The following is a 72,089-nucleotide window of genomic DNA, read 5'->3' as shown; positions in this document are numbered from 1 at the left end:
TCGGCAGCGCACAGGCTACATAGAAGAACGAGTGAGGATTATCCCAGCCCGGAGACAGTCAAACAGTTTCATGAGGTGACCCGGACAAAGAGCAGAGAAAATTGCCCTTTACTTTTCTTTGTTTTAACTAAACATTCGTGTTATTTAGAGTTTCCCTCCCCAGAGGAGAGTCAGCTACTTGCCTCTGGCCTGGCGTGGGGGAAATACCTCACTTTGGTGTGCACAGTATTTATATTTCAAACCATTAGGGAGACAGGTTGTCCACTAAGCTGAGCAGAAATAAAAAAGAGTTCTGCCTGGATGCGGGTTAAATAAAGACCACGCGTTCCAGCAGTCAGGGGTAAAGGAGTTAAGGGGCCTCTCCCCAGATACTGGCTTTACTTATCTGGAATCTTAATCCCAGTCTGCACCTTTTGATCAGGCCAAGCCTCAGACCCAGGATGACTTATCGAAAGGGCTGGAATTTGTGCTGTGCTCCGGGCACCCATATAACTAACCACTTGGAGGCTGGATTATGGGACTAACACTTCAACACTCAACAAGTGGAGGCCTGCGAGTAGCTCATGGTCTCCATCACAAAGGAGGTGCCACGGGTCAAGAGGGGGAGACAAGACGGACACACCAGGCCTCCAGCCGCTACGAGTCTTCCCAGCTCTGTTAACAGGAATGTCCTTCCTCCTGACACAGCAGAGGGGATAACTTCTCTTCGGGATGTGCCTCTATCTTTTCAGGGTGGTCTTGTCCCGCTGTCTCTGACTTTCCATTTCACTACAGGGGAAGGCTTCCTCCTGTGTGACGAGTCCCTAGACCGTTCTAATCTTCTAGTCAGCTTGGAGAGTCTATTATCAACCTCCAGGCTTATTGTCTCCCCAGGCCTGCCTGTATTTTGGTAAGGCAATAGCTCCTGGCTTTCCCATCCCCTTTTCCAAGTTAAGCCAGACATTACAGGATTAGTTACTATTCTCTGCTCCGAATCTGATTTCCCACTGCATCTCTCTTAATCCCCAATTCATTGTAAGTATTAAACTAAAAATGACAGTGAGAGTGTAAACTCTTGACAGTCTCTCTCCCCGATTCAAACATCTATCCCTCCTCCCTTCTGCGAATTCCCTCAGCGGCACACTTACTGCCGCCCCCATCCTGCCAACCTAGGATGGTTTCTATCCCCAAACTTTCCTTTTACCTGCCAGAACGTGATATAGAATTTTATTCTTTTACCTGACACTTCTTCCTGCTCCACTTAACAATTCACTAGCCATCCTGGACAAAAACAACTGCCAAATACCAATTGACAGAACTTTGCCAATGGATGGGTAGGGCGAAATGTGTGATGTCTCTTAAAGGCATATTAAGAATGATACCACTTTTTTGAATTAGGGTCTCATTTAGCCCATGCTGGCCTTGGACTCACTATTTAGCCAAGACTAGCTTTGAACTCTTGATCCTCTTGCCTCTACCCACTGCATCTCTCTTAATCCCCAATTCATTGTAAGTATTAAACTAAAAATGACAGTGAGAGTGTAAACTCTTGACAGTCTCTCTCCCCGATTCAAACATCTATCCCTCCTCCCTTCTGCGAATTCCCTCAGCGGCACACTTACTGCCGCCCCCATCCTGCCAACCTAGGATGGTTTCTATCCCCAAACTTTCCTTTTACCTGCCAGAACGTGATATAGAATTTTATTCTTTTACCTGACACTTCTTCCTGCTCCACTTAACAATTCACTAGCCATCCTGGACAAAAACAACTGCCAAATACCAATTGACAGAACTTTGCCAATGGATGGGTAGGGCGAAATGTGTGATGTCTCTTAAAGGCATATTAAGAATGATACCACTTTTTTGAATTAGGGTCTCATTTAGCCCATGCTGGCCTTGGACTCACTATTTAGCCAAGACTAGCTTTGAACTCTTGATCCTCTTGCCTCTACCTCTCAAGTCCTGAGGTCACAAGCATGAACCATCATATCCAGCTACTAGCAGTGATTTGAAAAACTTAAAAACATGGCTTTTAAATCATTTGTAGGTGTGGATATGTGCACATGAATGCAGGTGCCCACAGAAGCTAGAAAAAAGTCATCTGATTCCTAGTCCCCTGGAGCTGGAGTTGCAGGCAGCTGTTAGCTGCCCACTGTGGATTCTGGGATTCAAACATGGGTCCTCAGCAGGAGCAATACACATTCTTTACTGTCTGTCATTATCTCTAGCTCCAAGAACAAATGTTTTCAATAAAAGAATTTAGGAAAATTTTGTTTAGGGACAGAGTCCCCTTCTGTCACTGTGGTCTTGGAGAACACAGTCAGTTGCCAGTGTATGAGACTAACCTGGACTGATGGTGTATCTGCTGTTCTCAGGGCCATTCACGCTTGTCTTCGTCTCATATGGAACCCACTTTTCCTGATGGAGGCGGCTATCATTCCTGATGACTGCTCACCAAAGTATACACCTTTAACCCTAGCAGATGTGAGGCAGAGGCAGTTGGATCTCTGAATTCAAGGCCAGCCTGGTCTATAGAGTGAATTCTAGTACATTCAGAGCTCCCTGAATTGAAAATAAGTAAATATAGACAACTCGGGTTTTTGAACCAGACATAGTTGTGTTCTAGGTCCAAGTCCACCTCTTACTGTGCTGGTGACTTTGGCAGCTTGAGCCCTCTACTTCCTAGTCTGTAAAATGGGCATTTACAGCCTTCAAGCCTGAATTCAACAGATTGAATAATACATGCAGTTGCTTTAGGAAGCCACTGACTGTAAAGCTAACAATCCTCTGAATCTTAGGGTTTTTATTTTTAAAGCATAATCCTAGTATGACAACTGCAGTAAACGTGATTAACACGCTTGTCACACGGCTTCTCAGTTTTCATCTATGGTTGCTTCATCAGCATCACAGAACAGCAAGCCATAGCAGCCTCGTAACTTTATTCTCTAGGATTCTTGGGCAGCCTTAGGAGCCCTTGAAACCCATCATTTTTTTTTTCTGAATTTACCTAGTACCCTGCACATGAAAAGCTTGAAAACAAATAGGAAATGGCAAGGAAAGAGAATGTCTTAATATTTTTATGAATTATTTTTCTCATTGCTATAACTAACTTCTCAGGCATTTAATTCTGAGTTCTAAATTCTAATTCTTCAGCCTCTCAAGGAGCAACTTAATGAAGGCAAGAAGTGTTTATTCTGGCTCACAGTTTGAAGGTGCACATCTTCATGGCAGAGAAGGCATGGCAGCAGGAGGTTGGCTCACAGCTATGGTGGCAGTAGTTACCTCACATCACAGTCGGTCAGGGACCATGTGAGTGTTGGTGCCCATCTGACTTTTTCCTTCTCCATCTTTTATTCAGGCTGGTCTCCCAACACATAGGAGGGTGGCACTCATCATAGGGTAGGTCTTCCCTCTTCCATTGGTCCTTTCTGTAAACATCCTTACAGTCATACTCAGAAGTGCCTTTCCTAGGACTCTAAATCTGGTCAAGCTGACAGTGAAGATTAAGCACCAGGGCATTGCTCTTTCCACTAAGAACAAGAACTGATTCTGAATCCACATATTTGGTAAGAGGCTAGCTTCATTTTAAATAGTACAAGTGTTATATTCCCTACTTATCCTTGAAGAAGAGTACAGTAACATTAGGCTCACCATAAAGAAGTCTTCTGAAATAACAAATTTAAGATTTTTCCCTCCCCTTTGATAATTCCAAAGGACACTAAAAATGTGCATGACAATTTAACCTAACAAAGCACCGCATATTTCTATATAAATTCCCCGTGCACAACTTAGAAAAAGAGTTCATTGATGCTTTAAACAAACAGGAAGGGAAAATATACTTGATTAAATCTACAACCCACTCTCACCCCAGAGACTATACTCCCCTCACCAGTCTCCTCTCCCTCTTCTCTTCCCTCCCCCCGCCTCTCTCTTTGTGTGTTTAAGAAAGGATTTCTCTGTATAACAATTCCAACTGTGCTGAAACTTGCCTTGTAGACCAGGCTGGCCTTGAACTCCTAAAGATCTGCTTGCCTCTGCCTCGTGAGTGCAGGGATTAAAGATGTGCAACACCACTGGCACCAGTCTCCTAATACTTGACTTTACACTCGTCTTCACTCTCTTTGTACTTTTTATATAAAAACTGAGAGTCTTTCTAGGTTGGGAAAAGAGATGCCAGCATTGTCTTTCTCAGTCTTGCTTCAGATGTAAATCTGTGGCAATTGAGATCAGTTGGTTGGGGTTCTAAAAATATTAAAGAGTGGGCTGGGCAGATCATTCAGGGAATAAAGTGTCCATTCTGCAAGCAGGGGATCTGAGTCCATATCCAAGCACCCACATAAAGCTGGGCATGGTGGTGCATGCCTGTAACTCTAGCTTTGAGGCATGAACACAAGTAGATACAGAGGGCTTGCTGGCTAATCAGTGTAGCTGACACCACAAGCTCCAGGGTCAGTGAGGCATAGAGGAAGGGTTCCCAACAACTACTAGCTTCCACACATGCACATACATACATAAAACACACACACACACACACACACCACCACCACCACCACCACCACCACCACAACCAATGATAATAAATAATAGCAGCAAAGATTTGGGTATTATGTACCTTATTACAAATCAGGGTTCATAAGCTCTGAGAGATTCTAAATGTGTTCAGGGTTGCCCAGATCTAATGGTAGAATTGAGTGTCAGTCCCAGGAGCGCCGGATACCACTCTGGTACATTCAGACTGGCATCACAAGCTGACATCACAGGCTGGCCTTTATATTGTTCTCACTGGATAAACCTTTGCCAGGTGCTCTTCAGAGTGTTTTGCTGCCTTAAGGTGGCCACGCGAGGTACAGAGAGAAGGATGGCACACACCTGCACACATGCAGCAGCAGGGGCACATGTCAGAATGACTTACCTTGCCTTTGTTTCTCTGTCATTTTAGACCTGGTCCTCCCTTTCATGCTTCATTTAGAAAAACTCCCATTTCTGCCCCTGCACTCATATACTGCTTATTGTAAGCAGGCTCCCTGTGCAGGCTCCATCTGCCTTTGATGGGCCTCATCCCACTATGCCTTCATTCAGGAGAGCACAGCAATTCTTTCACACCTACCACCCCATCCATTCTTTCATTTCCACTCCTGGTTCTCTTCCTTGGTCCCGTGTTTTATAATTTCATATGTGAATCCTTTCCAATAACCTCTAAATTACTATCCTATTGTTTGAGGTTTTCTGTCCTGCCCAGTTGCCACAGTCATTAAGTCCCAAAGAAATCACATGGAGGTATACATTAGTTATAAACTGATTGGCCCATTAGCTCAGGCTTCTTATTAACTCTTACAACTTATATTAGCCCATTATTCTTGTCTATGTTAGCCACGTGGCTTGGTACCTGATTCAGTGAGGCAGTCACATCTTGCTTTTTCTGTGTCCAGGTCAGGACTGCAGACTAGGACTTTCTTCTTTCCAGAATTCTCCTGTTCTCATTCACCCTGCCTCTACTTCCTGCCTGGTTGCCCCGCCTATACTTCCTGGCTACTGACTGATCAGCATTTATTTAAAATATAATTGACAGGATACAGACCATTTTCCCACAGCACACTTTCCAGGACCTTCCTGCTAACACTCTCAATGTATGAAGATAAATTTAGTCGTATTTTCCAGTGTGTGGTACTTCCAGATTAGCCAGTCTGGAATCCTGTTGACACTGTAGGAAGTGCAAGCATGTGGCACTGAAAACATGGGCTCTTATACTGGCTCCTTCACTGGCAAGTCCTTTGACAGCAGCTGTGTTGTAGAAAAGGTTGAACTGCAGGGTTGAACTGTATTGTGACTAATTGAGGTTTCCTTTGTTCTGTTAGTTAGATGCTGCTGTTGCTGCTATTGTTGCAGATGCATTAGAATAGTATGTTCTGCTACTTATTTTCTCTTGGCGCCATTACCTCAATATCTTCTTTGCCTTTTCTCCTTGCAGGCTGACCTCTATGAACTGTACCATTGGACGTCTTTGCTAGTTGGCTTCCTCTTAGTCAGTTAGAGGCATAGACTGACAAAGGAGCAAGGATAGAGAGAGAAACTGGCTGTTTCTTCCCTGTGGTCTCCTTGCTGTTAGGCATGTTCTCCCACAGAATTCCTCCTCTCCATAGACTAAAAACACATCGCTTTCCCTCAGAGATCAGACTGCTATCGCTCAGAGATGTGATGCTCCCAGCAACACCCGGAACTCAAGAGATTCCACTACAGCTTTGCTGGGTAAGAAAGAGAAGTACTGGGACCTCATAACCTTTGTGAGGATTTGTTTTATACTCAGAAGGAATGTAAACATATTAAGGAAAAGTGAGAAAGAACTCTGGAGAGAGGAAAAAGCTCCCTTTCAGGTGATGTTTGAGAATCACTGCCTTGGATGACATTGTTGGCCAGATCATCAGAGTCTCTGATTCAGTAGGTCGTGGGGAGGGCTAAACATAAACATGGGGAGGTAGTTTGTAATCTACCCTTTCCTAATTTAAGCCACTGCTGTTTGTCCACACTTCCAGCACATGTGTTTCAGGAACAACAGTGGGTTGTTATGATTTGAATATGAAATGCTGTATTCCCGATGATGGTGCTCTTGGAAGGTGATCAAAGAACGAAGGCTTTAACACAATCAATGGGCCAACATGCTGGCAAGTTAATAGCTGAATTAGCTATTAAAAGACAAACCTAGTTAGAGGAACTGAGTCACTTGGGGCATACTTTTTGGAGGATATATCTTCTCTCTGGACCCTTCTACTGCCGTGTCTTTTCACTCCAGCTTCCATGAGATGGGTAACTTTCCACTGACACAGCCTTCCATTATGATGCTCAAACTCATCACAGGCCCAGAAACACAAAATCAAGTAGCTGTGGAATCAGACATCTAAAACTATGAAACAAAATGAATCTTCTCTCAAAAATAAATAGCCAAACAAAGGTAGCAATAGATAACATGCCAAGCAGCTCTTCCTCCCCACTGGGAACGTAGTAAGCCGTTCCTACTGAGTTCCAGTGAGTTCAAAAGTGGATGTTCCTTGAGATGATGCTGCCAATTCTTCTCCAGGTTTCTCCTCACTCCCAAACACACAAGATGAATCTCAACGTGCTTTAGAAAAATTGTAGGCTAGCTTCTGAAGTATATTCTGCCCATTCACCAAATGAGTTGCAAGGTCTTGCAGATATTTATGAATGATGCATTAGATTGTCAGGGCTAGCACAGCAAATACCATGGAGTAGAGGACATAAACAGTAGATTTTAATTTTCTCAGTGTTCTATAGTTCAGTATCAAGATGTGGACAAGGTGGGTTCCATTCTGAGTTTTCTTTCCTTGGCCCATGAATGGCCATTTTCTCTGTTTCCTCACAAGGTCTTTTTTCTATTTCTTCAGTCATATTAGATTAAGACCTATCTTTATGACTTTTCCCCTTAGTTGCTTCTATAAGACCTTATTCACAAATACAATCACATTGTGAGCTATTTGGATAGGACTTCAATATATAAATCTGGATGTAGGTTGTAGAAGAATAAAATTTAGTTCATTATAAATAGGATGCTGGAAAAGATGGCAGTAGAGTTTGGACGTTTTGTCCCTTTCCAAAGGCGATGAAGTTGAGAGTCAGGGCCTCAGTGGCATTATGAAAAAGCGTTGCAGAAGTGAACTCTCGGTTTTCCACCCTTCTGCTGTGCCGAGTTCTTCTCTTTGCCCATCATTATTTGTCAACACTGGTGTCTTGATCTTAAACTCCCTGGTCCCAAGAACTGTAAGCCATCTAAACTTTTTAGATAAACATTTGTTCATTACAAATTTCTAGACATTATTTCATATGTCTAATGTCATAAAGCAAAAAAGTGGGCTGAGACCCATGGGTAGAAACAGTTTGGTTCAATAAACCCTAACTGTGTAGACGAACACTGCACGCTATGGAGACAGCACATTAGTTTTCCGGCCGCCCAGACCCGAATAATCACACAGAAGCTATATTAATCACAACACTATTTGGCCAACAGCTCAGACATCTTTCTAGTTAGCACTTATATCTTAAATTAATGCATTTCTATTATTTTTATTTTACCACGTGGCTCATGTTTTGTTACCTCTTGTTTCTTGGGCAACTATGTGGCATCTCTTCAACTTTCTCTAATCTAATTTTGCCTAATCTCTCCACAGTTCTTCCAGCCTGGCTCTATTCTGCCTTGCCATAGGCCAAAGAAGCTTTATTCATTAACCAATAAGAGCAACCCATATACAGAAGGACCTCCTACATCATAAATGCAGTACTGAATGTGGCTGTGCTTGTTGCTGTGACTGTGAGTACTCACTCGAAATTTAACACAGTGATTCTCACTTTTGGTAATATGTTGAAATGACCTCTTAAGAATACCAACTTTTTAAAAAAAATCTAACCCTGCAGATCCTGATGTAATTTTTTTAGTGTATTGATCTATGCACCATTTTAAATTGCTCCAGATGTTTTTAATAGTCCACAGTCTGAAAATCACTGCAAAATTGACTCTTTTGCTGATTAATGGAACCAGTGAACGAGGTTAAAACAACACAACAGATTCCGAAAGAACAAGGAGTGAGTGTATGTTTTTGTGTGTGTGCATGCATCCTCGTGTGCATCCGTGTGTGAGCACAAGTGCAGGTATGTGCAATGTACCTGGTTAGCAGAGAACAACTCCAGATGTCATGCTCCAGATATTTTTACCGTCTTTTCTTGAGATAATGTCTCTTATGGCCTGAAACTTGCCAAGTAGCCTAAGCTACACCGCTTTTTCAAAAAGAGTCTTATAATAAAATGAGCAAAATATAAATAAGGACACTACAGCTACAATACTTACTTGATTTATTTAATAAGAGTAATTTCAATGTGCTTAAGTGCAAAGAATGTGTCCCAGCTGCTAGGGAATCAACTACATCTCTGAGACACAGACACTGTGCTCAAATAGTTCAAATTAAGTCATCTAAATAAATAGAAGCAGACATCTAAATAAATAAATGCAACAGTGATGCTTTGGGGACATTGTGTTTTAATTGCCTGTTTATTTATACTTCTTAGCCTCGAAGCCTTTTTGGGTCAGAGATCCAATTCTTTTTGTATTCCCAGCACTAATCAGAATGTCTAGGACAGAACAGATTCTTGATAAATGTTTATAGAATAAACAAAGAGGGGAAAAACATAAAACCGTAGAGTCTCGGTTGAAGGAAGGATTATTTGTGTGTGTGTGTGTGTGTGTGTGTGTGTGTGTGTGTGTGTGTGTAAGACAAGCTACAGTTAGGAAAAAAGGGAAGTGAGATTACAAGCATCCATTTAAGAGGTAGGTGCATCCTTATTGCACATACAAAACTGTGTTCCTTATCCTGTTTCTGCTCAGAAGAGCTCACATTTTCCTTACTAATTCGCTCTTTGACAGTTCCATACATGTGTGTGATACCTACTGGCCCGACTCATCCTCTAGTCTCTCTCTCCCGCTCCTTCTCCACCCCCCCCCCCCCCCCCCGCACCATGCCCCCCACCCACTTTCTAATCTTTACTTGTTTGTTTGTTTGTTTATTGTGACACACTTGGTTTATTCAGGATCGCCTTCTTGGGCCTGGGAGTGAGACTATCCACCAGAGCAGGATTAATTCACCAGCAGCTGTACCAGTAAAGACAATGACTCCCTCTCTCCCAGCAGTCCTTGACTTCCTTTAACTTCCATAGGCTCAGGTAGACTTTGTCATCCCCTCTACCACTCATGACTGAGTATTTGGAGGCTCAGTCTTAAGAATCCCTTGCAAGAGGCAATTGCAGATGCTGTGAGTTTATGAATGCATCTTCATAAGGATGACATAGCCTTGTCATCCCTGTGAGATATCACCTCTCAGACCATCCTCTGGAACCTTCCTCTAGAATGTTCCTTGGGCTGTGGAGAAAGGGTGATGCTATGAGGCTGAACACTCAATGGTTACATGTTGTAAGGACCTTGACCTGCCATGACTCTGAAATGACCATTGTTAACTGCAGAGAAGTTTCTTTGACCAAGAATGAGGGAGTTCTTTGGGGCTGTAAGTCTACACATTGCCCAGTGCTGCACCTGGGGAGCCATAAGTTTATGCACGTTCAAACCTTGTATTGCTCCTTGGGCACAACACTTTTTTTTTGTTATATCAAACAGTGTCATTACAACTAGTGAAAATACAAGTAATTTATCTCCAAATAAAACCTGCGTCAAGTCTCCTACAACTGTTTTAGTTTAATCTAGCTGTACTTTGAAATGATTTTACCTGCTCAAGCCACGTACATTCCCATCTAGGCACTCTTATGCAGTGTTTAATCAAGTGATGTATGCTCATTCATTTATCCCTGTATCTCTGGGAACTCACACATAAAGGGGCCTCCATCACAGCAACTTGTTCCTTCCTCACTAGACTAACACACTCAATGTCAGCTCTTCGGTAAAATGTTTGCTACCTTACACACTAACCTAGGGATAATTTCTTTTCCAGAGAAATTGAGTTGTAAAGACAGGAGTTTTATTGCTTGGAGTCTATCGGGGATCCAAGTGATTTAGCCACTAGGATGCCGCTATGCAGGGGACTAATAAAAAAATAGAAAAGGTTTTAAGAGTGAGTAAAAACGTAGAGATGCTCAGTCCTCAGATGTTGGGTCACTAACCAAAAAGAACAGTTCTCACCCGGTGGAGTGGTGCACGCCTTTAATCCCAGCATTTGGGAGGTAGAGGCAGATGGAACTCTGTATCTTTGAAGCCAGCCTAGTCTTCAAAGTGAGTTCCAGGATAGCTGAGGCTGTTACACAGAGAACCTTGTCTCCAAAGACACAAAATAGCAAAAACAAACAAGCAAAAAACCCAGAGGGGTTCTCTAAACACCTGGAACTTGAAATCTTGAGAGCCATGCCCGTGGAATCCAAAAATGTGCCACACAAAACTCAAGCTGCTGTTCTGGACACACTTTGAAGGAAAACATCTTTGGCAGCCCATTTAAACCTTTGTCTCCAATTCCGAATTCATATTTGATGCTAGGCCATATGTATGCCTAATTGCAAACAAAGCTGTTAAAATGCCCCAAATGGCCATGGGAAACAGTCTTCAGAAGTCCGTCCAAAGGCTCATCAACAAGCAAAGCCCTGTGGCCACTTTGCTAAACCTTGAAAGCATCGGCATCAACTCAAAACATGTGGCGGCTTGCAATATGAAAAAAGAACCTTTCACTTCCTTTAGAAATGCCGGGCTTCCATTGGTCACACTGGGAGATCCACGGGGAAGACACAGTGGCCTGTGTGAGGCACACTGGTGGTCTGTCTCTTGCCTCACTGTCCCATTCGGTGACAGTGGAAATTGTCCCTTCAGAGTTGGCATAAGATGATATTGGAAGTTGCCCAAAGACATTGGTTTAGTCTCATTATTTACACATAGACCTTCTCATGTGGGAGTCTGCTTGGAGCCAAGTAAGATCCACTAATTAAGGAAGTATTAATAAAAAAATTTAATTTCTTAAAAGAACAAAATTTGCTTCCATAAGACTACAAGTCTTAGTTTAACCATAAAGTGAGAGAATGTGTTGTTGCTTAGTTGGCTCCACTGTTTACATAAGTGTCATAAATGTATGTACAGAGATGGCTAGTTTTCAAAGTTAGACGACAACGTGCACACCTAGTATTAAAACCACATTGAGCAAAACCATTCTTGATTCAGAAGGCGCCTGTGAGTGTAACAAGCCTCTGGGCCGACATTAAACATGTCGTTTTTTAAGAGCTTTGGGAGAATAAACTCACTCCCCACAGACCAGCCGTGGGATGTGCGCTTCTAAACAAATTCTTCACATTAACTCGGTTACTTGTGATTTATTTCTTTCTCATAAAATGGAACCCAGGGCACAGAAACAATCCAGTTGGTTTGAATGTGGGAACCTGGATGTGGGAACTGCGACTCTGAGGAGCAGACACTATCCACTTTCATCTGGGCTTATTTTTACCTCTTTGAAATGACACTTCATGGAAAAATAAGATTTCTTTTTTCACCTAACTGCCGGTGATGGTACATTTTATATGTCCTTGAGCTCTCTTGTCAGCATTGTATAACTGCTATATAATATTGCCCCAGAAAGATCATCTGTAATATACTTTACTGTTTTTGAGCATGGATTCCAATCATATCTTGCATTAAGCTGTATTTGTCCAGTAATTATTTAGTGTGCTAACTTTTCTCTGACCATTTCCCTAAAGTAACTCCTAAGAAATGAGTTATGATCAGTGTTCTTAAGATACATGTTTCTGGGCATCTCCGTATCTCTATAAGTGCATATAATGTTTGCCAGTTTGGTCACCATTTTTATTGATTTTACCACCATCAAAACTGTTGAAAATTTATTTAAATTGACTTTTTATTTTAATGTTTAATCATTCCCCTTACACATATTTCCCGGTTGAGTGCCTATTTCATTAATCGATGTGACTGACTACCTAGTGAATTCTTCTAAATAGAAATATTTCCAGATAAATAAGACATAAACCCACATCTTCCCTAAGGCTCCTGCTCCTTTCTGTAATAACAAGCTATTCCTGTGATTCTGCATGACTTGGGGAAAGAGGGCACAAGGAATCCCAAAGTCACCGACTAGTCTCTCTAATTTATTTCTTAAATATCTTCTGCATATCAAGTACATGCTCCACATGAATGCCTGGTGTCTGTGGAAGTTAGTAAAGGGCACCAGTTCCCAGTAAGTGAGTCACCATATGAGTGTCGGGAATTAAACCTAGGTCCTCTGCAAGAGCACCAAGTGCTCCAAACAACTGAGCTCTCTCTCCCGCCCTGTAATATATTTATTTTGAGTGTGTGGTGGTGGCGGTGGTGGTGGTGGTGGTGGTGGTGGTGGTGGTGGTGGTGGTGTGTGAATGTGCATGTGTTGGTATGTGTGTTGTGGGGATGCATCCACTTGAGTATAGTTGCCCGTAAATTCCAGAAGAGGGTGCTATATCCCCTGGAACTGCAGTTACAGGTGGGGTGCTGGGAACTGAATTTAAATCTTTTGCAAGGTCAGCAGATCTGGTCAGACTAGGTCAGCTGAGACATCTTTCCTGCCCCACTGTGTCAATGTAAATCATAATAAGTAGCAATTGCAGTGTTTCATTATTTTCCACAGGATGGAAGTTTGTGCAAATGTATCTGAAGGTTCATATTCATTCTCAGATTACATTCAAATGTTTCAACACTAAAAGGACATGAAAAGCTAAAAAGAAATAGCTTGTGTTTTCCTTTTTTCTTTGAATAGGAAACTTAAGGAAAGAAAATGACCATTTAAAGCAAAGAGGACATAGTTGTCTAGCTCATTTCTCTGATTGGGTTCCTTTCTTAATTCCCACGCTCCCCAAATGAGCCAAGACTGATTTCAACGGCAATGAAGACAGAGATCTGGAGATAATGGTGACGATGATTGTGCAGCATTGGGCATGCATTTGATTCCAGAAAACTGTACATTGAAAACTGTCAGAAGTGCTAGCTTTAATCTTACAGCGGTTTCGTCCCCCTTTCCTCCCTAAAGAGCAAAAGAATCTCTTACCTTTCACTCTTGTGGCCTTTCTGAGAGCCCTGCTGTCTGCTACCAATCCATATAATTCTGGCACAGATCATCGCTCAGAGGTGGCAGCTGCTAGGGCTTCCTATTATCTAAGGAGATCGGGGAACTGGGGTACTCTGCCTCCCATCTTTGCATTCGGCAATGGAATAAGCCATTAACATACACATATTTAGAGAGAAAAATAAGGATGTCAAAATAGTTCCAGCCTCAGTATTGTTTGGTGACAGGAAGACAGGGCTTAGGATTGTCGTTAGACAACTACCAGAGAACTTATTCTAAGTGTTTCCTGCTTCTGTAGTGGAAGATCCTGGGAATCGTAGCATATACGTTGAATTAATAAATCACCCAGCGATTCTGCAATATATCATCTTGAATAATGTAATTTGGCTCAAGATGGACATGTAAGTTAGTTTGATTGAATCTTTTTAGAATGTGCACATAAACAAAAACGTAAATAAACATAATTATTGTCAACTAAAATAAAATGACTAATTTATACAAAGAAGAAAATGATAATCATACATCAATTATACAAAAAAAAGCCTCCATAGTGCTGGATACATGCCACATTTGGCTTAGAATATTTTTTATACATAAGAACAGACAATTCTTAATATAATTAATGCCTGTTTTGGTTACTTTTCTCTTCTCAATACCAGTCAGAAATATCTCCAGGGGGCGGGAGGGGGGAGGAGGAGGATTTATTTTGGCTTCCAATTTGAGAGGATACAGTCTATCATGATGGAGAAGTCATTGTGGGATTCACAGGAACAGCAACATAGAACTGGTGGACCGGGAAGAGGTAGAGTGCAGGCTGGAACTGTAGACCAGCTCAGACCATCACAGTTGACCCGACACAAACCACTTCATCAGCCATTCACCTCCTAAAGAAACCACAGTCTCCCTACAGCACCGCCTGCTGGGAACCAACCTAGACAAACTAGACAAACATCTCTTTGAGAAATGGCGTTAACTCGTACCTAAACAAACATAGACTGCTGCAGAGTTTCCTGCACACAGGAGCCTGTGGGGCACACTTACAGTCACGGGTAACATCGATTCTCTCTTACTCCCACACCGAGCTCTTTAAAATGCTCTTTATATAATATATTAATGATGCAAAACATGTGCAAAGTATAATTCTCATCAGAATCATCCCAGTCACCTTCTTTTGTGTCTCACCCCCTCTCCTGGTGGCCTCTTCCATCTTCCCAACTAGTCTCTATTCTTTCTCTCTCTCTCTCTTTCTCTCTCTCAACTAAAGAAACACAGAAGGCTTTTGAACTCATCACAGGAATTAAAATGCAAGAAAGTATACTAAAATGTTATTGTACTTACTAAAAATATATTTATTAATTAATTAGCAAAGTCACTTTAAATATATGAAAGATAAAAAGAGTTTAGAAATTATTTTAACCATGAGAGCCACTGAAATGCCTTGGGCCTTTTCTTCTTGGGAAGTCTTGCTCTAAGCACTTACTTGTTTCAGACCTCCATTCTTCATGCAGCCCTGCCCGGCAAGACATCAAGTGTAGCTAATGCCCACCTTACACACTGGGAAGCCGGGATCCAGTGAATTTGCAGCTTGATGAAGGCTTGTAATTAGAGGCATTGCTCTTGACCTCTCCAGTGCATACACGCTTTGACTCTGGTCATAGGATATCCACAATCTGAAAAGAAGAAAATACACTGCTTTGGGGCTGTACATGAAAGTACCTGCTGGCTTTGGCAAACTAGACAAACATCTCTTTGAAAAAACAGCATTAATTCAGATCTAAACGAAACATAGACAATAATTTGTTCACTTTCTACTAACTCTCAAGCTTAGTTAACTAAATTGTGACGGCGCCCCAGAATTCTCCAGAAATATCTCCAGTATATTCTTGGAGAAACATCCTGAAGGCCCACTGGAGAGAGACAAAAGGAATCATTCCTGGCCTGAGTAGGTCCGGTGACTCTTTTTCCAAGCACTGGCTGCCTCAGACAAGCTTGCTTTCTATGAGGCGGCTGCTGGACTGTCGGTGAGGAAAGAGAGCTAGACAAGCGGGGGCCACCCTTCCTCCCCACCCTTCTCCGGCCCTGCTCTGGAGAAACATAGCCCCTTCACAGGCCTGTCTCTTCAGTAGTGACTGGTTCTGGCCCTACGTGTGCTACCCTCTGGAACCAGGGAGTCCTGACCCTGATAGAGACTTAGAGAGGAACCAGGGAGTTCATTAAACTGCTACTTAACTGAATGCAGGAAAGGAAAGAGGGTCCATGTTTGATGTCAGGGATCACACTGGGCCAAGAGGCTATGACTTATCAGTGCTCCACACTGCTGTCTGGAGCCCATCCACTCCCTCTGGGATATTGGCCTGTATCTGCTCACCTCACCTTGGCCAGATGGGGCGGGGCATGTGTGTATATCCTCTGAAGCTGGTGACTCAAGGGTTGCCGTTAGCGACCACTTTGTTAACTTTTTCCCTGGGTTTCCGTCCACTGTCCTACTTCCACATCCATAAAACAAAGAATCTTTACGCTCTATTTATTTCTGGAGAAAAAGTGTTCGGCACTAATATGGAAATTATGACTTCAGTAACGAGAAGCATGTTGCCAGCCACAACTGATTTGGGATCCTTTTGTTTTTGGTTTGCTTTTATTTTAGTCTTTGTCTCTTTGAGAGTGTGCTGTTTAGCTCTGGCTGGCCACAAACCTGAAGCCTCTCGCCTTAGCCTCCCAAGTACACCAAGCGCCATGATGGCCCGCAGACTCGTTTCTTTCACAGGAGGAGCATCGGTCGGCAGCGGAAGGAAGACACAAGTCCTCCAGCCTTCGCCTTTACTCTATGACCAGAAACAAAGCTCTGCTCTCCCGGTGCTGTAGGTTCTCATCTGGAAAACTGAGGTAACACTTCTAGGTCGGCTTAGGCTTATCTCATTTGACTGGTGCAACTACCCAAAGAAGCTATGCAAATGACAACGTTAGCGAAAAGGGCCGCAGGAGATGTAAGGGGTGCTCTCTTACTGAGAATATAAAGGGTGCTCCTGCTGATATCAAACTAAAAAGTTATCCTGGGGTGTATCTGGATCTCATGTGCAATGATTTATCAAATAAAGATAAACTGTGTTATAAAATAAAAATATTATTTAATAATGAAAAAGGATAAAATATTGGTAAAATATATAGTTAAAGTTGAGGATTGTTCTGTCGAGGGAAAGAATTTAATCACAAAAGGCCACTATTCTTATAATTCTACTTACACGAAATGCAGAAAATGGACACTTCATAGAGATACAATAATTTAGTGGTAGTGTAAGGCCAGGAGGCCTGTGTGGAAGTTTAATGTGGCATTTCTTCAGGGAGAGAGGTAAACCACTTAGAATATAACACAGAGACGGTTGTCTGGAGAAGCATGAGTAATAAAAACTCAGAGAGAGAAATTGGGGTTCAACCTGAAGATTTAAAAAGTAAAACAGCCAGCCACTGGTTCTTACCTCAGTCTGACATGGTGATTCTGCCTCCAGGAATCTCAGAATGAGACTGTCTCTGAGAGCTGTCTCCTTCCCCCATCTTATATTCCTCTCTAGGGCTGGGATTAAAGGCGTGCACCACGGGAATTAAAGGCATGCACCACCTGGTTTCTATGGCAACTAGTGTGGCTACTGGGATTAACGATGTGTGTCCTTTTGGCTACTGGGATTAAAGGTGCATGTTACCATAATCTGGTCTGTAAGGCTGACCAGTGGGACTACTTTACTCTCAGATCTTCAGGCAGTCTTTATTCAAATACAATTAAAATGTCACTACAGTCCGGCTGCTCTGTAGGTGCATGGAAACTTATTGAATTATACATTTAAATGGCACTTCGTGGTATGTGAATTCTATTTCAAGAAGACTTTCTTTAAAAAAACATATATTAGACAGACGTCTATCAAACCACCAACAATACCACTTAGAAAGCCATTAAGGACAACTTAAGGAGTTTTAAAAGCAATTTTAAGATAGTTGTACTTGACAGCTTCGTTATCAAATGTGTCACAACACATTCAAAAGCTGAGATGCAGGAATAAGTTCCCTATCAATTACTGGCTTGAGTAAGCTACACGGATACTGGGTTCATGATTGAATGCAAGAAAACCATTAAGAAAAATGTAGTTGCATTTTGTTTTAAATCTTTATGTCATCAAAATCTTGAAATTTTTTCATAGAATTTGATAATCAGTGAAAATATTCCATAAAATTATGGCAAATAAAGTGCCTCTGGAAATACTTGGTGAGGAATCTGAAAAGTTATTTTTGCCAAAATGCTACAGAGTTTCGTTTTATGAGGACTTCTTGTAATGCCTTAATTAGTTTGCATATTGGCAGTTCCTGTCATGACTTCCCTATCAATATTTACCACTTAATTTTTAAATGCCTTTCCCCCTTAAACTTCCATTATAATTCCACACTTTACAAACTAGATTATTAAGAGAATCAGGTAGGCTAACTGTAGATCTTCTCGTTTCCCTTCTCTCTTACAAGTCTACTTCCCAGTTTCATTCCTAGTGCTGTAGCAGCCCAGCGGCTGTGGTCTCTCTTCTCTCACTTCCTTCATCTCCAAGGGTCCCTCACATAGATATTCCCTTCCCGACTTCCTCCCCCCAGGTCTGCTTTTTCTCAGCCCCCAGCTCCAGCAGGATTACCTGGGAACCTGCAGGCCACACCAGTCAAGGAAGCAGGGAGCCTGGGGAACTTTATTTCTGGCTTCTGTTCCTCTGAGTCTAGTCCCTTCATCTTTACCCCAGCTCTGTATGGGATTATCCGCACAGCCTCTGGCTCTGGCTCCTCCCTGACCCCATCTCCAGCAGATCACAGAGATCCCCCCTCATCCTGTTATCCTAGCCCCAAACTCCAACAGGTTTTCTCTGAGAAGCCATCGCCCAAGGTTGACAGAGAAGCAAGTAGGTCGGGAAGCAGATAAGCTAACTTCAGATCTCCACTCTCCCTCCTCTCCTCCACATGGAATCCTTAAGTCTCAGGTCACCTCTGTAGCAGATTACCTGCTGTGGCCTCTCCTTATGACGGCTGCTCCTTAGTTCAGAAGAAATATAAGCAATGGATGTACTGACATCCTGGAAACCTGGTGGCCATGCTGGTCAGGGAATCTGGTAGACAATCTTCAGTCTCCTTCCTGTACTCTGCTTCGAATCTTCTAGTCTTCTTGCCTTAACTTTGGAGCAGGCCACCTGCGGTGACCTCTCCTTCCCCTCTGTCCCTATTTCCAGGGAACTATGGAGCACCTCTTGGCACATCCTCCTTCCTGGATCCTTCAGCACTCCTGCTCCATTCTAACCAGACCCCATCCTTCATGTCAGCTCCCAATAGCTAGAAGTAGTTTCTACCTTGGACACCCAGGCCACACCTGGCAGGGTCTCAGAAGTGATCGTTGCCAGGCCCACAGCCACCACACTCTCCAGAAAGGACGACAGAAATTAAACACCAAGACACCCACTCAACAAAGACAAGATCAGATATTAACACTTAGAATTACAATCATCCCAAACTCAGATCCATAGGTAGCACTATAAAAACACGATCAATAATAGCCAGGACAATATGTCTCCACTAGAGCTGAGCAACACTGCTATAGTAGCCCTGAGAAATGTAACACAATTAAAGCACAAGACAAAGACTTCAAAATAGCTATTATGAATGTGCTTAAGGACAAGAATATGAATACGCTCGTTATTGAACTCTGTGAAAACACAAACAAGCACTGGGATGAAATTAAGAAAACAGTTTAAAGCCGGGCGGTGGTGGCGCACGCCTTTAATCCCAGCACTTGGGAGGCAGAGGCAGGTGGATCTCTGTGAGTTCGAGGCCAGCCTGGTCTACAAGAGCTAGTTCCAGGACAGGAACCAAAAGCTACGGAGAAACCCTGTCTCGAAAAATCATAAAAAGAAAAAAAAGAAAAAAGAAAACAGTTTAAGATGTGAAAGTGGAAATGGAATCACAAAAGAAAATGCAAATTGGAAATGAAAAATGCAGGAACTTGACAGACCCTTGGGAAAGAACTTCATCAGCAGATGAAAGAGAGAATCTCAGACACCGAAGACAAAATGGAAGAAATGGACACCCTTGCTCAAAAAAAGTTAAATCTTAAAGAAATAAACAAACAAAACAAGACAATATCAACTGACAGGTACAAAACACTGAAAGAATCTGGAACACTATGCAAATCCAAATCTACAAAATAATGGGAATAGAGGAAGGAGAAGAAAGTTAAAGGCACAGAAAACATTTTCAACAAAATCATAGAAGAAATGCCACTAACTTAAAGAAGGAGATGCCTATCAAGGTATAAGAAGCATACAAAACACCAAAATAGATTGAGATGTTGGCCAAAGGAGCGCCATGGGAATTCCCAAACAATCCATGCTGTTGCCAAGTCTTTAAGTTGTTCTCCATAAAGTGACAACATGGCCCCATTCCTGAAGACAACACCTATACAACTCCTTGAACACTGAAGCATGGAGAAGTCAAAATGGCGCATGCATAGAGGCTTCAAGACACCTACGTGCTCGTGGCCTTTTGTTGTTATTGTTGTTTGTTTTGTTGTTGTTGTTATTTTCTTAGAAGACAGGGCTTCTATGTGTAGCCTTGGCTCTCCTGGAACTAACTCTATAGATCAGACTAGCCTTGAACTCACAAAAGTCTGCCCACCTCTGCCCCCCAAGTGCTGAAATTAAAGGCATGCACTACCACCACCCAGCCATGCTGGTGTCTTTAGTATAAGAATGTATTCTGCATGTTACTAAAGGAGAAATGTAACCACCAACCTCCCACAAACACCTTGATCCACAGTGCTGCCCGGTCTGCAAGATATGCTAGTAGGTGGCATGAAACTTGTGGGAGTCACCAACCTATATCTGATTTGACTGAAGGCCCACTCTATGAGATGGAACCCACATCCAGCATTGCTTCAGAGACTAAAACCTGAAACTAGGTAGCCAGAGGACCCAGGATAAAACCAAATACTGTGTTTGAAAAAGCAACTGCAAACTAGCAATAAAATGATTCCTGATGTTATTCTTCTATACTTATAGATCAGCGTCTTGCTCAACCATCATCAGAGAAGCTTCCTCCTGCAGCCGATGGTTCAGGAAATCCTCCTGAGGAGGAGGCAGAAATAGTGTAAGAGCCAAAGCAGATGGAGGACACCAAGAAAACCAGGTCCTCTGAACCAACAGGGCTGACAGCCGTGTGAACTCCCAGAGACTGAGGCAACATGCACAGGGCATGCACAGGTCTGCACAGGTCTGCACCAGATGGGGTGCTAGAGCTGGAAGGAGAAATGGATACATCGCCTTGTCCCTAACCCAGAAGCAATCTTCAAGCGATAACCACTTGCAAATGAAAATTTAGTTTCCTCCAAGGGAGTCTCACCGGGGAAACAGACTTCTCTTTAGTACACACTGAGTGCTCAGCAGTAGATGGTCAATAGGAAATGAACTCGAAGGCCTCTCTGGAGTTTCTTTGTCCCATAATATTGTACCAGGACTCTCCCTTTAAAAAAGGTAATCTGATTATATTTAGTTCTTTTTCTTCTCTCTTTTGCCTTACAGGTCCTTTGTGTATATATTATGGTTCCCAGTTTATGATTTTATGTGATTCCTGAGTGTGCTAATAAGTGATCTCTCTTCCTTGTGCCTTGTCTTTAGCTCACTTCCTTCTGTTTGTCTGTTTCCTATGTGTTAGGTTTTTTTAATCTTACTATATTTTATTTTATTATTATTATCCATTAGAAGTCTGTCAGATGGGGGGTTGTGAAGAAGCCAGAAGAAGTAGAAAAAGGGGAAATCATAATCAGGATACAATATATAAGAAAATAAAATCTATTTTCGATAAAAATTAAATATTATTATTGTTATTATTATATTGCTACTCACAAAACAAAAAGGCTTTGGTCATTCAGGTATGGTGGCATATATCTTTAATCCTACACTTGTGAGGATTTAAAGCCAGCCATGGCAAAGAGATCCTGTCAAAAACAAACAAAAGGCAACATCTCTACTCAGTAAAGGAATCTATTATGTAAATAAAATCTAATAATTTATATTCTAATTATATTCTTATAATAATATAACATAATTCAAATTTTAGAAAATGCATTTAAAATGTAAATCAACCTCATTAAATTTTAATGTCACAAGAATAAAGCTGATAACTCTTTCAAGAAAAATCTATAAGTATTTCTAAAGATAAATATGCTATTTAACTCAAACTCACATATCCAGATATTTTATTTCCATTGCCCTCTTGTTAAACTGTCTTGTTTATATTTAGCTTGACAGAATCTAAAAATGTGACATACTTGTTGGTTTCAGGATTGGGTATCAATTTTAATTTTTGGAATTAAAAAAATAGCTATAAAATATCTAACAGTGGTTGAAACTACTTTTAAAAGTCATTACATTTAGAATTACACTGAAAACAACATTTAAGAGCTGGATGTGGTGGCAATACTTTTGTTCTCGGCACCCAGGAGACAGAGGCAGGGAGATCTCTATGAGTTTGAGGCAAGCCTGGTCTACACAGTAAGTTCCAAACCTGAAAGGCTGCTTAGTGAGGCTCTGTCTCAGGGTATGTGTGGGGGTGGGAGATAGGGGAGAAAAAGAAAAGGAAACGGGGGGGGGGGAATCAAAAGAAAATTTTAAGTTTTAAAATCTTGCCAAGATGCACCCCTGGCTTGGATGAGGATAAAGCAGTTTCTCCAGGCTTCTTCAGATTTCTTCCATATATTGAGTGCTAGCCTCACGATATTCAAGAAAGCAAATCAGGAAATAAGTAATTCAATAAAGGAATCACAATTAATATTTAAAAAGTACCTGTGTCATGTTTTATAGTTGCATAAAAATAAGCTTCAAGTTTTAAAAATTGTCTAAGAATTCAATGACTTGAGTGCTCAGTGGACTCACATGCCGATTCTCTTTTAATTTTCACCATACTTAGGAAACTGAGCATGGGGATGTCTCTCTTTACACTCTCTGAAGGTCCATGGCCTTCACTGAATCAGTGCAGGTTTACATGGAGCATTAGAGAACAGCTTGAATGTCAAAGATAGTAAACTTTTTTAAATGAATCATTAAAAAAAATTCAAAGATCAACAAGGAAAGAGATTTCAGTTTTCCTCACAGAAAAATGTGGCATTTTAAAAGCATTTGTGGAGTAAGATTGCTGTAGAGATCTGGAGTTAATTCTGATTGGAGAAGGCACCACTTTCAGCAGCTTCGTTTCCTAAGCTTCAGTTAAATGTTGTATTAAATGCTTCATTGTAGTTGAGGCTGTTGTCCTAAACACTAATCAGGTGATGAAATGAGGAAAATATTAAAAGAAATAGAAATAATTAAAATTAAAAGTACTCGAAATAATTCACTTCCATAGTACTTGTACATAAAGAAAATTTACTGAGAATATAAGCCATGTTTAAAATAATGCTATCCACGCATTTTTCAAAGTAAAAATATTCAGCTTTCTAAATATAACTGAAACCTCCTTTACACATAACCATCAAAAGACATCAAATTGGAGTTCTCAAATTATTTTAATAAACTGATTTATAAATACCAAATGGAAGCAAATTAAGAGTAGTTGCATTTATTTAAGTTTTTTGTTTTTTTTTTTTTTTTTTTGTAAAGCCCAAATTGTACATTGATTTTTTTTTTCTCCTTTCTAACTACAAAATAAATGCCAGGCACCAAGTCATGTCATTGGAATGAACTCCTTTGACAGATGGACAAGTCCCGATGACAGGTATTTTCCAGGTCTAGGATCCCGCAATCACATCTCTGGAAGGTTTTCTGCATGAAGTGTTTGAAGAAGTGGTGGGCGTGACACTGATCTCTGAGTTCCATTCCCTGTCTCTGTTGCGGTGCGGCAGGAGGCAAGCAGGAAAGGAGAAAGGTAATGATGATAAGGGAATCTGAACCAAATGCTGCTGCATGCTAGAAATGATTAGATGCCCTTGTCATGGAGCTGTTGCAGAGTTCCAGGTGAAAGAGGGGAAGAAAAGGTCAAGTGTATGCACATGAGAGAAAAAAAAAAAAGGAAAAGCGTATATTATATAGCCCATAGTGTGTGTGTGGAGCTATTAACGGGGTGTGTGTGTGTGTGTGTGTGTGTGTGTGTGTGTGTGTGTATGGAGCCATTAGCAGTGTGTAGGGGGAGCCAACAGCCCACTTCTGAACCCACACTCTTCATCCTTGTTAAATGTCATTTCACCAGGCCAAGGGCAGAATGAAGGCTGGCCTTGTGACTCATTAACACCTATTAGGTTTAGCTGCACAATATGTTTGTAATTTAAATAAAAGTGTAAGTGTGCACACTTTATTCCTTTCCCTTGAGGACCTGCAGAACACAGCCCTGAGGTTTTGCAGCTCAGTCAGCCCTCTTGGTACAATGCTTTCATTTTGTAGAAGATCGTGTCTTACACAAACATCCGTTCAGTTACCAGCATTACATTCTGACTCAGTTCTAGGCCCTGTTCTAGACAGGAAACAAACAGCAAATAAAATCCTTGCTCTCCAGGAGCTTACGTTGTTGCTGACAAATCAGACATTTAACAAAAGTAACAATCTCACTGACAGCATAACATTTCTCACTTTAACATCTGCAAATTAAGATGTATGATGGTTACTCTTGTCGATTTGCGTAGGATTGACAAATGCCCACTCGACTTGTAAAGCACACTTCTTCATGAATCTCATAGGGTGTTTCCAAAGAAGATTGGATTATAAGGGCTTTGACTTAATGAAGAAATTAACCCACTGATATTTTCAAAATATCCATGGGGAGGTGGTAGAACTCCCAAGGATGGGGAGCGGTGGTTGGAGGAAGCACAGCCTCTATGGCAAGACACATACATCTACCTTGGCCATTTGGGTACTTTGGGCTACTTTTCACCCTGCTGTCCTGTTGCCATCATGTATCTGTAATGCTCAACTAGGTCCTCCCTGCCACAATGGGGAGAAATATCTGAAACTATGAGCCCAAATAAATACTCCCTTTTTGAACTGTGTTTCTGTCTGGTCTTTTGTCACAGTTATGAAAAAGGTAACTGACACAACATGCTTTTGAAAACTGATGCTCATATTTTTCTGGGCACTTATGGTGGTCAGTTCAATACTGATAACCTTCAGTGACAGCATTTAGAGTCAGTCCACTTAAGCACTTTAGGGTATTGAGTTATTAAGCACTTTCAGAGAACAATAGAGTAGGCTGGGGTTAGGGTTAACCTTATTGAGAAGGTACCACTTGAAAAAAGCAGAGCTTCATGGAACATTCTAGACAAAGGAACACAGATGAAATCAAACATCAATGCCCTGGGATAACTGGGTACCATACTCTCAGAAACCTGGATCAGCTTAAGGATAACTGCACTGACTCAGGGAAAGTATAGTAACCAGAAAGGATGGGATGAATTAATATTCGAGACAGCAAGAGAGTATTCCCCACCACAGTAAAGACTTTGATGCTTCCTCCAAGGGAGATGGTGAACTGCAGATGGGTTTTGAAGACAACATGAATCATAACACACACAGTATAAAGCACTCTGAATGGTGTGTTGAGACTGGACTAGCTGAAGGACATGGAGGAAACAAAATGACCATTTAGGGGTAAGAGTCTAAAAGATAGATGGTGGAGGTTATGCCAAAGTGGGAGTGATAAGATGATGGGAGAGTGGCCAGGATCCAAAATGATTTTGGAAGTGATACCATAGTAACAGTTGATGTTGGATGTTGGCTCTAAGACCGGTGAGTAGTAATTGGCTCCAAGGTTTGGGACCTAAAAATCCTGGAATTAAAATGCTAGCACAAAGCATCCCAATTGTAAATAAATGTTTCTAACACTAAACAGAAGCTTTGACCATAGAGGGAGTTGTGCATTCAAACTACAAGTTCCACATAGTAATAATGATCAGAGATCTGGCACAGAAGTGCATGGGTAGTTAGCAACAGAGAGGAAACAAGATAGACAGTGAAGGGCGGAAGGCAAGGAGCACTGGTGGGCAGTCTTTTCTCAACATTAGCTCATTTAATCCCAACATCAACCTATTGTGTCAGAATTTTTTGCGACTGGGCCTAAGGTTAGTCCAGTAACATACCAAAGTCAGGGACTCAAGAATGTCCCTGTAAGATGAGAGGTCTCTACTCTTGGGGCCCAACTGGCTTCCTGCTGCTTCATTCTGCCCCCTTTCATCTCCTAGAGAACTGATTTTTTTCTCTCCTTTTCTAGGATTGATGGAAAAAATGTTTCAGCAGATATCACATAGTGATGTTCCAAAGAGAACATCTTTTTTGGCCAGCGTGCCTTGGTTCTCCAGGTATCTTCTGATGCATCAGCACACTCTACCCTCCCAGGATGCTAGCCCTGACAGTGATGGGGGGGTGAACAGCATGGTTATCTTCCATTTCCCATCAGGTATCAATGAGGCAGGTGTGGTATGACTCAAGACTGACGGATCACCTGACTCCATAACTCTTTCTTCAGTGAGGCTTGATGAAAAACCAAGCCTCCAGCCTCCCACACTTCCATGAAGGATGCTAGTGGGAGCCTAGTTTTTTGACCCTTCCCTGTCTTGAATGTTTGTGTGTGTCTGCGAGTGTGTGTGTGTGTGTGTGTGTGTGTAGGGATAAGTCCCGCCCCTTAGGGGGCGTGTTCGCCTCGGGCTAATGTTTACCTATAAATCTGGCGAGCATACTCGCAGTGCTTGCTTCTGCTAATTCAGGCAGTGGGGTTCCGCTGCAAACTTAGCCAAGGCAGGCAGGGAGGGGTTAATTGCTCTGGCGAGCAGGCAGGGCAGAATGGGCCTGTGTGGCAGAGTGTGTCTCGGACTCGGCACTGGGGCCCGAGTCACGAACTAAAAAACAGCACCTGGGAGAGTGCTGTGTTAGCTAGCGGGCTCCCCGCTTGAGTCGGGGGCAAAATAGCCCCATGTTGGGCGCCAAAATGTAACGGCATAAATGAATGCAGACAGATTGTAAAAATATATATACAACTTTAATGGAGAAATAGACTTACAGAATCACCGTTCTAGTGGAGACCAGGAAAGCAGAAGCAAGCACTGAGAGCACACTCACCAGATTTATAGGTAAACATTAGCCCAAGGTGAACACTCTCCCTAAGGGGCCGGATGTATCCCTACGTGTGTGTGTGTGTGTGTGTGTGTGTGTGTGTATCAACAAAGCCTGAGAAAACTGGACTTAAAACAGAACAGAGAGACAAGTCCACCATGACCTGCCTGCCCTGGGAAGTTTCACTGGAGGGAGGCAAACCTGAAGTCTTACTCTCCTTTGTTGCAAGAAAGTAGCATGCATTAAGTGTCCAATTTTGCTGACATACTGTCAGCAGTCTCTGTGATGATACTCAACTCACACATAAACCCTGTATTCATCTTATCCCTGTTGAACAAAGAAGATTAAATGAGATTAATAGTTTTGTAAAAAAAAAAATCCGTGATACAAAAACAAATCAGTGATCATACCAAGAAATAAAAAATAAATCAGAACTTGAACGAGAAAAGGTAATCAGTAGATGCATTCTTTGGGATGAATCAGGTATTATTAATGTCTTACAATATTTTTAGGAGTCATCATAAACTTAATCTAATGAGCAATTGTGAATTGTCCTGAAACAAGCAAAATTACAGGAAGTTCCAGCAAAGAAACCAAAGTGACAACAGTAGAAATAGGGAAAAGACCCTGGCTGAGTGAGTGGTGGAGGCGACAGCATAAGGACAGCGAGCTGGGGAAATCCGTGTGAACCACAGGAAGACAATGGGACAGATGAGCAGAGACAGTTTCAAGACACCTTCAGACAGCAGAGAAGGAGCTCATGCCTTTGTAATCTTTAGAAGAGATCAGAGAAAATAACTAAAAAATTATGAGTGTATAAAGTAAAAACTATATTCATTCAAAATATTGACTGAATCACAAGCAAAAAGAACCATAGGAAATCCAGAATAATGCATATAACATTTGAACGTAAAAAATAAGATGAAGGAAAGCGTCTTGAAAACACCCAGAGAAAGTGAGGTTTCTCATCATAATAGAGAGGGAAAAAAATTTCTAGTAATATAGTTTTTTAAATACTGAAGGGGGACACAATTAATTGCCAGTTTTAATTTCTGCATCCAACAATGTTCTCTTTGTCAACAAATGGGCACTAAAGGTATTATCATGTTGGAGGCTGTTTGCTCGTTTCCAGTTGTTCTGATTCAAAATAATCACACAGAAACTATATTATTTGCAATACTGTTTGACCACTTGCTTAAATGTATTTCTAACTAGCTCTTATATCCTAAACTAACCCATCTCCATTAATCTGTGTATCGCCACAGGCCTGTGGTTTATTGGCAAGGTTCTGGTGGGCTCCTGCAGAGGTGTCTGTCTCCTGTGGGCAGCTACATGGCTTCCCTAAATCCACCTACTCTCTCTCTCTACATATATCTCTTCCAGCCTGGATATATTCTGCTAAGCCAGTGGCCGAAAGCAGCTTCTTTATTCAGTAACCCATAAAAGCAAGACATATACAGAAGGGCTTTCCACACCATCCTCAGATGAAGGGATACAATGCAAATCTGTTGCTAGCCAAGAATGGTTAAAGAATGTTCTCTGTATAGGAAAGAAATGTTATGAGAAGAAAACCTGAAATTCTATTTAAAAACAAAAAAGAATATATTAAAATAAGGAAAAGGAAAAATGTATAATTATAATGGATATTTACAAATTTTCTAAACATAACAAAAGCTATAATTATAAATTAATTATTCCCATTAATTTCTTATATCATATTTGATGCCTGATCAAATATTGTAAAGCTATCAGATACTGTGGTCTGTGTGTACAAAGGAAGAAGAAACAGTTACATTTTTTAAATGTGGTAGTAATGGAGCCTGAATAAAGGTCAGCTTTCTAAATTATATCTGAGACAGCAAACCATCACTGAAGCCAGGGGACGGTGACTAGTTATATATGTGTATCATCGGATGGAGCTCAAACATTGGGAAAAATATGCTCAAAACACTGTATTTGATATTTAAGTCAATAGATACTTAAAGTGAGTATTTAATATTTAAATTAAGGTGGAACGAACAAAATAAAAATTAGTTGTGTAGAACAACTTGGTATTATTTAAATTGTTATAAATCAAAACAATTACCCATGGAAATTTTTAAGTTGATCAAAATTGTATGTGGCATTGATGAAAGGCTCTTCTGTGAATTGCTGAACCAGGCGATGAAAATTTTTAATCACAGAACAGTGTGAAGCCCGTGTGAATGGAACATGAAACCAAGCTGACTGTGGCAAGAGCCAAAAGCCTGAGCTTTTCATCATCACATCGTGTCCTGATACCATTTCATTCATGTTATGTTTGTTTCCAGATTTACTGCTTCCAACCTGATCCAAAGCAGCTGCTTTCCCACAAGGAGGCTTATCTCCTTCTGCACAGGGAATAAAACAGGGTTAAGAATGCAAGCAGATCCAGCCCCATCCCTACAGAGGCCCGGGTCAGAGGAGAAGATGTGCAGAGCAAGGAGCTCATAAAGTTGGCTTAAAGGCAGGATTATCTTGTCCTCCCAAGACAGAAGTCATTAGAACAGGGTCGAGGGCTACTGCATGCAGACGTCTGCACGGTGAACGAGTCCCAGATCCCTTTCATTGTCCTTGGCTTTGAGCATCTCTTCAAAGCAGGTCAGTAGGCCTGTGGGTCCCTGCTAGGGTCAGCTCTCAGGCTGCTCCTTAGTGACCCGTAGTCATGTGGACAGAGAAAGAAGCCTGCCTCTGTAGAAGATCAAAGTCCTAGTTTTCCTTGCAGCCTTTCTTTGCTCTTCAGCTGGGTGACGGGGGGTGGGCAGAAAAAAGGAGGAAGGATGTTTTAACACTAAGTCAATTGCGGCTAGCTCCACAATTTCCCCCGACAGGTAGCTAAAATGTAACCACACAATGGTCCCTGCCTCAGCTGCCTTTGATAACTCAGATAGAGGGAGAGCTCAGGATAGACATCAATAATAAGATAGATCTGTTATTTAGTTACTCTGTTGATGCTGTGGTAAAATGCAAAGACCAAAACATCCTCTAGAAGAGTTTCTTTTAGCTTATGGTTGCAGAGGGTGAGAGCCTATGATAACAAAAGGGAGGCATGGCAACCAGTGGCAGGAGTGGTACGGCAAGAACAGCTGGGAGCTCACACCTTAAGTGACAAACACAGAGCAGAGCTAGCATTGACTTCTGAACCTTTGTCACGGGAAGGCTGGTCACAGAGGCTCTGTTCTACCATGGGCTCACTAATCATTCTGATTCCTTGAACTCCCTGGCCCCCTATCCAGGGTTCTAGATACCTTTTCCTGAAACTTCCACATCCCCAGAAACTTCTCACATGGGGAACCCAATGTTGTCAGTCATCATGGCTGTGGAGCAGCAAGTCAGACACCCAGCCCGTCCAGGGAAACGTGACTACTGCCCCATGAATGGTGGCTTGGAAAGGAAAGAAGTCAGTGTTCAAAACCGTAGAATCCACTAATGTGACTGCGTTTGGGAAAGGGGGTTGCTGTTGTGATTAAATTATGGAGGTAAGTTCATCCTGGGGTTCGAGTGGTCTTTAAATCAGTGATAACCGCTCTTATGAGAGACAGAGGATGCCACATGCAGGCACAGAGAAGGTGACGTGAAGACAAGGGACAGAGGTGGGAGTGATGCCAGCCCTCTGCAGAGGAAACCTGCCGTCTTTCCATCAAGGGAGTATGACCCTGCTCATCAGCTGACATTCAGTGTCTGGTCTGTAGAGGGGTGGCGGAATAGACAGCTGCTGTTTGAAACCACCTGGTGCAAGTTGTGGTGACAACCAAGGAAAGCTAATAGAGATGAATGCTTGTGTCAAGGCTGTACTAAGGTAAGGTTTGTTTGGAGGACATTGAAGATGTAGCAGGTAGAGTGAGAAGGTATGAAGTCATTTAGGCAGAGAGCGCTGTAAGAAGAATCCATAGAATGATCAACAAGCTTCATAGGTCAATTTTTTTCATGAACAATGGTAATAGTAGAAATTTGCCTTGAGAAAAATGCGTGTGTCTGTCTCTGTCTGCACGTCTGTCTCTTTCTCTCTGACTCTCCTCTCTCTCTCTCTCTCTCTCTCTCTGTGTGTGTGTGTGTGTGTGTGTGTGTGTGTGTGTGTGTTTGGATTCCTTGATTCGAATTTCTAAATGCTCTGCCATAGATTTTAGACTTTTCACATTATGGATACTCAACCGATAATCTATGGAAATATTTCCCCCAGCCACCACTAGATAAAAACCTCTGAAATCTGGTGGCAAGTATCTCCGATTAAAGATACACACCCCCATTTCTATGATGAGCTCTCCTGAGAGTATGTTAGTGAATACAATCACTAAGCAGGCTCCATATGAAGGTGTCACTGTGGTGACATCCATGACTTCAGCGGCTCGTGTCTATTTATAGTAGCATTTTTCTGATCATGTTGACATGTGAATAGAGGCATGACTCAAAAAGAGCATCTGTTACCTTGGAAACAGTGAAGGATTCTAAGTAGAAGCCTCAGTTTGGGAATTATTATTCTAATGGTATTTGAGACTGGATAATTTTCTGTCTCTGTCCTCTGCTCAGAAGTTGAGAACATCACTGGGCTTGACCTGGCTAATGCCAATCAGTAGTGACCATACAAGGTCATTTCTTTTTTTTTTTTAGCAAACTATATTTACTGTTTACAGTAGAAAAGGATGACAAATAATGTACAAACTGGATAAACACAACGGAGCCAACAGACATCCCACCCAAGCCCACGCAGCAAAACAGGAAACAACAACATTTTCCTCGGGATTTTAAGCAAGCAAGAGATGGTAGGTCAGTGTCAGGTGACTATGAAAGGCAGAAATGGCCATCAAGCAGCAATGGACCCTTACACAAGGATGACAGGCAGGACGATCCACATATAACTGGTATAGACCCCACAATGCAGGACTGAAGTCACCTACTGATGCATCATTTGAATACACATCTGGAAAGCCACAGAGCATAATCCATGAGAATGAGGTCACCTCTCCCGGGCTTTCTTTTGCAACCACACTTTGAAGCAGGTCTTACACAGCATCACTGTAAGCTTGATACTTAACCAATGACCTTCTTACACAGAAACCATAATTATGCGTTGGAACCAAGTACTAGAAAATAATCTGAGGCCACATTCAGTTTCCAAATGAGACATGGCAGTTACTTTCTTCTACATTATAACAAGGAAAGAGAGTGGGTCCCACCTTACAACCCTGCCCATGTACCCATTACCAGATGCCAAGTAGAAAGGGGGCATGTCGGGAGAAGTTGGGTCACAGTACATAAGGACTCCTTCCAATGGTCTTTTCCCTTTAACTTTGCCATTTGACAAAGCTCAAGCTGATAGTATTTCAATGTTTTAATATTCTATACCTACAACAAATAGGCACAATTCTGTCCCTCTCTCCCATCTCAACATCCCATAGGCAAGCCCACTGGGTAATGGGACCACAAGCTCTCTCCTTGACTAGGGCAAATCACTCTAAAAGCAACCACAGTTCTGGGGGTCAGAGTCAGGTGGCAGGCTGATTCCACACCCAGCTCCATGTTTTGGGGGAAAATATTTTAGGGATGGGAGGAAGCAGAAATGAAAACATAAACAAATCCCAAAATCTTGCTCTTGTTTCCCCTAAAGACAATGCGCTACACAACACTTTCATCCCTGCATGATGTCTGTAGTCCGCTCCAAGCAGATCAGAAAAGGAGAACCAGTCAGGAACTCTGGCTTCTGCTGACGCTTCTGTGATTCGTGTGGGCTGCATGGTCACCATTCAATAGCAGATGTCAAGACAATGATCGGGTGTGAGGACAGTCCCTCGGGAAGCTGTTCCTCCTGTCTGCTGCTGGAATACGTCAATGGTGTCCTCCTCCTCCATCTCCAGCTGGGCTGGGGTGTCTGTTTCATGGATTGGTTGTCCATCAAACCGGAATCGAATCTGCCTCATTGACAAGCCCTGCCTCTCGCAGTACGCCTTCATCAGCTTGCTCAGTGGTGTGTGCCTCTTGATCTTGAACTGTACCACTGAGCCATCCTGTCCCGCCACTTTCAGGTTGATGTGGTCATTCTCTGTTTTCACCCCCTCCTTGGGCTTCTCTTGACATGGTTGCGCGGCGGTGGCGGCGGGAAGCACAGGAAGAACCACTGACACTGGAGCAGGTGAGTCATGCTCTCTGCCCCGCCGCTCTCCCCTACAAAGTCATTTCTCCATCTTCCCATGACTTCTTTGGGGAGAAAAATAGACCCTATTGATAACACCCATTCTAATATTTTCTGGTAAGTATAAAGGAGAGTTTTTGAAAACTTCTTTCAGCTTTTTGTCACCTTAAAAGCTACTGACAATCTTGTCCATGGCAGTAGCTTATATCTGGAGCAGGGTGAACAGGAGGTATGTGTTGGGATGAAAATCTCCAACTGTGTCCTTTCAGACAGCTCCATCCTGGGCCTGTCTTCCACACACCCTGTCACACCGAAGTCTGAGTGAGTGGTCAAATCATCTGAGCTTTCCCTGCTCAGACAAGGACGGCCGATCCTGGGAAGCACTGCAGTGCTTTTGTCCATGAGAAAAAGAAAGAAAGGAAGGAAGGAAGGGAAGGAGAAAGAGAAAGAGAGAAGGAGGGAGGGAGGGAGGGAAGGAGGAAAGGAGGGAGGGAAGGAAGGAGGGAGGGAAGGAGGGAGGGAGGGAGAAGAAAGTTATAGTGCTAGTAAACCTCATTCCCATAGCAAGCTACTCTATTGTCATGTCTAGATGGCACACTACAAATGGCCAGTACTGGCACCTGCCTTGTATTAATCACGACACCTTTATCTCATCTCTGATTTTTATGAATTCTTTTTATTTTTTTATTTTGTGTGTATGAGTGTTTTTCGTGCATGTATACAGGTGTATCCCATGCACTACATGTATGCCCGCTCTGTGAAAACCAGCAGAGAAGAGACTGTTGGATCCCATGGATCTGAAGTTACAGATGCCTGTCTGGGTACTGGGACTCAAAACTCAAGCCTTCTGTAACAGCAGGCAGTGCTTTAAACTGCCGAGTCCCTGATTTTTATGAATTCTACATCATTGTGAAACCCACTTCCTGGACCAGATTTTGTTTATTTTAAGTAACTGATAATGGATAATAAATCCCAGAGCTAAAGTTAAAATCTAATTTTACCCCTAAAAAGTAAGTTCTAAATTCATACTTTCTTCAACGACTAATACACACACACACACACACACACAGAGAGAGAGAGAGAGAGAGAGAGAGAGAGAGAGAGAGACCCATACAATTATTTTTCCCTTTTAGCATTTTCTTTTCACAAGCCTTCCTCTGATGTGTTAGCAATAATCTGTGCAAAAACAAAGCACAAATAGAGATTTTTATAATTAAAAAGAGGTGGGAGATAAGGAGGAGGAGAAATAAAGTGCTTGGATAATTTGCAATGAGATTATTCAGTCCTTGAGTAACCAGCGCGTACAGCTGCAGGAAACACCAATGACAATGGCTGAAGCAGGGAAAGGGGCGGTTGTCTTGATGAAAGACCAACAGGTCCTCATAGGAGATGTTCTTGGGAACGGAGCAGAGGACTCCTTTCCTACAAGCCTGCTGTGCTCTGTGAGGTCAGTGGAAGAAAACTTACCTTAGGAAGGTAAGTGAAAGAGAAAGAGATAATCCCTTTCTCAGGTAACTGGCTGCCTGTAATTACAGACATCAATGAGGAAGGAAATAGAACTGAAAATTACCACAGGAATTGCCAAAATCCCAGTCAGAATAAAACAAAGTCAGATGGCATGAAGCCTTGCATGCCTGTATGAAAAAAATGACTAAATAAAACCCAATTTTCTCCCACAAGAAGAATGGGTAAAACTTTTAGCCAATTAGGGTAACTCCACCATGATCAAATGTGAGCCATGTAATTATTACATGGAACAGTAAACATTTTAATTATATAATTAGATACAAATGTAAGGGTTTTTTCCGCCTTCCTTTTGTGTGCTGGCATTTTTCTGCTTCCATGGTCAGCAGCCGAATGTAGTGATTTAATTACCTCAGAGTCAGCCGGTTGCCTTTGCTGTCTGAAGCCGCCTTTGCACAATGCCCTCAACTGACCTGAAGCAAGACTCAAACTCACCCTTTGTGCCCAGGGCTTTCCTGACAACAAAAGAGGTACTGGTTCTCCTTTCCCCAGATACCAGCCCTGGGCCTATTTCCCAGTCCCTGATTCTCTTCCCTAAGTCTCCTTCCTCTACCCACTCCCTGCCCTCACTCCACCCTCCAGCTACACACACACACACACACACACACACACACACACACACACACACACGCGCGCGCGCGCGTTTGGGGGCAAGCACTCTAAATCCACCATCTTGTTCTATGCCATTACCTACCACAAAAACAAGACCCTGAGGGTTGTTCTATATTCTGGCACATTAACCCCTCGTCTTCAGTCTTTCTGATTCTGGATGCTACTATTTGTGTGTCAATAACAAATCTCAGGACAGTATTTCAGGGACATAGGTATGGAAATGAGTCAGAAACTGGAGGAAGGAGTAGCATGACCATGGTGCTTATTAAAAGAGTTGAAATTAGTCCAGGGATCCTTCAAATCCTTTCACTCACATTCTACTTATGTGAGGAAAAAGACTTTCTACAAACAAGAGAGTTGGGTATGGATGTGTCTTCACAGGCTTTTCCTCTGCACACCGCTCATCCCCAGGTTAAAGTGCATTTGAGAGGCACCTGATGCATTCAGGGACAGAATCTTGTTTACTTATTTCCAGTTTACACCCTGAACCTGAATTATTCTATTTTATTTTGCCCTAGAAAATTTGCTTTTATTCATTAGTTATTTAATTAACTATAAATCATTTTTATAACATGGTTATCTCTGAAAATTATTAAATATTAAAAATACCTTTTAAACAATACCTGCTATGTTCTTTACATATTTCCAAGGTAGCAATATAATAGTAATTGTTTTTTCATGTATTATGTGAGATATTCAAATAATACAATTTTCTAAGCTGGTAAAGACTCCTTTCGCCAAGACTAACAAGATAAGATGAACCCTTGGAACCCAAATGGTAGAAGGAGAGAGAACCTATTCCTGCAAATTGCCTTTTGAGCACCATAAATTTGTTGTAGTACAAATGTCCACACACAAATCTATGTACAAAATGTTTCTCTATTCCTTTCTCTCTCCCTCTATCTCTTACATACACATAGATGTTATACAGTTTTTAAGACAAAGAAATAATGTAGGCACTGCAGAGATGGCTCTATGGTTAATTATTCTATTATTTGAATGAATTGCTGAGAATTTATTCAAATTCTCAATTAAGAGCGCTGCACAAAATTTAGATATCTCCCCTACTCCTAGACTAGCATTGTATCATAATCTCGAGAAAATCTAAAGCCAATGGGTCCCATAGGGGTGACATGGGCACAGGAGACTGCTGAAGTTTTTGAGCTGTAGTCTGGCGAGCAGTTTATCAAGCTTTTCTTTCCTTTTTTCATTTTAGTATACTTTCTGTTTCATTGACTATGTGTGAATATCTAACATAATAAGATTTACAATAGCTAATTTTGAAATCTTTGTGTTCAAGGTCATTCCACATTAATAAATGAATGCATTGATTCTGGGGTTTCCTTCAGTAATCTTTTCACACCACAGAAAAGCTCTCATCAAACAGCGAATCCCCCACAACTTAGCTTGGCCCCGAGATAAATTTTCAACCCAGCACCACCACACAGCGGGAATGGTGCCGTCTGCTTCTGCTCTTGCTTATTTATCAACTCTGCAAATGACCGCTCTGATGCTTCCAAAAGCGAGCAGGGAGGGTTGTCACCCTTATTTATTAGTTCCCGGTCCGATTCTCAGCGGTGTCCCGCATGCGCAATATGACTGTTTGGGGAGTTGCCTGTAGTCAGTGGCTCGGTTTCTTCCGTTGTCAAATGAAACACCGTTGCATCCCCCTCAATGGGAGATGAGTAGAGATGAGCATCACCACTGAGTGATTGATGTGTGTGCTCATTCGACGGCAGCAGGCAGTGACAGGTAGACAGGCACGTGGTTGGCCATACAGGATGTGGATTAAAAGACTCAGTGCCTTTTACGAGATAAAGGAAACAAGGGGTTGAAGCAATGGCATAGCCCTGTTGGGTGAAAGGGAAGGAAAGTCTCTAGTTCTGCAGAGATTGAGTCATTTGTGAAAACTGTAGAAGCTATTTCTCTGTCACTTTAAATGGATGCCTATCTCATTCATGTGGATATACTACAATAATGGCAGGATACATTCTTAGGGGCATTTATTTCACTTCAGTATACTGATTTAAAATGTTAAAACCAGACCATTTTTTTTTAAATTAGTTCAATACCCTCTTTGTATTCAAACACTTTCAAATGTGGTCATTTCCAATTGCAGAGGAAATGTCTTTGCAGTGGTAGAGAACACTGTACCTAGTCAGTCACATTCTCTATTTTCATTGTTAGTATAAGCTATTTAAAGTGGTAGAATAAAGCTATTTTACGTAAACATCGCTCGGACTATCCAAAAGCTGCAGTCTCCTTGATCACACACTGCTCAGCATTCAAAACTTGTCTGTTATTTCAGTACTAAATAAATATAAATAAACAAATAAATAAAGTGATGTTAAAATCTCTATTGGAAGAACAAGCCAGGAGAACAAATATGCATGTTTTGGGATTAAATTAACTGAAATTCAGTCTTGTGTTAACCCAAGGAGACAGGGTAGTGAATTTCAAGCTTTAGAAGGTTGCCACATTTGCCTTGTAAAAGACTTAAGCCTCAGGGAGTCAGGTATAAGCTGTATGTATTACTTCCATAAAAGAGACTAATAAATGTACAAAAATATATCAAAATAGTATTGCAATGATCATCAGTCAGATTCTGTTTATTTACCTCCTTCATTAGTCTCTCATCCTTTCTTCTTTCCCTCTCCCTTCTTGGGGGAGAGGTTGGCCTTCCCTGGGCATACCAGTCACACCATGACCACATAACATGGCTCATGCTGTCTCCTCTATATAGAAAACAATTGTCTCCTTCTGGGGACTTTTCTTCCAAGAGACGGTTCAGCACTGGTCCTCTGAAAAGCTGTCTTTCTGTGGTCAGCAAACATGAAGCTGCTCGGGCACATCAGGATTGTCCCTTTAGCTCCTGGGTGCTAGCAACCAAATCCTTAAAGGTAACGCCACTTTCCAATCCCAGTTCTTTTCCAGGATCTTCCTCAAAGGCCAAAACATGTGAAACTTAAAATATATGAATGATGCGTGATTTTAAAAAGCTAGTTTAGCTGGATTTGGGGTCTTAAAACAGCAGACATTTATCTGGAGCGCTTTAGAAAGCTAAGGTCAGGGTCCTGGCCATCTAGCAGGGGGCTTTGCTTGCAGATGGCTGCTCTTGGCTGCTTCTTACCTGGTGACAACAGAAAGTTCGGGCAATTCTTCTTATGATGGTGTTAATCCAATCGTGGGGACTCCTCCCACATGGGCACCTCTAAATTTGCTTCCTTCCTTGGGTCCTGCTTACTGGAGCCAGAACACTGGAGGGTAGGATGTTCAAATTTGGGGGATCGCCAATGTTCAGTCCACAGTGCTCACCTTTTTCAGTCATTACCTACAAAAACACTGTAGCACATCATTGTAGTATCAAAATGTTATGGCTATTTCTAAAATATTACAGTTCTCTAATACTTGGTCATGCTTTAAATACACAGTCAAGAGGACTACAGCAAACCGTTGAGTAGCATTAAAATAAAAGCAAATGTAACCTCACCCTACATAACTAGATAAATAAATAAATTTAAAAGGAACAATAGTTAATCCATCCTGGGAAAAGTAGCTGATATTTTGTTACATGTGATAAAATGAGAAGCTCCCCACCTTTGGAAGCAAGTTGTTATGTGGGATTGGGAAACTGGGGGAGCCCACAACTGTTTTATAACTCAGTCACACAGCAAACAGGAAGCAGCTAAGGCTTTCACCTTATAAAAGCCTTTTGATCCCTTCTTCACAAAGGACTTTGGCAGTTGGGTCCCAAATGAAGGAAGAATTTGTGTCTGCGAACTCTAATAATGGGGTTAGAAAGCAGTGTCTATACGTGAACTACTTAGAGGTATAGGGGAGAGAAAATTAACCAAGCTTGGGCTTTTGCCTGAATGTGACTGATTTTAGAGTTCTTTTGTGTGAACTTGGTCTTGGACAACCTGTTAAGAATTTTATGGCTCCTCTTTAAGTGGATGTTTAAGTGAACCCCCCCCCTTAGCATTAGCTGTGTGCTCTCTTATATAACATAGCTAAGGCCATGCCCCGAATCATTTCTCCCTCATCCTTGTAATTCTCATACACCACGTTGTGTCTGAGGATTTCCTTGTTATCTTCCTGCCCCGCCAAAAATATTTTTCTGGGCTTCAGTGGTTAACTATTATGTGACAACTTGGCAAGGCCATGGTACCCGGATATTTGGCAAAATATCTTGACATCTTTGCAAACATAACTGCAATTGCAATTAACATTTAGATCATCAGACTTTGATGATGATGATGATGATGATGATGATGATGATGATGATGATGATAGGACTGAGCTTCCTCAAAGATGGGGACATTCCTTCAGATTTCCTCTAGCCTTCATAACAGCAACACTTTGTATCCCTAGCTTACTGGCCTGTCCTACAGAACTCAGATGTCTTACTGCTACATGCATAATCCTTAAAACAAACTTTCTCCTTTTCTCCCTCCCTCCCACACACCCACACATACATACACAAATACTATTTACTCTGCTTCTCTGGGGTGCTCTAATACGACTATTTTTAAAACCTTATTGTTTTTATTACACTATTTTTGACCCTAGTTTTCTAGCTGTAGATGTGTCCGCTCAGCTTAAGCTCACAGAAAGTGTTTTCCTTTTGCTCCTCAAAGCCCCAGTGCAGCATCTTGCATGAGACACGCACTCAAAAATGCAAGTGTGTGGGGATTTGGCCCAAAAGAAGGAGACTGCTTGGTGGGTTTGCTCACGTGGCATTCCAAACTCTGAGAGCCACAAACAGTAAATCTTAAATAAAAATTTTCTGCTCGAACCTATGAAAATTGCTATCATTCATGATTTTCAGTGGATTCTTAGAAGAAAACCATTGGCAAAGACCAAGAGTCCTCAAACTATAGTGAGTCCGGGTTGGCTCTGTGTTATAACCCTAACTCCTAGTTTCTCCCTCTCCTTCACAAATTCATTTTCATTAATTTCATGTGAACATCTATCTTAATTATTCTATTTTAAGAAACAAAAGTCTCAGTTGCAAAAACAATAAACCACTCAGCTGGATAATCCCTAGGTTTAATTCCAAAACTCTAAGGTTGTTTTGGTAGGTGTTTTGCCTGCTTAATTTAGCATTTCTTCTAGGAATTATTCCTGTCTGAAATTTTAATTCAGGCTTGCTCAGACATGGACAGGCTGAGGACTTATTAATAAGAGTGAGAGGTAAGAAAGAGGTACCTATAACTGTGTAAGCACTGAGGTTTGAATTTGGGCTATCCCCACCCATTAAAACTTGATGCCCCATGTGAAAGTGTTGGGAGGAGGCAGGAGCTTTGAGAAGCACTTTGGTCACTATGGCTCTGCTCCCATGAAAAGATGAATGTTGGTCTTAAGGGACTGCGTTAATTCTCACAGGCGCGAGCTCTCACTCCTGCTGCAGAGGACCAGAGCAATAAAACTGCCCTGAGAACAGACTGGAGGAGAGCATGGCTGCCTGGCATGTTTCCTTTCTTCTCAACTCCCATCCACCATGTCGTGACAGAACAGAACACTTCACTAGAAGCTAAGCCAATGCCAGTATCATGTTGTTCTCGGCCTCCCCAGATTTAACCATGTACCTCTATTCTTTATAAAGGACCCAGGCTCTGGTGTTCTATAGCAACAGAAAACGACCAAGATGGTACCATACCAGAAGAGGCATTACTTCAGAACAGCACAGCCACTTAAAGGGATTTGACCTTGTGGATGGAAAAGGGGGAAGTTCCCTTCTAGGATACCCTTTGGAGAAAACAGGAGGACCTTCGATTAGAGCTGGAGTTGGCAAGGGTGTCACAACTGACAAGACTTTGCCTAGGTAAGTGGTGCTTAAGGCAGGGCTCCAGTACAAACAAATAGGCGGGCCATAAAGGGCTGGGCAGGAGCCAGAACCACGGCAAATACCAGCGGGCATAATGCCATCACGATGTTTAGATTGCTAGACAAGGTCAGTTTTAGACGTAAAAGCTTCAGTCTGACTTCTTTTCTTCAACAAGATTGGCTCACTTGTAGTTTGGCCCTGCAAGAGGGGTCAGTGGTTTCTGATGAGGAAGAAAAGCACAGAGAATATTTAAAAACGAGAGGTGGGTGGCAGTGACCAGAACAGGAAGGGCATTATCCCACTAGGTGCTGAGCTCATCAGACTGCGTCTAAGTGCGGATTCCAATAAGCCCGGAACTGGCCTGAGCTATTTTCTCAAAGTACTGACTGTGTCGTCATGGCACTGACCCCAGGTGACACACGAAATGTGCTGACTGAAGTGTGGCTTCGTGACCACAAACTCGAGCGAAGGTTCAGGGTGTGTGTATCCACTTGTCAGCCTTATTTGTCTACAGTGGCGAGACTGATGGTCTGTAGGTATCATTGTGTCTGGTTACCTAACAGGAAACAGCGCCGTGTCACTAAGAAGATAGAGGGATCCTCCATCACAGATTCATTCGGGGGCGGGTGTCCCTGGAATCCAAGGTGTCATCTGTACAGAAGCCCAGGAGAGAAACACATCCAGAATGATCTTGGCCCGTCGCTATCCAGATCCTTTTGGATGTTTACAGTTCTTACTATCCTGTATCTTAGTGACTGTATAAAGGTTTTGGTTGGCATTGACGCTTCAGTTTCTGCAAATCTCTTTCAATAATTGAACCACTTGGCTATCACATTTACCCAAGGTAAGATCTAAATTTTAATATGAATCAAGTCCCATCATGAAGAATTGAAAGGAAGTTCCGTTTGGGAAAGGATTTGAGAGTCGGCACCATGAAGCAGCATTTTGCTGATGCCCCACTCCACTTACAGAGCACACACGTAATTCTTGACATGGTTTCGAGAGGCAAGGCACAGAAGTTCCACTAGTGGTGCTCAGACACACTTAAATATGAGACGAGGCAAGAGAAGAAGACTGGAGCTATTTTCATGGAAATTGTTCTGTAACATTCTGGAAGTTCAATCTGGACAATATAGCCTCAGGTATGTGTAGAGAAAGAACATTACTATCTTCTTTGCTAGGTTAGACGTAAGTTCAATTTTCCTTTCTATGTTAATTAATCCGGATTATAACTTGGCAGGATCTGGAATCACCCAGGAAATGGACCTCTGGGAATGCCTGAGGAAATGTCTCAGTTCAGCTAATGGAGGAGGACCACTGCAGATCTGGGCAGTATCATTCTGTGGGCTGGGGTGCTAAACTAAACAAAAAGACGAAAGTAAGCAGAGCATTCAAACATCTCCTGTTCTGCATTCTTAGTGTGGCTGTGATGTGTCCTGCTGCCTAGTTTTGCCCTAGCCATACCTCCAGTCATAGTCAAGGCACCTCCTCAAACTCTGATCCCCCCCAAAACTCCGACCCTCCTCCCTTAAGTTGCTTCTTGTGAGGTATTTAGTTACAGGAGCATGAAAGAAAAGAAACACAGCCCCCAAAGCTAAGGTTTGGTAATGGTAAGGTTTTAAAGCATATACAGTATAGAAGGGATTTTTATCATAGGAATGCCAAAATCCAGGAACTGCGTTTCTTGCGCTTTTATTGCACTTTCTTTCATTCGTATATTTCCGTCAGTGTGCGTTGTGTGCACTACAAAGCCATCTTGCCTCTCAGCAGAAGTGAGCACCCAAAATCCAATTCAGTATCAGGGTGAAAAAAACAAAATCTCTTGCCTTTTTGTAATCTTTCCTCAGAGGTTCCTTTGTGGCTAGTGGAAAGTGCCGGAGAACAGCGCTGTCTCTGACCTGGTTGCCCCCAGCTAGAAGGATGAATTTGGGGGACTAATATGCTGAGAGTGTTGGGCACGTTCCAGGGGCACTGTGGAGGGAGGCTGTTGTATCTGCCAGAAAAACCCGACTGCCCTGCGCTTATTTAGAGCCACAGGATGCCAACCTGATTCCCTGGAAGAGCAGAACCCTAGCGAAGCACCCTGGGTTCAAGCACTAGCAGGGAGACAGAGGGCACCAAAGTAGCTGACTGATCTCAGGAAGCTCCCTGAAGGCTTGGCAGTTGTGACTGCTTTCCGAGTCCAGTGACCCAGGCTGCCGGGGACGGGTAGGAGGGCTTGTCATCCTCATCAGTCACAGTTCAGCATCTGAAGCTTCATAGAGTGGTGGGTGAGAAAGCAATCGGGAACAACCTGAGACATAGACACGGAAAACACTCAAGAGTCCGTTCCAAAGGCTGGGCCAGAGAGGATGGTGGGAGGAACCTTCGGCTCAGAGGAGTAGCTGGGGAAAGCCCAGGATTGTTAGGAGGGGGGGTTGCAACCTTTTCCATCGTGCAGATAGCTTAGCCAGCTGCAGGAGGGAGCTATGAAGATACCATGTGACCCTCAGCTGCCTATTCCCATACTCCACTTCCCTCAACACCCTAGGAAAGAGTGAGTGTGGGCTTTTCTCCGCATGCTAACTTGGACGTAAAATACGCTCTTCCCAGTTAGCTTTCCATTCCATCTCCAAAGGCGGCCGGATGTCGAATGGAGTGTTCGTAGAGCGTCTCTTCACAGGTCCGCTTTGCAGGAAGCAAGCCTTTGAAGGAAGCCCTGGAAGAAGCGGGCAGTTCTCCTTCGCCAGCCTCGCAGCAGCCTGTCCATCATGACTTAACACTTCATCAATAAACCAAAGAGGAAAAGTTTCCTCAAAGGCGGCTAACCCAGCGAGGTGTATATAGCTTTAACAGGGCCAGGACACTTATCTCAAGCTGGGAGTGTAATTTCATGGTAATAATTTGCTTAAAGTGTTGCTGATTGCTTCCTATTTCTCGCCTGTTAATGACTTTTGCACCTTTCCCCTGCGCCTTTTATATGCGCTGCTGTGGCAATTACCGAACAGCGCAGACCTTTCTAGACTGAAGGAGGAATACGGACACCCCCAGATCTGAAAAGTCTGTCGTTAATTGAGAAGGAAAAAAAATGAAGCTCTCTCAGTCTGCCAGTATGTTGTCCTAAATCTTTGCTGCTGCTCCTGCCGTGGGTGTATTCCTGAGGTGTCTGTGGATAGGTAACCCGCTGCTTGTGAATTTTCCTGTCATTGAGATCAGTTTCAGAACGGTGGTGTGGTGTCCCTTGATTGGAGGAGTGTGTAAACAGATCTCCTGTAGGCCAGAAGGCCAATGCCAACCGTCTTGGAAAGTGGGGTGTCGAGGTCATTTGTCAGGCAACTTTTGACATCTGAAAGTAACTCATGTTCACAGATATTCGAAAAAAATACTTTCTTCTCTTATTACCAGAGATTTCCATTCTGAATGATACAGTTTTCTTTTCATGTTTACAGAGGAAAAATTAATAGTATCTTCTCCCCAGGAAATATAACGATTAAAAATGCCAGTCAGTGAGGGATATGCAGCAAGTTAACAATCCTGTGTTGGCCCTCCTTTTTCAGCCTGTCTCCCCCACTCTCAGTTTCCACCCATCTGTTCTTCCCATTTATTCCCTCCACCCTTTGTCATCTGTCTTTAAATCACCCTCCTGTGCAAGCACGCCTCCCTCCTCTTTGCCAGCTGCCTGCCCTTCTCACCTCGCTTTAATTCGACAAGAGCCATGGCTTTCCCTGGGGTCCAAGACGGGAAAGGAGCAAGCCCAGAGCCCTGCTCGGGTTCCACTGCTCATATTCCCCAGTTCAGGGAGGAAGTGAACCTAGAGCTCAATCTAAGAAGCTGAATAGAGATCCTAGATACTGCTGTGCTCAGGCACCACAGTCTGGCTCTTCATCCCAGAGTCTTTAATCCCTCAGTGACAAACCCACCTAAGGAAGACACCTGACACCACACCAGGAAATGCCTGTCCTGCGCAGGAGGCAGGCAACTTGATCCACACAGCTTCTGAATGACAAGGACAAGCCCCAACTCCCCAAACAAAATGTTTTTGACACCCAGCTCTATCAACCAAAAAAGTAACACAAGGAGACCTTAGTTGGGTTCTCTTCTGTGTTTCTTTTCTCTTTCTTCTAGAAAGTTCCAATACTTTCCTGTTAGGAAAGTGTGTTTTCTGAACCAGGAACTCCATCCTTTGCCTTTTTATTAAATATTTGTCTTGGTCACAGGGTTTCATCCATTTATTCCCCCAGTAATGTAAAGTACCTCATAAATGCTGCTTATTATTCTGAGTACTTGAAGTGTATCTGGAGTTTTGGTCTTCATGGAACTTAGATTTTGGAAACTGATAGGAGCATAATGAACACAGTAAACAAGCATACTCTCCAGGTTTCTCCAGAGTGAATGGGACCAGCAGACTAACAGGAATTTAGTAGATTGACATACAAGTTTCAGTGTGAGGAATCTAAGTGTGAGGTGGCAGCTTCTCACATCCTGGCAGATGAAGCAGAAAATTCTAGAGTACAATGCAGATGGATATAAGCCTCAAAGGCCCACCATTCTAGTGACCAGCCCATGTCCCATGTCCCTAAACAGTGCCACCAGCTGGGGACTAGGTGTTCAGATACATGAGTCTATGAGGGACATTTCACATATCATCCACAGCAGAAACTTCCAAACGTTCTTGAACAGAGGAGCTGAATAGTCTGACTTCTACATCCAAAGGCTACTCCTTTGAGAAACACTCTGTGCAGTGGGGGAAAAACGCAGTAGAAGGAGGGAGACGGGCTAGAAGACAAGTAGAAGAGAAATTGGAACTCAATTTTGTTCTGACATTGCCTCAAGACCAATAGATTTCTATCACTTAAAAATGATTAAAACGTGTTGGGAAATATTATATGCTGTCTTAATACATTACAAATTGCAGTCACAGTAGTTTACAAGGTGTCCATGGATAGGATAGCCTGTGGTGGTTATACACACCAAGCTATCAGTGTATGAAGAAGGTGTATTAATGCTATTAGATGTTACTTGTAGAAATCAACCGTCTGCTTTTGTTGGTGATGTCTCAATCCACCGTGCCCCTGCCAATCTTACATGGTCCTCTTTGGGTGTTACTATTCCCAGAGCAAAAGACCCACCAGCTCAACATTTTTCTTTCTCCTTCTTTTTGGAGTAACAAAATAATTAATTCTTGTTAAACAAAAAGGAACAACTGACTGTCTTTATTTCAGCATGTGTACAGAATTGCAGAGCTCCGTCAGAGAGAGCTGTGCTTTAAGAGTGCACAGAAAGCTCATGGCACAGAGAAGAGAGCTTAGTTCTCTTTCTGCAATAACTCCAAAGCCAGTATTTCAGGCAAGTGGGCAGCTCTTATCCATGGAGCCATTTAAGAACTCAGGCTGATGGTAGTTTTGCCACTTTCTGTGTGACAACCCTATGGTCATGGTCACAATCTTTAGAGAAAGAGATAAAGAACAGAAACCTAGCTAGATGGGTATTTTGGTGCATGCCTTTAATCCCAGCACTCAAGAAGCAGAATCAAATGCCCTGGACCCCTGAGTGTGGGGTCAGCCTGGTCTACAAAGTGAGTTCCAGAACAGCCAAGGCTGTTACACAGAGAAACCCTGTCTTCGAAAACCAAACCAAACCAACAAAAAGAATAGAAAGCAAAGAGTTTGACACATACCAGAGTAAACTTGTCCATGCATGCTGCCATATGGAACTCCTGGCTATTGTTCTCAAAATGACCTAGGCTGGCAGAATTCCCGAGTTTAGTTGCTGTCTGCTTTGACCAGAGGAGTCTCTCTTACAGTAAGAGGTAGTGTTTACTGCGAGCCAACTCTGTAGTATCATTCGTCATCATCCCATTTCAGTCCCCTCCAAAACAGGACTGGAAGGTTGTTGTGAAGACATTGAAGTAACACTTCTAGGAACACAAAAGCAATGAGTGATGGAGCCAGAATCCTGGTGGATTTTCTGACAGGCAAGCCTGAGTTACCTTCTCTATGTAGCACTACCTCTAACTATTCCAAGAACATTTGCTTTTTGACTCACGGGAGAAGACCAAAGCATATGTGAAAAACAGAGTAGGTCACCTCACTGTTCGGTTCCAGCAGAGCTAGGCAAGGGAGGGCAGGAGAGAGTGGATTTATATAGGAAAGGAGGCGAGCAGCCCCAAGGTCCCAGGGCCTGACAGCATCATTGGCTGTACACAAGATGGAGAGGGAGAGCTCCCTGATGCTGGGCTTTTCAGACTCTTAACCAACATTCACCAGAGTTTCTTGCACTGGAGTTTAAATTCAATAGCTTCGAAAGAATTTTCCTGTGGTTCTGTGGTTCTTCTGTTCTGAGTGCCGCTGTATAGAAGCATTTTTTTTTTATTTTCACTGATGTTTTTTAAAGTTGGGATAATCCAATTTTTCATTGTGAAAATTTGCTCAATGATTATGAATCTTCTCTCTGAACTCATTTTCATTCCTGCCAATAATTGCTGAATAAGACAGAAACCAGTAGACCACATAGGTTAAGAATTCATAGCCCAGTGAAATGTGGTTTCCAAAAATCACCAAGCCTTTAAAGTTTGCAGGTTCGAGTTTCCTTGATGCAAATAAGAGTAATCAAGTCTGTCTTATAGTGTCATTATGCTACATAGCATAACAAAGACATGCTATGTAAAATCCTTTGCAAAGTACCTTACCTAAGACACAATGAAGGGTATAATAAGCGATGGTAGTTTTAGAAAATAATATTAGTATTGAATTTAAAGAGCAGCAAACCATATTGGAAAATCTTGATGACACTGTTAAGTCGCCAAACTTTTGTTCATTTCTTGGCATATAGTTACTGGTAAATACAGCCTAAATACACACACACTCATGCTTTGCACACCACCATCCTCTATTGCTGCTACCTCCTAAAGTGCTTGATCAGTCTGGGCTGTGGGTGTGAGCTCTGGGGCCAATTGCCAGGCTCACTTTTTGTCTCTGCTAGTAATTCAGTGACCCAGGGAAGTTCCATGCTTGAAATATAATTGTAGAATATAAGTGATAATTGAACTTGTTTGCTTAGCTGCAGAATATATGTAATTATTGTTTCTTTCTCATCCATGACTTGAAGGTTAAAAGAACCAGTGCATATACTGTACTGGAATAGTTGCAAGTGCATAGCAAAACTTGGAAAAGTGTCAGAAATTATTCTTTGACTACTATTTGAGACGTATTACCTGTAGAGAATGCTTTATTTTGTGAGGCTTCTAATGCAGCAAATGTATATGCCTGAACATCATAAACACATGTAACCTATAACTTAAGGGACTTATAACACATATATGGTACTGTACCTGAGGTTAACACAGCAAAGGAAACAAATACGGGGAAAAGATTTCAAACAAGCCAGTACACAAGAGAAACCACAGTTACTTTGGTATTCGTGTGGAATTGGCTTCAGCACCTTCTAAGAATACAGAAATTCATGAGTATCCAAGTATCTTAGATGAGACTGCAAAGCATTTTCAAGTAACTCACACATGTCCATTTACATACCTCAGCTCATCTCTAGATTATTGGTGATGTAAATATTTTACGAATAGATACCAACTGAATTTCTTAGACAATAATGACAAGGAAAGTCTGAACATTTTCAGTAGATCAGTGCAAAGTGATCACTCATTGTGTTTTAATTGGTATTTCCTTAATGGTTCTGAGCATCCTTTCAGTTGGCCATTTGGATATCCCCTTTTAGGAATGTTGAGTCAAGTCCTTTGCATACTTTAGTTGAGCTGTTTCTTTTGTCATTATTGTGGTGGCTATTCTTTATATGTATGCAGAATAATGATCCCTAACACATATGAATGCATTGTCAGATTTGAACATACTTCCACCCATCCTAGGGTTAAAGTATTTTCTGTTGTTCAATTGACTGTGCCCTCTGAGACACAGAAAATTTAACTTTGAGATACTTTAATGCATTTTTCTCTCTTTACCAAGACTATTAGTGCCAAAATCCCTTTATAAGTTTATATTTCAGGTATACAGTTAAAATCAGAATCATTAAAGCAAATTTAAAAAATGAATAATGTAATATTATAACATTCTTTTTTAGTGATCCAACACATTTTATGTGTCCAGACACTCCAAACATTAGCAATGCTCAGAGACAGAAAATCTTCTCATGAACAACAAGCGTAATAATGAAATGGCAGAACTTTGTGAATTCGGGGCCTGAACTCAGTATATCTCTAGACTAGAGTTTATTATGTTTGCCAAAGTACCTAAAGAATAGGATCTGAGCAAGGTCGTTGCATATTTTGAGCAAGCACATTTGATGAGCAAGAAGAAAAAAGATATTCTGCTTCCTAAAATGGAGGCTGCTCACTCAGAAGAAGGTCACATGCCAAGCACTTTTTCCGTGTCTTCTTGCCACGAACGTCTCAGGACATCTGCTCTGCTCACGTCACCTAGATTAGAAACTGGGGCTCAAAGATGCAGTCATATTTGTAGGAACATGGCCTTATATAATCCTATATAATAAAAAGAATAAATGAGAGCTTGAAAAATGATGAGGTCATAGGTGTGCCCATCACCTTTCCATCACGGTACCAAATACCTTAGATGAATCAACTCCAATAGAAGAAAGGCCATTTCAGCTCACATTTTTGGAGGTTTTAATCCGTGATCAATTGGCCTGTTGCTTTGGGTTCTTTGGTGAGTTAATACATTGTCAAAGGAGCACATGGTAGGACAACTGCTCACGTCATGGCAGCCAGGAAGGGAAGAGTTGACATAAAGAGGTATGATTCTAATATTCCCTTTAGGACACACCCCCAGTGACGTAACTACCTCCTCTGAGATGCTGCCTTTAAAGGCATCCACATTTCCCAACAGTGTCTCTGGCAGTTTTCCAAGCTTTGAATGCGGGGGCCATTAGGGACCATTTTTCTGAACCATAGTGAAATGCAAATGATGAACTGTGACTTTGGTCAAATCCGTTTGCCTGGAGCTTCCATCCATACTGTCTGCCTTTCACACACAGCCTAGAGAGAAAGTATTGCGGGCAGCACTGTGGCAACATAAAGTGGATTCAAGAGAAGGCGACAGGTTTCCTAAATCGACCACTAACTCTTCATAGATCATCTGGGGTCCATGGCCGCAAAAATTCCAAAGGGTGCCCCGCAGGACTGTGAGTAACTATTCCTGGGCAGCTCTGCTATAAGACACCAGGAAGAGAAGCTGCCGGGCACAAAACTGAACTATGTCTGTTTATTCAACAGCTTGTGCATGAACGCCAGAAGCCACTGGGATCCTGCGATGGTGGCTGCAGTTTAGTCCTGCCTGTCACACATAGGATAGGCAGCCTGGCAGCCAAGTGGCACTGAGTAACCACCAGAAAAATAAAAAAAGATCTCTGGACGGCTGATCCACCCATGCGGATCATGACACGAGACGTAAAGTTTTTGCGCATGTCAAAGTGAGTAGCCTATCTTAAGCACCTATTAAGATCTGTCAAACATGGCCCTGCGTTTTTAACTAAGTGCCTGGCCAGTCTGGATGCAAGCACATGCTATTTTCATCTTCATTTACTCCCACTTGCAACATGATGAAACTTCACAATAAAATTCCACGTGAACTTATTTACCCAAACAAGTGACTGAAACGCGTGTCGAGAGATTCCTCTTCCCTTTGTTCACTCCTGGTTTTTTAGGAGATACTCTTCTTCTCCTGACCCACACAGCTCTCTCTCCAGCTGCTCATGTAGCTACCACTAGAATTTAGAATGTAGAAGTGAGTAGTCCCTTAGTTGTCAAATATCTATAGTGATTTTCTTTTCTTTTGCTCAAACACTTTGGCTAACATTGGATGTAATTTATTGTATGGAGCATTCCTCTTAATTTTTAATCCCATGTGCATTTCAAGGAAAATGTAATCCATCTGGTTCTGATTCCCTGACTCCTAACTCATCAAAGTGGTACTTTGTAATTGATGCTTGATGTCCAAAATGCCTGCTGGGTGTTCAGGGCTCCATAAAGCTTCCCCTGCCTGCCACTCATTCTCTGCAGCCCCAGCCATAGCCAAGATGACACATTTTACTTATCTGGCACAGTTATGAAAGACCAGAAACATGTACTTGACTAAATATCAATACTCCCAACCCAGAACAGTTATGATTCTGCAGTATGGTATGTGCAAGGCCCTGTATGGTTAATTTCTGCGGCTGTGTGAACCCCCAAAGGCCCAGCTGCTCCTGAGTAGAGTTTACCCCTTGCATGGGGTCTGTACCCACAATGGATGTTTCTAGGCATTAGATGCGTGTTCTGAAACTTCTTTCATCTACCTCTCCACACATGGCACTGTACCCTTCCCCACGCTGTGGCACACACAGAATAAGTGGGCACAAAGCTTTCCTGTCATGGTTGTCTATAGTAACTTTAGTGAAGTTCTTAACTCAGTCAAGTCCTGCCGTCTCAGGCAGACTACCCAATGCCTGACTCTCTCTCATGACAAGAAAATTCAGTCTGCCATTCCAAAAAAGGGCGAAGTTTGTAGCACTGGGGGTGTTCTTAAAGACCATGTGATCTTGAAAAGATTAACAGTTTGCACACATGCGGATAGTAGGTTATTCATCTTCTGTCTAGATCACACTTCTTTTAAATGTTTGGTGATGTGTGATCATGGTCTTAGATGGCTTTTCCACTGGTTAGTTACCTGATAAATTCTACTGACCACCTACATCATGACAGGCACTGCTCAGCCAGCCCAAAGGCTTTTGGAGCAGAAGTCTGGTCTTGCCAATGCTGCTAAGCATTTCCTCCCTAACAATTGGCTGACAGAGACACCAGACCTTGCTGAACACCTTTGTTCGTGTACCAGTAGCAAAGCAGAGAGAGGGAAGGGATTGTACTCATCATTTACAAGATCAACAATATTCTAAACTTTATTTCCAGTATTAATGACCAAATATACGAACATTTGTATAAATGCTGGTGCTTAAGTATCATAGTGCAGCGTTACATGTTAACTTTTACTGCATGGAAAGTTCTGCTGGGCTTCTGTCTTCTTAAATTAATCAAGGAATGTATGTATGTATGTATGTAAGTATTATGTATTACATGTATGTCCTGGGGCAGGGTTGCCATAACATTCATGTGGACGTAAGAAGACAATTTGCAAGAATGTGGTTTTCTCCTTCCACCATCTGGGTTCTGACTATGGAACTCAGGTCCTCAGGCATACACATGTCTGAGGTGGGTTTCCCCTCTGTATGCTGTGAATACCACTGGTGAATAAAGAAACTGCTTAGACCTGTTGATAGGGCAGGGTAGAGCTAGGCGAGGCAAAGTAAACTGAATGCTGGGAGAAAGGAAGCAGAGTCAAATAGAATCCATGGAGCTGCTGCCAGAGACAGACACACCAGAATTTTGCTGGTAGGCCACGAGCCTCATGGGAAAATATGAAATACTGAAAATGGGCTAATACTAGACGTAAGAGCTACTAGCAATACATTTAAGTGACTGGCCAAGCAGTCATTTAAATACTATAGTTTCCGGGTGTTATTTCGGGAGTCTGGGCGGCCGGGAAAACAAACAAGCAGCTTCCTACAACACATGTCTGTACCAGATGAGCCTTCTTGACAGCCATGCTTCTATGTCTTAATGTGAAGATTAAATTCTTAGGCCTCAGAAGACAATAATTACTCATTCTCACAACTCTGGCTGTGTATTAACACATTGTGTTTTTACTAGTGTAAGGCCTCAGGAAGTACCCCTGTTTAGAACTGTCTTTTCCTGGCAACTCCATTTCCCTTAACAACTGCATTTGCCCAGCGTATCAGTAATAAAAGTTTCCAAGAATCATTTTCCAGTGAGGTCATATGAATGTTTCAAGGTCTCTAGTAGGAATCACATTGGGTAAAGAATGAACCTAGCCCACAACAGACAGACTGAAAGCTTATCTCGCCAGGCCTGGGTTCCCTAGGGAGAGGGAGGGGAGGCCCCTGTTGCCTTCCTTTCCTTCTTTACCATACTAAGTGCATGCAGTTAGTCACTGTACAAGGTAGTGTGTGGCAATGTAAGTATCTGTGCTTGTGTTTGGTTTCCAGGTATAAGGCAGCCAGGCAGTAGCCCTATGGGAGCCCAAAGTCGGCACTAAATTTTATTCTCCTCGCCCAGCAGTACACACGCCTCTTAATCTGGCTTCCTGCAGAAGGACTCTGCTGGCACTGCTCGGCTTGAAGCTGGGGCCAGCCTTTCTCTGAAATCCCTTCCCGTGAATTACAACTTGCAGCATGGGGACTGAATAGAAAAGAGCCTTCTAAAATTCAACTGGAAGGGCTGACCGGAATTCAGCTGAATGCGGAGAATGGCAGGAAGGCCTTTATTATTCTGCCTCATTCTATCTGCTGTGTGGCAGCGCGGCGCCTGGAGTCTGGCGGAGCTGAACTCATTTCCCTGGATTTCCGAGTCACAGCCACAATGCCTACCGAAGCCAAGCACTTCACTCCAGAGACTCGCTACACTTCCTGCTATAGGATGCACTTGCCTGTCTCTTGGTGACCTTAAACACTAATAAAGGAGTCATAACATGACCTAGACAAGACCTGGGAGCTGATCAGAATGTCCGTGATTGATGGCAGCGCTCTCAGCTATCTGCCGCTTGCCCTGACACTCCAGCCGAGTTGTTTGGATTATGATTATGTGGATAAGAGGCCTGAAACACACGGCCGGCGTGGCTTTCCGCATTGTTGAAGGCTATCACGAGGTGTGGCCGAAAGAAAAAGAAAACTAGGTTACGGACTGAAATTGTACCAACACCAGCACCGTTTAGTTTCTATATGAGCTTTCCCTGGCATTCTGGAGCCGTGGCATTTCACCTCTGCCAATGTTTTAAGATATTAATGATCTTTTACCCTGGCCATGGAAGGAAAGGGGCAGTTTCTCTTGTTTGTGTGGCTGCCTGATGGTATCTGCTTGCCATTCCTTAAACGTTGTCAGCACTGTTTGTTTCTTCAGTCGCCGGACCTTCCTAGTATTCTTCGTTTTGGGGCTTTTGTGTGTTTCTCCTAAATGAGCTAAGTGTTGGTCTGCTGCATAATGGAGATGTACGACTTACATGTCTGATCAAATTATTGACGAATGCTAGATTTATTAGACTCAAATCTTTTATTTTCTGATTGTCACATTTCATTGTCTTACAACTCAAATTCCATTTATTTTGGAGGGGGTGGATTTTCATTTATGTACTTAATACATTTAGATTCAAAAGTTCAGTCTCTAGGAAGCTGGACAAAACGGTGGGCTACCCAAATGTTAGCTGCCTTTTTGCTTTTGGGAAGCATCCACTTACCAGCGTGCAGGAGTTCTTGTGCTGTGCAACACACCCTGGAGACTTCAGTCTTTCATTCTTGGGTAGAATGACGAGGTGACCAGCCATGGCCACACTGCAGGAAGTAACGTAAGTGCTGTCCTGTGCAGGTATCAAAATAGATAGAAACGGGATCCCACAATTGCAGCTCCCAACGTGAAGGTTATGTCGCACACATCTCTTGATTGTTGACTTCAGCTGTTTGCAAATGACTTATTGAGTCCCATAAACCTTTTTATAGCTTTAATATCTTGGGTTAACAAGTTCTCAATTGCCATATAGACTGGATGTAAAGTGTACCTCTTGTTCTTCTTTTCCTCTTTTTCTTTTCATGTTTCAACGGACAGTTCGATTTTGTGATTTTTAAAATGATTTGTTTTATTATTTTTAAATGGTTTGTTTTATTTATTATTCAATTGTATGTGTGTGTTGCACATTTGTTCATCAATGCAGGTTCATAAGAGGCCATAAGAGGGTGGAGCTTGAGCAACTGACAATTGTGAGTCATAAATTAGGAGCTGAAGACCACTGGACACTGGGAACTGTTGAGTCGTGTTCTGCCACTCCTCGATTTGGAGATATTTATGAAAGCTTTTAAGGCTTCTCATTGATATTTTACACATACCTAATGTATTCTATACTCCCTCTAGGTTGTATCTCTAGGTTGCCAAGTTCGATATTATATCTGTTTCAAAGAACCAGATCAAACTATGTTTTTGAGTGCCAGAATGAACTGAGCACTGTACTAAATTTTTTCTCACATCTTAATAATACACAATACAGTATAAGTTTGCTGTATCCATGAGCTGTTGCAATACAAGTTTCCTAACTTTTACATGCATCCTACAAAGAGTTTTTCATTTACCAAGAATAAGCCTTACAGATCTAAATTGCCATCCTTGCTACCCAGATGATAACACTAAGGTTTGGAAATTTTTAAGCATCTTGATCCAAGCCAATGACCAATAACTAAGATTCATACCCTATATATCATTCCCCATGTCTTTTAAAGGTATTATATAAATTTACAGAAAATGGATTCTACTGGACCTTGGCTTCATCTGAATAACTTAGAGCAGTATATTTTCTAACCCATTGAAAAGACTGAATTTTTGATATGTTTTGGTTTGGGATAAGGTCTGTTTTTGTTTTAGTGTGGGGTAGATTCTGTATGTAGCTGAGACTAACCTTGGACTTTTTATCTTCCTTCTGTTTTCTAAATGCTAGGATTGTAAGAGTGCACCACCTCTTCCAGCTGAGTTAAGTTTTTAAAGCAAATTTGTGAGGTAGTCTACCTATAATAGTTTCACAAATACAGAGAAACTAACCTGACAGAGTCTTTGATTCGAACACAGAATCTGAGCTAGTCATTCTTGACCACATACCCCCCCCCAAAAAAATTCTGTTTCTTTCAAATTCTGAAGTCCCCAGTGGGTAGAATCTACCAGCACCAATTATATCACAGAGACTCTTAAATTCCCTTCTTGCATGTCATTCAATATTGTCCTGCCTGGGAAACGCCACACTATAATTTACAACTCTATTTCTCGGTTACACAAACAATGTCTAGGCTGTTGTTTGTTTGATTTTATTGCTTTTATATTTTATTTTGTTAATCTGTTTTTTCAACTTATTTGCACTTTGAGATTAAAATTTTATAAAGCATAGCTTGGCTTTCTTCTGGAATTAGGTAACACAGCTTTCCTCACTTAATCTCAAACCTGGGTTATTTTAGTTGATGTTTGTACTTTATGAGTGGGATGTTTTGCCTGCATGTATGGCTAGGAACCATGCACCTGCAGTACCCTCAGGGGCCAGAAGAGAGCGCTGGATTCCGCTGAGAATGGGGTTCCAGATGGCTGTGATCTGGGTGCTGAGAATTGAACTCAGTTTCTCTGGAAGGGCAGTGTGTGCTCCTAACTGATGGGCCATGGCTCTAGTCCCCTGGGTATGGTGTGCTTTGATCTGCTGCTCCATCTTAGAGGTATCTGCATGCTTTCTCTGTTTGCTGGTTTAGAAACCTTCATTTGTCTCAACAAACAGAGCAAACACAAACTTTGCCCAACAAAAGTGACAGCTGTAGAATAAAACATCCTGACAAGAGGCCAGCGATTCCACACCACTCTGTTCCTCGCCAGTCTCCGGATGCAGGTGCCCAAAGGTTCCTACAGAGATAAATTACCTGCAAAGCTCATGCCGCTCACTTTTCAGATGAACAACCTCCTGACATAAATTTGATTTCACTTACGAGTGAGAAAAATGGGCTTGATGAAGTTTCTTTATTCATTAACCAATAAAAGCAAAACAGAGACAGAAGGACCTTGCACACCAATAAATAACTTATATCTGTGACATTCTGATGATGCTCTGAGGTGTCCTGTAAGCTTCTGAGGTGGAGGAAATCTTCAAAAGGTTGAGATAGAGGAGGTTGAAAGGTTTCTGTGCTGCATCCAGGTACTAAATCTAGCTATGTTGAGAAGTTTCTCTTTCCATTCACTTACACATCAGACTTTGTGTGGGCTTCACTTGAAGAAAGGTCCATGTGGTACTTGAAATATGATTAATAATAATTGATTGTTGCAGGAGCTCCTTCCGTTCCTTCAGCCAATAGCCGCAGGGGCTGGAGAGATGGCTCAGTGGTTAAGAGCACTGACTGCTCTTCCAGAGGTCCTGAGTTCAATTCCCAGCAACCTGAGTTCAATCTCACAGCCATCTATAAGGAGATATGGCGCCCAATGTGGGGACCCAATGGGCTGGTATCTCTGCGGCTATTGGCTGAAGGAGCAGAAGGAGCTCCCGCAGCAATTAATAATGAAAAAGGACTTCAGCTGAGCAGTGGTGGCACATGCCTTTAATCCCAGTGCTTGGGAAGTAGAGGCTGGTAGATCTCTGTGAGTTCGAGGCCAGCCTGGTCTACCAAGGAGTTCCAGATCAGCCAAGGCTACACAAAGAAACTCTATCTCAAAAAGCAAAACAAATCAATTCAAAGTCATAGATATTATAAATGAGGAAATGTAACTTCAGAGAGAATAAATGACTTGTTCAGGGCAACATACTCAGCAAGACATTGTCTGAATTAATGTTCCCTAAGATCTAAAAGCCTGTAGTCAACAATATGGACCAAAGGCCTACTAACTACAAGACGGCTGCCTCCAGGGAGTGCTGAAATGTGGCACAGCAAGCGAGTAAGAATGCTATGCGGGGACTGAAGCTCACCGGCCCATCTCATCTGCTCTTTTGAGATTTTAGCAGCTTCCTCAAAGTTAGCTTCAGATGACAGAATCAGGACATCCTTTTATCCCACTTTTTTTTTTTCTCACTCAACACTGTTTCAGTGTGCCCTAAAAATCTGCAACACGAAGCATAGTTTCTCAGTATCATTTGTCGGTTGAAAACTTCAGCTGGACATTTGTGTTCTTAAAAGTTTGAAGTCCCCCAGCCAAGCAATGTGGATGGGCAGCAACTCTACACATCATCACCAGGGATGCTGTTCATGTTGTGTATACTTAACCACCCAAGGAACTGGGCTTGAAAAACTTGCCAGGATGCCTCTCTTCCTTTAAAGAGTCCTAGGGTCAGGACTGAAATCTAGGAGTGCTGTCAGTTAAAGACATTTCTATGTTCTCCATACGGTTGTGGCTTAGAAATGTGATTTCAACATCTTAGGCTAGATGTTTTGCTTGAATTCCTAGAGAGCAATTCGTGCACGCATAATAAATAAGAATGAGTTAACGCACAATATACAAATATTAATTATGTGTTATTATACGTTAAAAACAGTTAATGCCTGTCCAATATTTGCCATGAAGTTTACAATGCATGCTTATATTCTTTTTTAAAAGATTTTTTAAAAAGTTTGTGTGTGTACATATGTACAAATGTTTGTGAAGACCAGAAGAGGACATCAGATCTCATAGAGCTGGAGTTACAGTGGTTGGGAGCTGTCTACTGTAGATGCTGGAAACCAAACCCTGATCCTCTGAAAGAGCAGCAAGTGCTCTTAACTGCTCAGCTATTTCTCCAATTTCACTCTTCCTAAATACAACACATAAATTAGAGTTCATTAGAAGTGTTGAATAATTTTGATAGAACAAAGGCAAGTGAATAACTTTGTGGCCAAATTTTAAAAGCTAGGTTTATTTAATTATTAATATTTCATGTGCACACATGTGAGTGTGTTCATGTGTGGACTGTATGTGTGTGTGTGGGGGGGTGTCAGTGTCACCATAGCATGTGTGTGGATGCCAAGGGGAGGATTTCATTGCTCCTTTCAGTATATATCTGGATCGTGGGGAATCAGACTCAGTCCTGAGGTTGATTGATAAGTACCTTTGCTCACTGAACACTATCGCCCATTAATTGTTTTTATACAGAAGGAAAAATCAGTATTTTTCCTTTGAGTGTTTATGCACATGCAAGTGATATTCGTGCTGTAGACTGGATGCAGGGGCTTGCCCCAGTTAGGCAAGTACTCTCCTACTGGGCTACTTCCCCAGCCTTCAATTTATTTTCTTTATAAAATGCATATGTTTTGGTGCATTTTATTCAGAATGTTAAAAACAAGAAGTCAGTGTTAAAATCCATGGCCCCTTCGAAAAACAAAAACAAAAAGCACAACGAAACAAAACCAATCACCTATATCAGGTAGGCCAAACCAAAGAAACACCACAAATCTTCAGAAAGAACCTGTTCTTGCAAGACTTGCAGACCAATTTTTCAAGATCAAAGGTATTTATAGAAGCTAACAAAATGTTGGCTGTCTTCCCAAGCTAAACTCCAACACTTCTGAGGTTGGCCTAGCACTAATATTTACAACGTTTTTGACATGGCATGGAGTGGCATGGGCCGATTTGTTTCTCAGGCTCCCTAACAAGTGAGGTGCTGGGACAATTTGCTGTGTGCAGGAAGCAGTCAAGTTCGTTGACATCTTGCAGCAGGAAGGAAAATGTTTGCTCCAATCCCATAAACCTGCTGTATCTTGTCAGCCTTGCCACTTGAGACATGTTCATGAGGGCCCATTAGCATACCGATGACCGTGCTGTGCACCTGAGATACCCTGCTTGCCAGGAGCTGGGAGCTGTGCTTGGTCCATGCTCCTTTCTGTAGCGTTACATTTCCTTATAGACTTTCCGAAAGAGGCTCTGCTCTGGCATAAGCTGGTTCTTTTAACCCTTCATGACACCTAGCATAGTGATCATACTGTGAAAGACTCCCCCACAATCCGTTTCACTATCAAGTGGTAAATGCAAAAGAAACCACACTCTCTAGAAACACACTTTCCTTCAGTGTGCTCTATCTTGATTTATTTCAATGCCTGGTCATTTAGAGCATTGCTTTTGGAGTGTGTATGACATACTTCCATGGTTAAGGACAAAGTCAAGGTACATTTTACTTAGTCAATTAACATTCTCCTCTTAAGAGCTGTCCCCTGGCTCCTCTTAAGAGCTCCACTTCACAGCTGGGTGTGTTGGTGCATACCTTTAATCCCAGGACTGGGGATTGGGTGGAGGGCAGAGGCAGGCAGATCCCTGTGGGTTCGAGGCCAGCCTGATCTACAAAGTGAGCCCTAGGACAGGAAAGGCTATTCCACAGAGAAACCCTGTCCCAAAAAATCCCAAAGTGCGGGGTGGCAGGCATTTTCCTAGGCTGTGGGCGTTTATTTGAAAGCAGTGATGCTACTTAGTGATCTCCAGTTTAGAAAGTTAGAACACTAGTTTCTGATATCAGGGCTAAGATACTCTGTGGGGAACAAGCCAGGTGGGGCATGGATGGCGCTATAAGAGACCTTCAATTTAGGGATGCAAGCAACACAACCACATTGACAAGTACCTCTGTCAGTCTCCAGTGGGGCACTGGAAAGCTTGTCACAGGAGAAGTTATTCAGTTATAGGATGAAGAAGACGAAAACCGGTACTATTCCATCTGCTTTTTAGGCAAGTAGACTGCAAAAGAGTAGGCTAGTTTCATTCAACACACCACCCTTTTAAGGCCGATCCAAGATTCAGCATTCCCGAGCATCCTCCAGCTCCGCCATTGCTACCACCCTATTGACGCTACTCTGCTTTCTCTTGGGACATTCTCAGCAGTATCCAAGGCTTACCCTTTTCTTCTGCTGCCATGCCCTGGCCTAACTCCTTACAAGAATCTGATCTTTCGCTTCCCAGAATCCTGCTCCTCCACGAGAACAATAGAAGCGTAGACTCCAACTGCGGCTCTCCTCCATGCCTTCCTGGGTATTAATCTGACTAGTAATTTACAGCTAGCCGGCCTGCTGCATGGCCTTAAACTCCTTCCAAGGCAGCTCCTGGGTGACCTGAGGGAAACTCTCAGCCACGAAGGATTTGAGACGGCATAAGAGTGTTGTTCTGTCAGAATACGTCCTGGTCAGCAGGCCTGCCAGCTGAAGGGAATAATTATAAGTGGCTGCCTAACTGCCATGACGATAGAAACTTAACCCAAGTGTTTGCAGGTGACTGCCAGCCCCGGGCCTGGCTGCCTTCCACAGGCCCCACCGCACACGTCCCTGTGTGAAGTGGGTGTTTTACAGCAAGTTACAGCAACACGGCTGTTTGTCTTAGAACTTAGCCCAGGTGTGCCAGGCAGCGGTGCCAAAGCACGGCTTTCTACTTCATTAATTCAAAAGCAAACCACAGAGGAAGGCCACATGAGCTGAGAGGCTGGATTCGGTTTCCTGTCAAGAGCTTGATATTTACTTCGATTTAGAGGAATGTTCTTGGGGACCCTGCTCTGTGTTTGACAGCTGAGGATAAAGAAAGTGGAGATCCTAACTCAAAACCAGGGGCATTACCCCATCGCCTAAGCTATCACGTGCACACGCACACACACACACACACACACACACACACACTCACAGAGAGAGAGAGAGAGAGAGAGAGAGAGAGAGAGAGAGAGAGAGAGAGGGGTAATTCAATGGTAAGTACAAAAATGGTGGCACACACACACACACAAAAGAATGTTTGCTTATAACCAGAATACTGAGAAATGGGTTCTCAAAGATGGCATTATTTGGGTCAAACTTTGCAGGGTGAACATTAATCCTTAAAACAAAAAGTGAAAGAATCAAGTGGAAAGAGGGAATATAATGCGAGAAGGCACAAAATATATGAAATAGAATGTTGTGGGTGAGAAAAGTGAGCAGCTGAAATGGACTGAAAGTAAACCCAGGGCTGTCTGGATGAACAGTGTTTGCATACAGAGGCCTGAGTGCCCACGGCGGTGCCCCATAGAGCATACCTAGAGACTCAGCTGAATGCAACACTGTCGGATTTAGTTTTTTAAAAGCCCATTCTGGCAGCATCTGGTGGGGTTTATATTAAAGGAGGAGACTGATTCGAGTAGAGAATGCTCCTGCGATAGTCCAGGCAGGAGAGACAAGGGCCAAGAGTGGAGGATTTCAGCAACAATACTGATCAAAGGAAGGCTAACTCCTGCGGAGAGACTCAGAGAACCTACAGCCCCTGCCCATTGCTTCTGTAGCTGACTTTGGGCTCTAATGAATATTCTTTTCTAACATATTTTTTTATTGATTCTTTGAGAATTTCCCATCATGCACCCCAATCCCACTCTTTTCCCAGTCCCTCCTCCATATCTCCTCTTCATCCTTGCAGTGCCCTACAAAAGAAAATTTAAAAATAAAATATCAATTAAAAAGAAAACAAAGCAAACAACACCAACAAACCACTTCAATCCTCCTTCATTTCTGCCTCTTTGTCACCTCTTCATTCATCTTAGTGGCACTGGGAGCTGTGGTGTGTCACACAGTAGACCCTTTTGTCCAAACAGCTTTGCTTGCAAATGTTCATTGTAATGAGCTGTTGGTCTGGTTCAAAGGCTCTGGTTTCTGGTACACTGTCAATATTGAAGCCTAACAGAATCTCCTCTTGGCTATTCTGCTTTTGCCCGAGTCATGGACATCCTGTGTCTGGGGTTCTACAGGACTAGTCCTTTTACCCGCTCCCGCAGGTCACAGATGGGGTAGATGTTGGGGAGTGCCAACTCAAAGCACAGGATGTATGCCTTGGAGGTACCCAAGCTGGTCCTCTACTGCTGCTCCTCCCCCTCAACTGAGGGATGGGACCAGCTCTCTGTACTGCAGGGCTTAGGAGAAGATGCAGCTCTCCCATGAGGGGCAGAACCTGTTCTCTCCCTACAGTGGTCAGCATACCTGGAGTCTGAAACTCTTGTGCCTGTGAGTGATATTATTTAGAAATAAGACTCTGTAAGATGCAATCAAGGGGATTTGACAAGGGCTAGCTAGGGGTAGCTCCTAGCCCAGTATTCATGGGTCCATAAAAGCAAAAGATGACCATGCGAAACAACTAGTCAAAGTGCAGAGAAAAGTGACTGTGGAGCACTCGGCCACACCCTCCCCCCAAGGGTCAAGGACTATCATGAATGAAGGGACGGAAATATTCTAAGTCCCAAGGGTCAGGAAGAACTGGAGCAAAGCAGGATGGGCATGGCAGAGTTGCTGCACGTATGAGCACACAGTAGCAGTGATTGCTTGTACAAGATCAAGCTAGCTGACATGCTAGCCTGGAGTGGGAAGGTAACCCCTGAGCTCTCACCCCTACTGAGGAGCTATGGACAGTTGACAGTCTCTGGAGGAGGAAGAGTCAGTTTTCTTTAGGAATATGGTACCTAGTCCGCGCGTAACACTCCTGCTGATGGCTCTACACCCAGAGGTATATGGATAGCACCAATTAGTCGATGGATTAAATTTAAAAACAACAAAGAGCACAGGGAGTTGGTGGGGTGTAGGGAGGTGAGAGCATATTTTAGACTAGTAAAGGAGTGGGTTTGGGGTAAATATGATGAATATATACTATATGAAATTCTCAAATAATTAATAATTTTTTAAAAAAATAAATATTAAAGTGAGCCTCAATAAGCTATTCTATTTCCAGGAAAGGAATGTTAGTGATACTGTGTGAGAGTATAAATCATTCCAAGAAACACTTGCATTCAGAGAGTTTGGGAGTAGAAAGGAGCCTGTGAAGTTGTATGTCATTACTGTTCCTCTGTGACTATCTTCAGAAGTCAGTGGTGAAATACTTCTTACAAGAGAAACAATTACAGCCTGGAAAACCATGACCCATTCAGCTGCTATTAAGCACATTGTCAATTTCTTTCTCATACAGAATCCTACCATTTCCCATCTTGATGTTTCATGGAGAAATCTTAATGGGAGGAAAATCACGTTTGTTTGTTTCATTTGGGGTATTGTTCACTGCTATTTTGAATGTTTATCTATTGGGACACTGAGAATACATAGCTACTTACAAGAAGACAAGCCACTGACTACTAGTTTAACTGAAAGAAATTCCTCTTGAAAATTTGTGTGTGCATCTGTGTCATCAGCCAGCATCATTATCATTATAATAATTAAAGTTATGGCATACACCTGGTCTGATGGAGAAGAAAGGCGTGTGTGTGTGTGTGTGTGTGTGTGTGTGTGTGTGTAAGAAAGGGAAAGATGTATGTGTGTGAAGGTCATACCATGCGTACAGACAAACAAGAGATGGTAAGCTTCTAGATAGTAAAGCTGTGGATCTTTATGGATCTGAGTTGCAGAAAGGTGTCACTGAGGCTCATCCAGGAGGAGAGTGTTCAGGGCAGCACTAAAATGCTGTATTTCTATGAACTTACAGAGCTTAGGGTCATTTGCTATTTGAGTTGTGCCCTAAAAGTACTTAAAAAGTCAAGGCTAGTGACTCAAAGGTAAGCACCAGCCTTTCATCTCTCTGACTAGGCTAGAGGTAAATTCATGGCCAGTCTCCCGCCCAACTCATAAAATGTAGACAATGTTTGGTCTTCGGACAGCCACCGTGGATAGAGCAAGTAAGGGCTGTCACTGAATCTGTGCTAAAGTCCTGCTCAACTTCAAGTTGTATGTCTCTGTATGTGGAGTAGGTCTCTAGTCTAGCAATATAAATGGAGGACCTGAACACTTTGAGTTATAAGAAAGCTGAAGTAAAATAGCAATGTCTCATGTCATATTAATTTGTTCAGATTTCTTCCTCTCTCTTTGCTGCATTTGAGTCAAGTCATAAATTTACACTATAGCACATTGGAGAAAAAAAACAATGTCTTATGATCCCTCTAGGTCATACTTCTGATTTCTATTTTCATAGTATAATATATATCAAATGACAAAGAGACCAGGCTATTATTCTGGCATACACAAAAGTTCAAACACAGCTCTGGCAACTGGTTTGGTTTTTTCTTTGTTCTTTCACTTACTGAATCATCCCAAGCCCCACAACCCACTATGCATACCCCTTTTTGGCAAAATTGCATTTAGGATGGCGTAAAAATCAACAACTTAGTTTATTTGATTTTTATTTATGTTTATTAAAATTTTGAGAGCAAAAATTTTAAATGAAATACAAAAATTCAGCTAATATAAAGATAATTTTCAAATCAGAAACTTCTAAAATTCAGTCAAATTTGGTTTTAAGTTGGCATTTACAACATCAGTGCTCAGAAAAGCATATGAGACACCAAATGTCTTCACCTATTTATTTTGAGAAAAGTATGATAGTTAAAAACCAGTTACAGAAAAGGTATAAAAAAATCCCAACATATGTGGAGAGCCAATGCAATCAGTACTTAAGAACTATATAGCAATAGTTTCTATAGTGAAAACCTAAAACCAATAATCTGAGTTCACAACTTAAGAAACTAGAAGAAGTGCAAATCAAACAAAGAAACAGAAAAAAATTAACAATAAAAATTACTACAGACATCGCTGAATTTGAAAACAGAAAACATAAATGAAACCAAATCTGATTTCTTAAGAAGATAAATTAACATCAGTAAGCTTCTAACTAAATTAACCAAGGAAAAAGGAAAAGAAAACACACATTACTAGGACTAGAAACAAAGGAGGTAACCAGGCCTATTGGTGCAGGCCTGTATTTCTCTCACTTTGGAAGTAGAGGTCGAAGTTTGAAGCCAGCCTGGTCTACTATAACCAGTTAGTTTCAAGTCAGATGGGGTTACATAGTTGAGACCTTGTCTCAAGAGACCATAATCAAAAAAGAAGTGACATCAAAAAACTTCCATGAACATTAAAAGAAGAAAAAAAAATATTGGGATCTGGGGAGATAGTTCACTGGGTGAGAGCGCTTGCCGTGCAAGCGTCGGGAACTAAGTTTGAATCTCTAGCACTCATGTTAAAAGCAGTGTGTGGCTGTGTGCATCTGTGATGCCAGTAATGGTGGGAGGAGACAGAATCAGAAAGAACACTGTGTTCATTGGTGACCAGCAAAGCCAGAAAACATACAAGATCTCCAGGTTCTGTGAGAGACCCTACCTCATGGATGTAAGGTAGACAGTGATAGAGGATAGCCAAGTTCTCTGCCTCTGTACACACAATCACAGTTGTGTACACCCTTATACATACCACCACCACACACCACACTCACAAACACACACACACGAAGAGAGAGAGACAGACAGACAGACAGAAGACAAGAAAGTCAGAAATACTAGATATAACAGTTAACCTATAAAACTAATAAACCCCATGAAGTAGACTAATTCCTCGAAAGATTCAATCTATTAAAACTTGTACAAAAATAAATAATCTTAATAGGCCCACATCTATTAGTGAAGTTGATTTAATAATTAATGACTTTTCAGAACAGAAACATGGGTGCATTGTTAAATTCTACCAGATGTTTGAGGGGAAATTATCCCAAGTCTTCATAACTCTTAGGGAAGATGGAAGCCAAGCAAGTGCTTCCTGGCTCATGCTCAGGCACCACTCGAATACAAAAGCTGAAGGAAAACAGTGCACCTATCATTACAGGTCACGAAAATAGGTGCAAAGATCCTCAGCAAAAACATTGACAACTCAAAGTCAACATTTGCCCAGAGGGATTTGTCAGAGTTGGGCAAAGCTGGCTGGACATTAGAAAGTCAAATCTGTTAACCAATACATTGACAGATTAATGAAGTAATGTCACCTGATCATATCAATAAATGCAGAAAAGTCTGGTAATACCCAGTACCTATTCACAATAATATATCTCAGCAAACTACGACTAGAGGGATATCCACACCATAGAAAGAGTGTCCACAGAGAGCCGAGGTTAGCTAGAGAGCCCTGTCTTAGGCCTGGGAAAACGGGATGCTGTCTCTTCTCACCACTGTTTTTCATTTGTCTAATTCACTAAGGCAAGAAAAGGGAATAAACGGTAAGCTGATTCCTGAAGGAAGATATAAAACTGTTTTTGTGTTCAGGTGACATTCTGAAAACATCTGAAATAATTGACAAAAAGAAAAAGAAAAAAAAAACAAGCAAGCAAACAAAAAAAGCCCCTCAGAACCAGAGAATAATAACAAAATTGTAAGACTCAAGGGTAGTAGACAAAATGGCTCGCCTTCAATACCTGCAGGAAACAAGTGAAACTTGAAATTCAAAGCATGATATTATTTTTATTAGGTCTACGTAGCAGGATGGGAAAATTCGAAACACTTAGAACACAAATACAAGCAATGATTAAAAGGAATCAAGTACGTTAAGAATTGTCGTTCACTGTCGGTCATAATACAAAATGTTACAGACACTTCAGAGGAGATTGTGGCATTTTCTTCCGAAGTTAAGTATACTCTTAGCCTGTAGTCCAGCAGCCATGCTCCTCGATACTCACCAAAAAGAACTGAACTTGCATTCACTCAAAATTTACAACAAAATTTGCTCTTAATTGCCAATGCTTAGAAGCAACAAGGATGTCTGTCAGTAACTGTATCAATAAAAAGAGTTACATCCAAACATAGGAGACACTTCTTAGCACTAAAAAGAAATTGACTCTCCAGTCATGAAGAGGTTCATATTATTTAATGAGAGAAGTCTGGGAGGGCTATAAACTTTATAATTATTATTACATGACATTTTGGAGATGGCAAAAACTAAAATGAAAACAAAGGCCAGTGTTTGCAGGGAAGCATTAGGAACAAAGGAGTCAAAGGAATTTTTAAGGTGGCCAGACTGTTTCTCTATGGGACCTGACAAAAACAGATATTATTTACCAAAGACCTAGGAGAAATTTGGATCTGTGCATGAAGCTAATTTGAAACCATCTTGAGTGCACAGATATATGCACACCTCTGCTCTCCTTCTACTCACACCATTAGACAAAAGTCAAGTCAATAACTCAAGGCAAACCAGAGGATCTGCCAGGATCTTCAGTTGCCCTGGAACGTTCTGTGAGCATTTTAAATAAAGACAGCATAACCCTCACTTCATCACTTTCTGCCCTCCCTCCTGCCTCCTGCTCTCTGGCCTCTCTCCCTCTCTCTCTTTCTCTCTTTCTTTCTCTCTCTCTCTCCCCCTCTGTCTGTCTGTCTGTCTCTGTCTCATGTTGATTCTAATTTGTTCATTTCTAAAAGTTAAAAATAAAAGTTATTTCTCACCTAACTTCCTCACTTACTTGTAAAGACAAGCACAGTATTCAGATTTTTCAAAGATGTTTGAGAGGAGTCCTGAATAGTTAATGAGGACTAAACAATGAAGGCCACCTTAGGGGAACACAAGGCTGACTTTGGAGGCTTTAAGAGTAAGCCAGCCAGAAGCGCCCTCTTACATGTGTGCCCACTACAAGGGAGAAACTGAGAGGGCCTAACCCACCTCCGGGCTCTAGAGCACTGTCCTGGAATGCCTGCCCAGAGCTGACCCAAAGGCACCACACACAGCTTTTGGTTTTTCACACCATTGCTTAACTCTGCCCAGATTTCCCAGAGGGCGAGCCTGCCAGCCTCCCTGTGCCCCCTTCTCCCACCCTCCCCCAGCACTCACAATCACAAAGAAACCTGAGGTCTGGGCCTCCCCCCAGCACTGAAGCAGTTAACTTTAGGATGACCCAGAGAAAGGAAAACAGATGAAGAACTGCCCTGTGCTGGGAGGAGGGTTAGAAAACGAGGCTGTTGCTGTTGTTTTCATTGTGTGCACTCTAATCAGGGAGAGTAAGAACAATAATGCATGTAATGCTGATTTTGGAACGTGTCCATCCAGCTTTTCCCAGGCTAGACAGCCTTGGGAACCACTGATAGAGTGGCACACCAGGGGCACAGGCTCAATCACCAAGCACAGGGCAGGGCAGCTTTTTCTGTGGATAAAATATGTGAGGGATGACAAGAATCTTCCCAGCATGGGAAGTGGCAGTAACAAAAAAATATACAAGAGGGGAAACTGGGCTGAGCTTGTAGGGTACAACCCAGCCAAAGGAGCGTGATATTTGAGAGACGGGACAGGACACTTCTCCTTGCGCCCCCTCCATCCATTTGCCTCCTTTTGTTTTTTTGTTTGTTTGTTTGTTTCTCTCAGTTTTTGTATTCAACTTGCCCTTCCCCTCGTCCCTGCTCCCATCCCCCACATTCCTAATGCCACACTTTGAAGCCCAGATGAAAGGCTTGTGTTGTGGCTGCTGGCACCAAGCAAGCTCAAGGAGCAGACCAAGTGTGCTTTGGTTTAAGATGGTGTACTTTTCTCCCAGTCGGGGGGGGGGGGGGGGGGGAGGGGGGGAGCGTCAGCTTGAAACAATACATAGCATTTGGCTGGAGAGCATGCTTGAATGTATCTAGGTCTCAAACATGGTCCTGATTTTTCAAAGCTTTTGTCTCCGAGGATAAGGGAATAAGTGAAATGTGGCATCCTCTCCCTAAATGAATTTGGAGAGGGAATGTCTAATAAAACAAAACTAGGAAAAGTCAGACATCAGGCACATAAGTGCTTGGTGTCGACGAATAGAGTATTGCCAAAGTGGCTGTCTTTACTTTTTTGTAGCACAATCAACCCGTGCCCTACTAAATGGTTTGGAAAGAATGACTTCCATATACTTTTTTAATTATTTGGTTACCAGATTTTGCAGTTAAAAACCCAGGACACCCAGTTAGATCTGAAACGCAGTGAAACAGCAATACAGTTTTAGTATAAATAAGTCCTTGCACTGTTCATGATAAATGTACACTAGAAACAATTGATCTAAAAACTCAGCAAGGCTCCCGCATTTTATTTGGCAAGTCTAGTTTTGAAAATCTTAAAAATCAACTTAGCTTTTCAAAATAAAATTCTAAAAGTTTAAGATGTTACATTGGAAATTTGAGACATCCAATTTGAAGATGGGAAAGATGAACTTATCCTTGTCACTACAACACAGATCATCATAAGGTCCTTCCCTGCCCTTGTGGCGTTATTCCTAAATACACAGGGACATCATTCCACACTATTAACAGACATGTACAGACATACTTAATGAGCACACGGACCTCAGTTTTATTTATTTATTTTTAGGATTTTTTTTTATTGTCTTTTGATTTTAATCTAAGAAAGGATTGACTAATGTGTTGCTGAGACCTGCAGGTCACTAATTAATATCAACTTCGATTATACAAAAGGCATTCAACTCCCACTTGGCCACGACTTAAAATGGTAGCTATTTTATCAAATTGAGGCCTGATCATTTTCATTTCAACAACATTTTCTGGTTTATCTACTTAGTGTCTTGAAAACGGATGTTATTATTTTACATTTATGAAAACGAACAAACAAAAATAAAACAAAAGAGGATGTCACTGGAGAAGCCTGTGTGTGGAGACCATAACCTCTCAGTGCCCACCCTTGTCAGTGCAACTGTATGTTTGTTTGAAGAAGAGCCAAGTTAAAGGGAGGCCTGACATTTTGAGACTGGTGAGCTTCCAGTTTGTCGGAATTGGAAACACAGGTAAGAGAAAGTCTGCCGATGCACTGCACAGGGCCAGCGGGGACGAGTTTGAGACACTTATTTATAGCCCCAATCCTGTGTCTGTGAAATGTCAAACGATGCCTAGATGGACAATTAAAACTGCTGGGAAGCTGGAGCTGACCTGGCGCCTGTCATCAGCAAAGTCTTGTTGTCTTTGGACAGATGTCTTCTTGCTAGGCGGGACTAGTTTTTGGCTAAGGAGAAGAAGGCTCTGTTAGGAAAGTGATTCATTTAGTCAAGATTTCGGCGTGAGCAAATTCTCTTCTGCTTCCTCTAAAGCCAACACTACTGTGAAACCCGTGTGAGGCTCACGGATGACGGAGAAGGTTAAGGCTGACCTTTATAAAGGTTTCTCCCTACACAGCAAATAGAGGAGAAGAGGCCATTAATTTAATATAGTTGGGGATCGTGAGAGGAGTTAGATGGGGTAGTGGAAACAGTGCGAGTATGGGGTACTGTATCCATGTGTGAATCTGAAAAAAGAATTAAAGAGTTTGTAAGGAAATAAAATTGTTCATTATCCAGTCTGAAAATCCCCCCACATCACGGGGTGACTCATAAGAACCCTGAGTCATTGCATTTCTCATGAGGACGACGCATAGGTATAAATGACTATGGATTCAGCCAGCATGCCTGCTCACATGTGGCAAACACAGATTCAAGGATTCTGCTTGCACTGGAGCACAGGAACCCACCCAAAGAAAACATACATTTTTTAAAAAAAGAGCACAAATGACCCAAGGATTGCTTTCAGCATTACAGTCAGATGTGAAAGGACTGGCTCAATTATAGGATTGATATGGCATATGGCAAACGCTGTTCTTTTAAGGAGAAAAATGCAAAATATGGATATGGAACCAGGAACCAATCAAGGGACTATCTGAAGAATGAAGCAAACATCTAGACTGCTGATCAGAACCAGGGCCCAAGGATTATGGTGGAGAAATCATTGAAATCATCAGTCCAGTCTAGGAATAGTGAAAATGACAACCTGGATCAAGGGCTTCTGGGAGGAACTGCACAACAAATGCATCACGGGGGAGCTGCTAGAGCTCTGGAGCCCTGCCTCAGAATCACAGCCTTTGAGGCTCTCTCTCCCCTCGGCAGCTCCTGGGCAAGGGCAAGAGGAGGCAGCATGCCCCCCTCTCACTCCCCCAAAGCACAGACCTCACAGCTCTGAGGCGGTGGCAGGAGCGTGCGTGCGCTACTCCCGCTGTTCTCGCGAATGTCTTGCTTTCTCCTGACATGTCTTTCCAAAGACTTTCACAATTGGATTGCCTAAAAGCGTCATCACATTCCAAGTTACCCTAAAATCTTAATGCCACCAGCAGGACTTGTATTTGCATAAGAATAGCTGCATTGAAATATAGAGACTTCTTCGCTACAAGGACTCCATTGAGATTAATGTTTTTCTCTATTTTGCACAAATATTTATGGGAAAATGAAACATTGAAATTTGCAAATTTATAGCATCCAATTGAGTGTTGAGTGCTTGAGGAATACCCAAACATTTTATGGTGATAAGGACCATTCTGCATCTTTCTCATACATCAGGAGACTATGTTACTTCAGTTGTCTTATTGCTCTAGCAAAGACTTCAGTGCTATACTGAATAAGTTTGGAGAGGGTATATATCTTTGTCTTGTTCCTGTTTTACTAGACATACTTGGAGTTTTTCTACATTTAGGTTGATGTTTGCTTTGGGCTTGCTGTAAATCACCTCTATTATGTTGAGGTGTGTGTCTATTATGTTAAGGTGTATGCCTAGTCTCCCCGCGACTTTTATCATGAAGGAGTGTCAGATTCTTTTCAAAGGCCTTTTCTTCATCTAATGAGCTGTTTTTATTTTTCACTTTGTTTACATGATAGATTACATTTATCAATTTACATATGTTGAATCATCACTGTATCTCTCAGATAAAGACTACTTGGTCCTGGTAAATGATCGTTTTGATGTGTTCTTGCATTCAGTTTGCCAGTATTTTATTGAGAACTTTTTCATAACAGAAAAGCAGTCTGTTATTCTCTTTCTTTGTTGGGTCTTTACGTGGTTTGGGTATCAGGGTGACTGTGGTCCCATAAAATGAATTGAGCAATGTTCTATTCGTTTTTATTTTGTGAAATAATTTGAGGAACATTGACATTTGCTCTTCTTTGAAAACCTGGTAGAATTCTGCCTTAAAGTCTTCTGATCATGGGCTTTAGTGTTTGATAGGCTTAACAC

At 42.1% G+C, this 72,089-nt stretch overlaps 1 protein-coding gene across 1 annotated transcript; it reads right to left on the bottom strand.

The window, feature by feature from the left end:
- Nucleotides 1–32,409: 32,409 nt before the first annotated feature.
- LOC121449277 (small ubiquitin-related modifier 3-like) lies at nucleotides 32,410–53,473 on the bottom strand. The gene is made up of 2 exons (XM_041653584.1): nucleotides 53,332–53,473; nucleotides 32,410–32,798 (listed from the first exon to the last, which is right to left on the bottom strand). Exons 1-2 carry the CDS (start codon nucleotides 53,471–53,473, stop codon nucleotides 32,422–32,424), a joined length of 519 nt encoding a protein of 172 aa, XP_041509518.1. The 3' UTR covers nucleotides 32,410–32,421.
- Between the last annotated feature and the right edge of the window lie 18,616 nt (nucleotides 53,474–72,089).

The sequence above is a fragment of the Microtus oregoni genome, unplaced genomic scaffold, assembly GCF_018167655.1.
Source record: "Microtus oregoni isolate MIOR12 unplaced genomic scaffold, Mior012 000006F_ref0000085, whole genome shotgun sequence".
NCBI lineage: Eukaryota > Metazoa > Chordata > Mammalia > Rodentia > Cricetidae > Microtus > Microtus oregoni.
The sequence above is the reverse complement of the archived record's forward strand: the minus strand, read 5'-3'. Positions and strand labels throughout refer to the sequence as shown.

Coding starts and splice junctions, on each gene's coding strand:
- LOC121449277 (XM_041653584.1), bottom strand. CDS start 53,473: ATGCGGAAAGCCACGCCGGCCGTGTGTTTCAGGCCTCTTATCCACATA. Junction 32,799..53,331: donor ACATTCTGATCAGCTCCCAG/GTCTTGTCTAGG, acceptor CACCTGCTCCAG/TGTCAGTGGTTCTTCCTGTG.